Below are 72,089 nucleotides of genomic sequence, written 5' to 3' on the forward strand. Positions count from 1 at the left end.
ACGAGAAAGATGATCAGCGGTGAGATTTTCTGCTCCCTTTTTATCTCGAATTTCAATATCGAACTCTTGTAAGAGTAAGATCCAACGGATTAATCGTGGCTTGGCATCTTGTTTTGAAAATAGGTATCTAAGAGCAGAATGGTCAGTATAGACCACCGTTTTAGCTAGAACGAGATATGAACGAAATTTATCAAAAGCAAAGACAATAGCAAGGAGTTATTTTTCAGTAGTTGTATAATTCTTTTGTGCTCCTTGTAACATCTTACTAGCATAATATATAGGTTGAAATCGTTTTTCAATTCTTTGTCCTAAAACGGCTCCCATTGCAAAATCACTTGCATCGCACATTAGTTAAAACGGTAGATTCCAATTTGGAGTTATCATAATCGGCGCATTAGTGAGTTTTTCTTTAAGAATATTAAAAGATTTGATGCATTCATCTGAAAAGAGGAATGGAGCATCCTTTTCTAGGAGTTTATTCATAGGAGTGGCAATTTTAGAAAAACCTTTTATGAAACGTCGGTAAAAACCGGCATGCCCTAGAAAACTCCTAACTCCTCTAACATTGGTGGGATGTGAAAGTTTAGCAATTACATCTACTTTAGCTCTATCCACTTCAATTCCTTCCTTTGAAATTTTATGACCAAGAACGATGCCTTCTTTAACCATGAAATGGCATTTCTCCCAATTAAGTACTAGATTTGATTGTTCGCATCTAATAATCATTCGTTCAAGATTAACTAGACATGATTCAAATGTATCACCGAAGACTGAAAAGTCATCCATGAAAACTTCCATGCATTCTTCTATCATGTCGTGAAAAATTGCCATCATGCACCTTGAAAGGTTGCAGGGGCGTTGCAAAGTCCAAATGGCATGCGTTTGTAAGCAAAAGTACCATAAGGGCACGTGAACGTAGTTTTCTCTTGGTCCTCGGGTGCTATTGGAATTTGAAAATATCCGGAAAAACCATCAAGAAAATAATAGTAACTATTTTCGGCTAATCATTTCAACATTTGATCAATGAAAGGTAAGGGAAAGTGATCTTTTCTGGTGGCGTCATTTAATTTTCTATAATCAATACAAACACGCCATCCTGTTACAGTCCTAGTAGGAATAAGCTCATTTTTCTCATTTGTAATGACAGTCATTCCACCCTTGAATATTAGGATTTAGTCTGGGCTTACCCATGGACTATCAGAGATTGGATAAATTAAACCTGCATCTAGCAGTTTAATAATTTCTTTTTTAACAATATCTTGCATATTAGGATTTAGTCTTCTTTGGCGTTGCACATACGTTTTATGACCTTCTTCCATAAGGATTTTATGTGTGTAATACGAAGGACTTATTCCTTTAATATCATGAATCTTCCATGCAATAGCTGGTTTATGAGCTTTTAGCACAGAAATGAGTTGAGATTTTTCATTTTAAGTAAGAGAAGATGATATTATTATAGGTAATTCAGATTCACCATGTAAATAAGCGTATTCCAAATGGTTTGGAAGTGACTTTAACTCTAATGTCGGTGGTTCTTCTATCGATGATTTGTATCGATATCTGTCTTCCTCTTTTAGCATTTGAATTTCTTCTGTTGTTGGTTCATATCCATTAGCCATAAGTGTAGCTAACATTTCAGTTTCATCAATTGGTTCAGTTCTTTCTCCTAAAGAACATTCTCCTGTTCCTTGTAATTCTGGAAATTCTTCTAACAATTCTGCATGTGAATCTATAGTTTGAATATAATAACATGTATCATCTGCAGATTGCGGTTGTTGCATGGTCTATCAACAGAAAATGTAACACTCTCATCCTCTATACTTAGGGTCAGTTTCTTACCGAACACGTCTATTATTGCTTTAGCCGTGTTTAAAAATTGTCTTCCTAATATGAGAGGTACTCGAGAATCTTCTTCCATGTCCAGAATAACAAAATCTACTGGAAATACTAAAGTACCAACTTTAACTAGCATGTTCTCCATTATCCCTCTAGGATATTTTACTGATCGGTCGGCTAGTTGTATACTTATTCTTGTTGGTTTCAATTCTTCAAGGTCTAGTTTAGCGTATAGTGAATACGGCATTAAATTTATACTAGCACCTAAGTCTGTCAATGCTTCTATTGAACTAAGACTACCCAGAAAACATGGAATTGTGAAACTTCCTGGATCAGATAATTTTTCTGGTATCTTATTCAACAGCACTGCAGAACAATTAGCATTCATAGTAACAGCCGGGAGTTCTTTCATTTTCTTTCTATTTGTGATTAGATCTTTCAGAAATTTAGCATATCTAGGCATTCCTGAAATCACATCAATGAAAGGAAGATTTACATTTATTTGTTTAAACATATCCAAGAATTTGGATTGCTCGGCTTCAAGTCTCTCTTTTCTCATTTTACTCGGGTAAGGAAGTGGTGGTTGGTATGGTTTAACATAAGGTTTAGTCTTAACTGTGTTATCTTCATTAACCTTCTCAACTACCGGTTCTGTTTCCTTATCTTACTCAGGTTGTGGTTCTTGTGGAGTAGGAATAGCTTCATCAGAAATTACAGGCATTTCAGGTGGTTTAAGTGTAATACCACTTCTTGTGGTAATAGCTTTAGCTGTTTCATTCCGGGGGTTAGCATTTGTATCACTAGGTAGACTTCCTGGTTTTCTTTCACCTATTAACCTTGCTAGGTTACTTAATTCTTGTTCCAGATTTTGAATAGAAGCTTGTTGATTTCTAAATGCTTGAGCATTTTGTTCATTGGTTTGTTTCTGAGATGTGAAAAACTGTGTTTGAGATTCAACTAGCTTTGACATCATGTCTTCTAAATTTGGCTTTTTATCATCGGTTTGTGGTGATTTATTTTGAAAAATAGGTCTTTGCTGATTGTAAGTATTATTGGATACTAGTTTATTACTAGGACCTTGTTGATTATTGTATGGAACATTTCAGTTATAATTCTGGTTTTGATTGTAGATTGGTCTTGGCGGTTGATAATTATTCTGATAATTATTTCCAGGCCTTTGGTTCATGTATGAAACATTCTCTCTTTGTTCCATTGTTAGTTCAATACTGAGACAATCTTTTGTTAAATGTGATCCTCCACACTGGTCACAACTAATTCGTATTGAGTGAATATCTTTAGTCATCTTTTCCATTCGTCTCTCGACAGCATCTATCTTTGCGGAAATGAAATCTAAGTCATGGCTAGAATCGGCTCTAGCTGCTTTAGATGATCTAACGATATCTTTTTCTTGGTGCCACTCATGTGAGTGGGAAGCAGTGTTATCAATAATTTTATAAGCGTCAGTTGCGGTTTTCTTCATAATAGAACCACCAGCTGCTATATCGATGTCTTTCCTTATAGTGATGTGGCATCCTTGGTAGATTATTTATACTATTTGACAAGTGTCTAAACCATGTTGCGGACATCCTCTTAATAACTTTCCAAATCTGGTCCAAGCTTCATATAGAGTTTCATTTGGCTTTTGTGTGAACGTAACAATTTCTCCTTGAAGTCTCACGGCTTTAGATGCCGGAAAGAATTGTTTAAGAAATTTTTCAACTAAAACGCCTCATGTATCAATCGCCCCTTCAGGTAACGATTCTAACCAATCTTTGGCTTCTCCCTTCAAAGTCCAGGGAAATAACATGAGATATATATGTTCATCTTCAACTTCTCGAATTTTAAATAAAGTATATGTGATGACCCGGGAATTTCCGACCAAATTTAAACATAATCTTATATGATTCGACTCGATAAGCAAAGTCTATTAAACCGAGTCTCATTATGTTTGAACTATTTCATGATAACATTTGACCTTTAACTATTTCCGACGATTCACGAACCTTTAATTGTAACTAAGAATGTAAATATAAATAATTATATATAAAACTAATTATATTAGTATTAATGAACTATTAAGTAATTTTGTTATTATAAAAGATAACATTTAATAACTAAAGATTTTCATTTTGAATATATATAGTATATTGTATATAAATGATTCAAACATATTTTACCAACGTTATCAAAATATTAAATGTACAATGTTATACTTTGTAGTTAATTGTTTAATATACATAATTAATCATCTACTCAACATTTAAAACATGATTTTATATATATGGTAGTATACATATATACATAAATATAACTATATATATATGATTTTATACATAATTATTATATTATGTATATGTAGAAATTTATAATATATCTATGATGAAATAATGTACTATTTTAATAAATATATATAATACTTACATATATAAAACATTTATATTTTTCATAATTACATACATAAGTATAATATAATTAGTATGTAAATAAATATTATAATATATTTATATTAAAATGCATAAATATATAATATTCAGTATATGTTACAATACATATTACATAATTATTAAATATTACATAATAATAGATGATATTAATAAATTAAATTTAAATACAAATATAGTTGTTGTAGTAATGTTATTTGTATCGTCAAATATCAATATTTGTATTCATAATATCACTTTATATCATATAAAGATGAAATTGGATGTATAAATTAGATTATTATTACTAATATTATTATTATCGATAAAATATTAATATTATCATAATTAGTATGGTATTATTATTATTATTATTATTATTGTTATTATTATTATTATTATTATTATTATCATTTTTACAATTATTATTATCATTAATATTATATTTATCATTATTATTAATTTTATTAATATTATTAGATATTAATAGTATTGTTATTATATATTATTATTATTAATTAAAAAAAACAGTAGGGATCTATATTATACGTTTGACCTCTGTATCCTTTATCTCTATTATTATTATTTTTTTTGTTTCTTTCCTGCTCCAAACTCGTGAACCTGTGTTGACATTTTCTCCATTTTTTATCAACCGATCTCTATTATTACAAAATGATTATGTATAATTGCAAATCAAATAAAAAGGAAATCCAATGGGATTAAAGAGCACAGCGATATTTTTTTTTTCTTCTTCTCTGCACGCTCTAATTTTTTTTTCTCTTAATTCAATTTCGAATAAAGTTTCAAAATCTAAAAATGCAGAAAGGTTAGAAATCTTTCTTTGAATCTATCTGCAAAATCTCAACTCTCAAATCTTTATATCGATCTTGAATTTTGAAGTCAAAGTTTAGTTTAAAAAAAGTCAATAATTGTTCTTGAGACAAATTCGCGTTCGTGTATATGTTTCTGATCAAATTGACGATTCCAGTAGTTTTTATACATGTTTAGAAAACTATTTCGTGTTATAAACATTATCTATAATGTTATCTATTACGAAATCAATTTTTTTTGTTTTGTTCCAAGAACCGACGCTGCAGTAGGCCTTTAGTGTTTTTTTATTTATTTTAGAACCCAAATTATTTTTTTTTCTGTAATGTTTTGAAGCTTTAAAAGGAACCCTGATTTTTTTTTTTTTTTTTTTTTTTTTTAAACTCTTTTCATGTGAGGTAGTTTTCTTTTCTAATTTTATTATTGTTATTATATATTAATTATTATTAGTATTATTATTATTATTGTGATTGTTTTGATTGTTATTGTTATTGTTATTATTAGTATCATACTTGTTATCATATTTGAAAGTATTATAGACATTACTATTATTATTATGATAGGTATTAATAATATTATTATTAGTAATAAACTTATCATTTTAGTATTTTATCATCATTAGGATTATGATTATCATTATTATTATTATGAAGGAAATAAAAATATATTATTATCATCAATATTAGAATTTGTACCGGTTTATAAATAATAGTATCATCAGTACATTTACAATTAATAATATCATATTTATCAGTATCATCATTAATATTTACTAGTATTATTATGATTATCATTTATCATTTTATAAATATTAGAACCCTTATTATTAACATAAGTATGGTATTAGTATTAATATTATTTTAGAGTTATTATTATTAGTATCATTAACAGTTATCATTTTCATTTTTTTTGCTATTAGTATTATCATTATTAATAAAATTATTATTATTATTAGTAAATCATTATTATCTAAATTATTATTTTAACAAATAAATCTTTTGTACACTATATATATACTTATGGTATATACTAGGATTGTATTAATAATTCACATAACAAACTAATAAAATTTCATAAATACAATACTAACCACAAATATATGTATATAAATATATTAATGTCACTATTTATATAAACGTAAATCATTATAGATATATATACATAAAATCGATATATATATATAAAATATAACTTAAAATATAATATAAGTATACGTTTTAAAATAAAGGTTAGAATAAATTCTACAAAACTATAATATATAAATAATACATATTAATAAATGAAATTTTGTAACTTACATTATACGTATTAATATATACACAATTGATATAGGTTCGTGAATCCGAGGCCAACCCTGCATTGTTCAATGACGTCATATGTATTTTTACTACAAAATACAGTATCGTGAGTTTCATTTGCCTTTTTACCCTTTATATTTTTGGGCTGAGAATACATGCGCAACTTTTATAACTGTTTTACGAAATTGACACAAGTACGTGAAACTACATTCTATGGTTGGATTATCGAAGTCGAATATGCCCCTTTTTATTAAGTCTGGTAATCTAAGAATTAGGGAACAGACACCCTAATTGACGCGAATCCTAAAGATAGATCTATCGGGCCCAACAAGCCCCATCCAAAGTACCGGATGTTTTAGTACTTCGAAATTTATATCATGTCCGAAGGAGGATCCCGGAATGATTGGGATATTCTTATATATGCATATTGTTAATGTCGGTTACCAGGTGTTCAATCCATATGAATGATATTTTTGTCTCTATGCATGGGACGTATGTTTATGAGAAATGGAAATCTGAAATCTTGTGGTCTATTAAAATGATGGAAACGATTGTTTAAGTTAAACTAATGAACTCACCAACCTTTTGGTTGACACTTTAAAGCATGTTTATTCTCAGGTACGAAAGAAATCTTCCGCTGTGTATTTGCTCATTTTATAGATATTACTTGGAGTCATTCATGGCATATTTCAAAAGACGTTGCATTCGAGTCGTCGAGTTCATCAAGATTATTATCAAGTCAATTATAGTTGGATATATTATGAAATGGTATGCATGCCTGTCAACTTTCGATGTAATGAAAGTTTGTCTTTTCAAAAACGAATGCAATGTTTGTAAAATGTATCATATAGAGGTCAAGTATCTCGCGATGTAATCAACTGTTGTGAATCGTTTATAATCGATATGGACTTCGTCCGGATGGATTAGGACGGGTCTTCACAGTTGGTATCAGAGCGGTGGTCTTAGCGAACCAGGTCTTGCATTAGTGAGTCTAACTGATAGTCGTTAGAATGCATTAATGAGTCTGGACTTCGACCGTGTTTGCATGTCAAAAGTTTTGCTTATCATTTAGTGTCGAAAAATTATTTGCTTATCATCCTTAAAGTCTAAGACACGTCTTACTGCCTTTATTGCATAGACAGTGTATAGTTAAATTCATATCTTAGCGTATCTGTTATTGTTACCTTTGCCTGACAGCTTCCGTAGATTCCTCCGTAGCTTATGGGATTTTAGTATTATATATGCATATGTAAATTATGTATTGCAGGGTACTAATCTACATCCTATAATCTATTTCTTATCGAAAATCTTTCATCTGATCGTACGAGATGAATCTCTCAACCAGTTCGAGTCCATCTGATTTCGATAGCTATTTCGATAGTTATTCCGACAGCTATTTCGATATGGATTTCCACTCGAGCTCCGAAAGCAGAGTAACCGGAATGAATCGATCAATTAGCCATCATCTATTCTGAATGAATTGGAGATGGGTTCGTAGTCGACTTAATCAATGGAAACGCGAAGAAGGCGATCATTTCCACTAACCAAATTCACCTCTTGACAATGGACCTAAAACGTTTACCGGCGAACCTGTTAGAGACACCATTTTCTCTCTCATTTCCAAAGTATCTCATCACGATCATATACTATCTCAGATTCTAAACCTCATTCATCCGCTCGTCCGAACCGACAATCATCCCGGTGTAATAGAAGAAGTTAACAAACTTCGCGCATAAGTTGTAGTCTTGGAAAATATGGTGCAAAACGTACCAGCTTCATCCAAATCACCGGCACCAACGGTACCACCAACAACCCAAATTTCAATATCACATGCCTCAACATCTCAATCTATACCTCGAGTATAATCATCATTCTACATGACATTCTACATCAGTTATCTTCGTTCGACATGGTGATTATGTAATCTCTAATGTTTTAGAGATTATTTATTCTAGTTCCAACTGAAAACTAAATGAGTTTAATATCATGTTAACTCATTAAATTCATGATTACATCTGAAGAAAATATATATGTATATATGTTTTCATAAAGATTGTAATTAAAAATTCTTTTGTACAAACTGTTAATAATAAAAATATTTTAACGGGTAGGTAATACCCGAGGAATATTTAAATTTCACATTAATAAGTTACACTGTATATTCTTCGAATCTGATTCAACAGTTATTCACTATCCTATTTACAACCACCGGGATACTTATCCGTTCACCAAAGAATAACTATTTTCATTCAAATTCAATTTCATATTTGAATTTTGACCTATCAGAATCCAACAAGTGGCATAATGAAGAAATAATGGACACAATAAAAATTGATTAGAAACAGACTAATTAACAATATTAAATTTTATTAAGAAACCACGCTAACAAAATCCTAGCTAACTGTTCCTAGCTAACTGTTAATTCCGTATTACATTTTATTTATCGCAATTTATTTATCGCAATTTATTTTATCGCAATTTATATTCTCGCAATTTTATTTATTGTCATTTAATTTCTGTTATTTACTTTACGCACTTTATTTATCGTCATTTAATTTCTGTTATTTATTTTACGCACTTTAAATATCGGGACACGTATACAAGGTTTTGACATATCATATCGACACATCTATATATATTATTTGGAATCACCATAGACACTCTATATGCAGTAATGATCGAGTTCTCTATACAGGGTTGAGGTTGATTCTATAATAATATATATATTTGAGTTGTGATCGAGTCTGAGACATGTACACGGGTCACGATACGTATTAATTAATTCAAATATTATATATTAAACTATATATGAATGATTGCACTGTCAACTGTGGACTATCGACTGTGGACTAATAACATTGGACAATTAAAATGAATTAAAATATTGAATATAACATATGAAACTAAACAATTCTTCAAGTTTGCCACTTGATTTCGTCTTAAACCTCATTTGTATCTTCACGATTACATTCTGCGTTCAAACCTTTCATGATTCTTGAAAACACCTCAATCGATAGGATGAATCAACCGCACTTCATCTACGGAAGGAAAGATTTATGCATATAGTTATGCACCTGAGAAACTCTCGGCAATTGAGTAAAAGTTCAACACGTAGCCGCGTCAGATCCTTTGGCATTTATTAACAAAAACAACTTTGCGATCCCTTTTCAAAATTAGCCAATTTTGTCACAACTCCATCAAGTCAACTTCGACTTTTCGTACGAAACAACCTTATTATAACGTTTATATATACGCGTGCTCTTTTATTGTTACCAGGTAACCTTTCATATTCCATCATATTACCATCAGCGTTTAATCATCTAAAAACACAATTCTCCTGAAACCACCTCGGATTAATAACCGATGATTCAGATATCATAGCATTAAATGCAGAGGAAACAGAAAAATGGTAGATGGTCTAAACGGACAAAAGTTTGATGATAAAGAAAGGAGTGTTAGGAACGCTCGATAGAAAATTGGGTATTGAAAAACAGATTGAGTTACCCATGAAGGAGACCAAGGACAAATACAAGGACCAAATCCTATATTCAAAGGATTCAGGTAATTCTGGATCCGTTGAAATCTTTAGAGAATATCTTGCTCCGAAGTCATGTTAAAATCTTGCGGAAAATCTTTCTCCATCAACCGTCGAACTTAGAAATTCCAAAATATCATCATCAATATCTTTGATATTTCTGAGGATATTTTCATAAATATTCTCGTCCGAAATTATATACCTCTTCGTGCTTCCTGTGTATCAATATATTGGAAACATTCAATAGAAAATATAGTACCGAAAAGCAGATTATGCGAAACTATGAAGAAAGCCGTGGATAAATCACAAAGAATAAGTTTGACTTCAAAGAATCCAAATAATTCAATGTCTACTAAAGTCTATAGTGAATAACTTGCTCCTTACTCTAAACCCTTGCAGACAATAGTTTCTATCATCCTCTGATCTTAGATATTCTGAGATATTATCGTACCTTTCATTATAAATATCCTCCATATTTCTGGAGATATTTTTATAACTATTCTTATCTGAAATCATTAATCTTTTCGTGCTATCAGTATTACATCATATAGAAACTGTTAGTTTCTATATTCTGTAAATTTTCAAGCTTAAAATATGAATGTTATTGTAGTAATGATGGGAACTGATGCATGAGTTAGTATAATATAATGACACTTGATCAACGTGATTATATTACAGTAAGTCATGCTGAGTTTCTAAATGAAACGTGATGATTCACAGATCATAACGTCATCATGTGCCATGTTACATAACTCTTTCATCCTACTTAACTCCGTAACAAATCAAGAAAATGTATTCTTGATGGTTCTATCTTCCGTGATGTTGATAAATTTGAAAATCAAATCGTGCTATCACGTTCCTTCATGCTTAGAACATTATAATCATTCGAAACTCTATATCTATAAATTCTGGACCATTATTCGCTTGACTTGAAGTCGGGAAGAGAAAACAAAAGCATAGAGCTTTGAAATATAAGGGAGAATATAAAGTCCGATAACAACACATAAATTACAAACCGTGTATATCAATGTTTATCGCAACATAAAGACACGGGAGAATTAAAAACATTATAATCCCGAGGGCGAAGTAGAAGAAAGCAGATTCCTCTGGTGGAAGTTGGAAAAGGAGAATGATTGTTGCGATAGTAAGGATGAGGACAAGGATCAGAACTGGATTAATCATTTTCAGAATCTTTTGGATGTATGAACTAAGAAAGAAAGTATAAGAATGGTGAGAATAATGGAAAGGAAGAGCTTAATTTATACTGGAAATATCAGACGTAGTAATCGGGGCAGATCACCGTATTTAATTAAAGAGATCTTAATTTCCATAAATCCCGAAGAATCAGATTTTATAGATCTTCAAGATTTTCTTTAAATCCCTTAAATTTCGGAATTCAACCAAGGCAATGTCAAAAGTTAAGACGCGCCTTATTTTCTAAATTCAAACCTGACTACGTCAAAAGTTAAAAACAAATCTTTGTTTCTCATTTCATCCTTTTGTGAATAGCTTCATTCGCACTCTTCGAATAATTGAATTATTTTTATCCATATTACTCAATGATGATAAAACTCAAGTTATCAACTCATATTCGTCAGGAAAACATATTTATTGTTAGCTATGACGACCTCACTCAAATTTCGGGACGAAATTTCTTTAACGGGTAGGTACTGTGATGACCCGGGAATTTCCGACCAAATTTAAACATAATCTTATATGATTCGACTCGATAAGCAAAGTCTATTAAACCGAGTCTCATTATGTTTGAACTATTTCATGATAACATTTGACCTTTAACTATTTCCGACGATTCACGAACCTTTAATTGTAACTAAGAATGTAAATATAAATAATTATATATAAAACTAATTATATTAGTATTAATGAACTATTAAGTAATTTTGTTATTATAAAAGATAACATTTAATAACTAAAGATTTTCATTTTGAATATATATAGTATATTGTATATAAATGATTCAAACATATTTTACCAACGTTATCAAAATATTAAATGTACAATGTTATACTTTGTAGTTAATTGTTTAATATACATAATTAATCATCTACTCAACATTTAAAACATGATTTTATATATATGGTAGTATACATATATACATAAATATAACTATATATATATGATTTTATACATAATTATTATATTATGTATATGTAGAAATTTACAATATATCTATGATGAAATAATGTACTATTTTAATAAATATATATAATACTTACATATATAAAACATTTATATTTTTCATAATTACATACATAAGTATAATATAATTAGTATGTAAATAAATATTATAATATATTTATATTAAAATGCATAAATATATAATATTCAGTATATGTTACAATACATATTACATAATTATTAAATATTACATAATAATAGATGATATTAATAAATTAAATTTAAATACAAATATAGTTGTTGTAGTAATGTTATTTGTATCGTCAAATATCAATATTTATATTCATAATATCACTTTATATCATATAAAGATGAAATTGGATGTATAAATTAGATTATTATTACTAATATTATTATTATCGATAAAATATTAATATTATCATAATTAGTATGGTATTATTATTATTATTATTATTATTGTTATTATTATTATTATTATTATTATCATTTTTACAATTATTATTATCATTAATATTATATTTATCATTATTATTAATTTTATTAATATTATTAGATATTAATAGTATTGTTATTATATATTATTATTATTAATTAAAAAAACAGTAGGGATCTATATTATACGTTTGACCTCTGTATCCTTTATCTCTATTATTATTATTTTTTTTGTTTCTTTCCTGCTCCAAACTCGTGAACCTGTGTTGACATTTTCTCCATTTTTTATCAACCGATCTCTATTATTACAAAATGATTATGTATAATTGCAAATCAAATAAAAAGGAAATCCAATGGGATTAAAGAGCACAGCGATATTTTTTTTTTCTTCTTCTCTGCACGCTCCAATTTTTTTTTCTCTTAATTCAATTTCGAATAAAGTTTCAAAATCTAAAAATGCAGAAAGGTTAGAAATCTTTCTTTGAATCTATCTGCAAAATCTCAACTCTCAAATCTTTATATCGATCTTGAATTTTGAAGTCAAAGTTTAGTTTAAAAAAAGTCAATAATTGTTCTTGAGACAAATTCGCGTTCGTGTATATGTTTCTGATCAAATTGACGATTCCAGTAGTTTTTATACATGTTTAGAAAACTATTTCGTGTTATAAACATTATCTATAATGTTATCTATTACGAAATCAATTTTTTTTGTTTTGTTCCAAGAACCGACGCTGCAGTAGGCCTTTAGTGTTTTTTTATTTATTTTAGAACCCAAATTATTTTTTTTTCTGTAATGTTTTGAAGCTTTAAAAGGAACCCTGAATTTTTTTTTTTTTTTTTTTTTTTTTTTTTTTTTTTTTAAACTCTTTTCATGTGAGGTAGTTTTCTTTTCTAATTTTATTATTGTTATTATATATTAATTATTATTAGTATTATTATTATTATTGTGATTGTTTTGATTGTTATTGTTATTGTTATTATTAGTATCATACTTGTTATCATATTTGAAAGTATTATAGACATTACTATTATTATTATGATAGGTATTAATAATATTATTATTAGTAATAAACTTATCATTTTAGTATTTTATCATCATTAGGATTATGATTATCATTATTATTATTATGAAGGAAATAAAAATATATTATTATCATCAATATTAGAATTTGTACCGGTTTATAAATAATAGTATCATCAGTACATTTACAATTAATAATATCATATTTATCAGTATCATCATTAATATTTACTAGTATTATTATGATTATCATTTATCATTTTATAAATATTAGAACCCTTATTATTAACATAAGTATGGTATTAGTATTAATATTATTTTAGAGTTATTATTATTAGTATCATTAACAGTTATCATTTTCATTTTTTTTGCTATTAGTATTATCATTATTAATAAAATTATTATTATTATTAGTAAATCATTATTATCTAAATTATTATTTTAACAAATAAATCTTTTGTACACTATATATATACTTATGGTATATACTAGGATTGTATTAATAATTCACATAACAAACTAATAAAATTTCATAAATACAATACTAACCACAAATATATGTATATAAATATATTAATGTCACTATTTATATAAACGTAAATCATTATAGATATATATACATAAAATCGATATATATATATATAAAATATAACTTAAAATATAATATAAGTATACGTTTTAAAATAAAGGTTAGAATAAATTCTACAAAACTATAATATATAAATAATACATATTAATAAATGAAATTTTGTAACTTACATTATACGTATTAATATATACACAATTGATATAGGTTCGTGAATCCGAGGCCAACCCTGCATTGTTCAATGACGTCATATGTATTTTTACTACAAAATACAGTATCGTGAGTTTCATTTGCCTTTTTACCCTTTATATTTTTGGGCTGAGAATACATGCGCAACTTTTATAACTGTTTTATGAAATTGACACAAGTACGTGAAACTACATTCTATGGTTGGATTATCGAAGTCGAATATGCCCCTTTTTATTAAGTCTGGTAATCTAAGAATTAGGGAACAGACACCCTAATTGACGCGAATCCTAAAGATAGATCTATCGGGCCCAACAAGCCCCATCCAAAGTACCGGATGTTTTAGTACTTCGAAATTTATATCATGTCCGAAGGAGGATCCCGGAATGATTGGGATATTCTTATATATGCATATTGTTAATGTCGGTTACCAGGTGTTCAATCCATATGAATGATATTTTTGTCTCTATGCATGGGACGTATGTTTATGAGAAATGGAAATCTGAAATCTTGTGGTCTATTAAAATGATGGAAACGATTGTTTAAGTTAAACTAATGAACTCACCAACCTTTTGGTTGACACTTTAAAGCATGTTTATTCTCAGGTACGAAAGAAATCTTCCGCTGTGTATTTGCTCATTTTATAGATATTACTTGGAGTCATTCATGGCATATTTCAAAAGACGTTGCATTCGAGTCGTCGAGTTCATCAAGATTATTATCAAGTCAATTATAGTTGGATATATTATGAAATGGTATGCATGCCTGTCAACTTTCGATGTAATGAAAGTTTGTCTTTTCAAAAACGAATGCAATGTTTGTAAAATGTATCATATAGAGGTCAAGTATCTCGCGATGTAATCAACTGTTGTGAATCGTTTATAATCGATATGGACTTCGTCCGGATGGATTAGGACGGGTCTTCACAGTATAGATCCTATTATAGGTACGAAGATGCTCATTTGGATCTTCCTTCGGCGCACCACTAAATTGGCATTGATTAGTTACCATGTGTAGGATTTGTCCTTTGATTTCATAATCTGGCGCATTAATGTCTGGTTGAGTAATTGCGTGACCTTGGCCAGTGCGTTTAGCTCTCATTCGGTCTTCCATACTTAGAGGTTCCAGATTTTCCATGATTGAATTTGTTGAATCTGAATCACTAGAGTATTCTGATTTAATGGGTTGTTCCTCGACAATCTCCGTTTGAATGATTGGTGGTTCTGAAGGAAAGATTAGTGGTTTAGGATCTCTGAATTGTCCCTGAATATCCTCCGGGTTCTCAATTGTGAGGTCGGGTTCAAAAAATGGATTATCGGAAATTTGAATTGGAGTACTTGGTCGACTGGATGACGATTCTAAAGAAAAATCAACGGCGACAATATTTGCTAGATGTCTTGATCGAGTTACAGGTGGTGAACGTACAAAAGGTGGTGAACGTTTTGCTCGGTGCATTCACTGAATATCCTATTAATTATAAAAGATAAAAATTATATAAGCTATCAAATTAATAGACTTTTCTGCTTTTGCCCACGTTTCGAATAGCCAATAGATGCAGCAGGGAGCCAGAACCCTTTAAATCGGAAGCTCACAACTCAGCCACTAACAAATCCAACTATTACTACGAAGCAGAAAATTTGGATGTCTATCAATTTAACCGCTTAAAATAATTTTTCGTTGAAATTTAAAGAAATTTTAGAGAAGAAATAGAAGAAAAAAAAACTAAGTCCTAAAAACTAGAGCGGCGAAAATAAGAAAGAAAAAGAGCGCGTCGAAAAAACGTCGAAAAATAAAAGGTCAAAAAATAATAGGCGTCGAAAAATAAAAATAAGAAAGTAGCGCGTCGAAACTTAAAAAGGAACTAAAAACTAAGAATTAAAAGTTGCGTCTAAAAATATTAAAGCTTAAAAGAAATACTATATCCCAAATGGCAATAACTTAAAAAGTACTAAAATATAAAAACGGCGTCGCAAAATTCTAAAGCACCTAAATTTTAGTCTAAAGAAAAAGCACTTAAGGGATTTTACGGCAAAGCCTAAAAATCTAGAAATAAAAATAACTATGGCAAAAACTATGACTTAAAACTAAATACGAGCGAAAAATACAAATATTACGCTAAAACAAATAAAAAGATACAAAATATAAAAAATATAATTAAAGTTGTAAAAAGTACAATTTTTACAAAAATATTATTTTTATATTATTTATTTTATAAAACTATTAATTTTATAATTTATTAAAACTAATTAAACTAAATAATACAAATTATAAATAAACTAAACTAAATTAATATTAAATATAACCCTAATTAGGGTTTTAATTATAATAATAATAATTATTACGTAAGTATTGCTGAACTAGTCAACTCTGGCGTGTCAGGTACGTTCATGCGATCGCATGAATTTTTGCCTTCGAGCTCATGCAATTGCATGAGCTAGGGTTTCTGGCCAGTATATGGGCTGCTACAGTACCAGGCCGAATGTTTTTATTATATTTTTTTTTCTGTTTTATATATTTATATAAAAATATTTATATAAAACTTATATTTTTACCAACTAAAATAAATAAAAATAAAGAAACTTTATAAAACTTATATATTTAACAATCTCTTAAAAATATATAAATTTTGTTTTTCTTTTTATATTTTTGAATTTTTAATATTTAAAACGTATATTTTTTTTATAGCGTTGCGCTTTCGGCGTTTTAGTGTCCCCGGCAGCGGCGCCAAAAATACTTGATGTGTGCGAGGTGGTGTATAAAATAGTTATATTTTTACAAGGAAATACTATTAAATATGATACAATTTTACACAAGTGATTTATTTATTTATAGAGTGGATATACCTAAACCTTGCTACAACACTTATAGGCAGTGTACTTAATCGTACAGTAGTGTAGTTTTTAGTAAGTCCGGTTCGTCCACAGGGAAATCTAGCCAAGCTTAACGCTATATTTTTAACTTATAATTGTAAAAATACAAAAATATATATAAGTAGTATTATTATTATAAAAGGAGGTTTTTACCGTTTAATGACCGGTTTGTCGATTTTTAAAACTTTAGTCGCAGTTAAAACCTAATGTAAAATATTAAAAATAAATATAACTTAATTTTAAGCGTAAAGTAAATAATGATAATGAAATTGCGATAAATAAAAATACGATAAAATAAAATTGCGATAATTAAAGAGTACGACAATTAAAAATGCAATTAAATAAAATGACAATAAATAAAAGTGCGATAATTAAAAGTGCAATTAAATATGAAATAAAGGAAATTAAATATGAAATAAAGGAATTATGCTTATTTAAACTTCTGTAATCATGATGTTTGACGTGTTGACTTTAGTTTATTCACATGGGTTAATTGTCCTTTGTCCTGGGTTATTTGATATGTCCATACGAATTTGTCCATAATAGTCCATCAGTCATAATCATAAAGTGCGAAAGTCTTCGTCAAATTATTCTTATTCCCGAAGTCAAATATTCCAACTAATTGGGGATTCGAATTGTAACAAGGTCTTAATACTTTGTTTAATGAATACACCAGGTTATCGACTGCGTGTAAACCAAGGTTTTACTACTTTGTTAACAATTACACCAATTACCCTTGAATGTAATCCACCCCTGTTTCAACAAGTCTATTAACTATTAATCCAGTTCTGTGTCCGGTAAAATAAACAATTATTGGTATTTATAGATATCCCGCCCACCGTACCCAGTCAAGCGTATGTGGATATATATAAATACGTCAAATTATAAGTCTATATATTAAATCAACGAGGTATCATTGAGTTAATATAAAACTCATTAATAGCCCATAGTTTAATTTCTACAAGTGTCGTTCTTTTATCCAAACTCCAATTATGGTCCAAAGCCCAATTACCTAATTTTAGTATTTAGCCCAACATCACGATTACTTCGGCATTAAATAAGCATAATAATAACTTAGCTACGATACATTAATTTAAAAAGGTTGAACATAACTTACAATGATTAAAAATAGCGTAGCGCTACACGGACAGAATTTTGACTTACACATTCGCTAACATACCCTTATTATTGAAATTTAAAATTAAAATTAAAATTATAATATATATTTATTTATTTATACGTTTAGAGAAGAGAAGAAAAAGATGGTTATAAACTGAGCCAAAACCGCGAAATTTATAGCATGTGGCCTGTCACCTACTTCCATGCGATCGCATGGAAAATGTGCTTCCAGGCCATGCGATCGCATGGCCACTTTTTTCATCTCAGGTTACTTTGTTTTCTTTCTTGCCGACGGATTTAATAAATAAATATAATATATAAATAATTTTAAGAATTATTTAAATATTATATTATATTTATGTGCATAGTTGACTTATAATTTTTAGTCCGTTGCGTCGAGCGTTGAGAGTTGACTCTGGTCCCGGTTCCGGATTTTTGAACGTCCTTGCGTACAATTTAATATCTTGTACTTTGCGTTTCGCATCTTGTACTCTTGTAATTTTGAGACGTTTCTCATCAATAATTGGAACCTCTTTGATTGTACTTTGTACTTTTGAGCTTTTTGGTCGTTTGCGTCTTCAATTTGTCGAATCTGTCTTTTGTCTTCACCTTTTATTTTTTTAAACGAATATCACTTGTAAATAGAACAATTGCAACTAAAAGCTTGTCTTTCTTGAGGGATAATGCTATGAAATATATGTTCGTTTTTAGCATTATCAGTCGTGGTTCCTTAGAACTCATCTTCTTATTCTTTCTACACTCTAATAACTCTTCCTCATCAGCTGACATGTGATCTAAACTTGGACAATCACTTTCTGGACCACTGTCATTCTGATTATTATGCTCATTCTCCTTCTCAGACTCATTATCACTCTCATTCTCAAGTTTATTTTTTAATTCAGGTTTACCATCCTCCTTAAATTCAATACTATCCTTATCATTAGTTTCTAACTCAGATTTAGCATCCTCCTGCAATTCATTACTGTCCTTACCAACTACAGGTTTATCAGCCTCCTTGATTTCCTTAACATTTACGGGTAAATTTCCTTCTTTATTACATTAATTTCTTCAATTTTCTCTTCTTCATTTTCATCATCACTATCAACAATGTAACTTGGAAAATCTAACTTATGTGCATTCACATAAACATGAATAGACTTATCATCATGTACAATAGCATACTTAACAAAACTTTTAAAATCTGCTTCATTCACGATATACTCTAGACCATTACTTAAATGCTTACCATGTATACAATAACAAACACCAAAGGATTTATGAGAAATTGTTATCTTTCTCAAATAAGTGCAGAAAGACTTACAGTTATACGAGGTTAAATTCGTTTCCATCATGACTACGTGTCCACTATTATAACTCGACGGATTTCCTCAAAACTTTCCACCATAACGAACAGCTATTGTGCAATATTCCACAAAAGGTTCAGGTTCCATTAAGATTTAGGGTTTGGATTTGGGAGGATTAGAACAAATCGTATAATTTTGGGTTTACTTTGGTTTGGTTTAAGTTGGAAAATTTGGGAACGATTCAGAAATTAGATGCTATTTAAATGGGTATGATAGGGCTAGCACAGTAAGCTAACAACGTGGAAAAAAGAAGTGACGTGGAATGTCACATTAACATTTAATGAAGAAGGTTAACCACACCTCTCTTTCTAATAAACTTTTGAAAACATACTTCTTTTTTATGGCCAAATTAAGTAGTTATTGAAAATAGGAAAACATAAAAATAGGTTACCTTTTTATGTGATTCGCCCTTAAGAAAATCACCCATGAATCCCGAACCTTTTTGTTACAATACTTGTCGCTTAAAATAAGTGAAAAATTAACGGAATTATTATTTAAGTTTATTTTGTATAAGAAAAATATAAGTATATAATAGAATAGTTTCTAAATATACTATCAAAGTCACATAATTAAGAACACTCTCAATCATAAAGTACATATCTTAATTAACCCACTATCTATCAACGCATCTTAACATTTTCTTCCAATCACTAACCCAAGATATTTCCCCCCAATCATGACATACCCTTGACGCTATGTTCTCGAGTTTTTCTTTAAGTGAAAAAGAATGAAATGTAAAGGGAAAGAGAGATAAATGATGAAAATTAATGTAACACAAAATAAGATAAATGTATTATTGAGCTGAGAGGCTAATAAACGAAAGAAAATGACTATAAGCAAAATAAACGTTGTTACAATTATATCATTTGCAATATTTGAATTAAATTGATTTGTAAATAAATTATATGATAAACATACAACACCTAGTCAATATTTGATTAATAGTTCTATACATATTATTATTTTTAAACACGAGAAAACGAGAAAATGTAGAGAAAAAAGACTCGGTTAACATTTTTACCATTATTTTATATTGTGTGCATCAAATAATTGTTGGTTATGCAATAATAAAGGGATTAGATATAACATTAAGATAAATGCGTAGGTACAGTTTTCTTTTGAGTCCGTCCAAATATAGGCGGAAAATGTTGTTAACAAAAATTGTATGTACTATTTATTCTAATTATCTCATCTCATTTCCTTTCCACTTAAAATAGAAACTCGATAATTCGTGTTATTCATAATCCGTTTAACTTCTTTCCTTTCCACCATAAAAACACTCGAGAAAGCAGCGTTAATGACTCACCACATTTTTTTAATATTAATATTACAATTATAATAATTATTATTAATAAATGGCAAAATACATAAAAAGGTAACATATTTTACCTATTTTCGGTAATGAGTTTCATTCGGATATAAAAAAATAGTCTTTTTCAAAAGTTAATAAAAAAGAGAGGTTTAGATGATTTGTTTTTTGGCCACAAAGGTCTCTGAAATTAATCTAGTCCATAAAAAAGTCTATGTTGGTGGTTTAGATGTTTTCAGGTTGTAATGGGTTCGTTGTTTATGTTTTATGTATCGAGTTGATAGTTTGAAATGGGTTAGGTATCCCCGGCCTTTGTAATTTTATTAATATGTTTTGCCATTGAAAAAAGGAAAAAAATGTCAAATGTCAGTTTTTACTTCAATTGTAAAGTTTTTTCATTGAGGGACCATTTTACGTACTAAACTAAAATCAGAGACCTCTGTGGCGAAAAACAGATCGATATTACCTTTATTGTGAAAACGTGATTTTTATGTTACTTTTTGGGGCAATTTGCCGGTATTATTATTATTATTATTATTATTATTATTATTATTATTATTATTCTAAAGGACCAATCAAGGCCTTTTACTCCTCGTCCTCTTGTTTATCGACGGACCCACAAAGATATGAAATTGGCGAGAAGAGGCTGAGGCCATGCCGTCAGCGTTATTCTTTGTGAGCTCGAACGACGAGTTTTTTAACGGGAGTGTTTGGAGTGATCTAAGTATATATATATATATATATATATATATATATATTTTTTTTTTTTTCTGTTCATCGCGAGTTACGTTCTACCGCCATTGTCATTCAACTCGAAATAATTTTTCGAACTAAACACAATAAATTGTATTCGATACGGAGCTTCGATGCAATACCAACGGAGCATTTCTTTTTTAGCAATAAATATGGAAGTGATTTGAATTTACAGTTTGAGTCCCTAAAATATTTATGAATATACAAATATAACTATTATAATATTAATTATACATGACGACTCCTCGAATACTCTTATTTTGCTAAAATGATCAAAAACTTTTCTAAAATTATACTTTCCATATCTATTAATATATATATGTACACTTTTATTCAAAAAATAATTGTACATAATAATTGTAAAATATTTTACTACCCGTTCAACGCACGATCTATAAAACCAACACCACGGGTTCTTAAACTGAAACGAATAATTAAAAAGATATTAATGGTGAGAAATAAAAAAATTGTAGACGTTAAGTTACTAACATCGCTTTTAAAATTTTTCAGCACCACGGGTGCTTATACTCACGAGAATTTTTAAAATTTGTCAACACCAAGGGCTCTTACATAATTGTTATACTTTTTTTTTTTTTTACTTTTTTTAATATCGCTATTTACATACCAATATGAACTCCAAATTATATTTTTTGCACGATTGTTTACACACCCGTGCAACGCACGGGCTCAAAAACCGTGTATATATATATATATATATATATATATATATATATATATATATATATATATATATATATATATATATATATATATATATATATATATATATTGCTGTTTACTCTGCAGTTGGTAATGGAGTTCTCTGAGAGTTTCTAGCAAAAGGTGGATTATGCCCTTATCTAGCAAGCAGTGGCGATTCGAGGATTAAAATGCAATGGGGTCTCAAAAAAAATTTCACTACTAATTATATTTGAATACTATTTTTTGGTAGTTACTTTCAAAAAATTACAAACTCGAAATTATATGGTGTCAGAGTAGTTAAATTTAGTGGTATCCTAAACAATTTAAAAGCAAAACTATAAACTTGAAAAATATATGGGGTCCTGCGATTAAATTCAGTGGTGTCCTATACAATTTAAAGAATATTTTTTACTAAAAATTTTCAAACTAGTGGTGTCCCGTGACCTTACGGATATATACTTAGAGTCGTCACTGCTAGCAAGGTTTCCTTGGAGATTTTCCTTGAGTGTAATATCCTGAAGTTTTCTCATAACAAGTATAGAAAATGAACATGACATGTGACTTTCTGGATATGATCGGGTGGTGGCCAATAACCCTCGTTGGTAACTTTAATACCGCCGTTAAAAAAACAAGTAAAGATATATAAACCGTAAATAAGAAAACTAACAACCTAGCTACCATTTTTAATCAACAAATTTTTCAAAAAGCTACTAATTTAATTAGTAATAAAATTAAGAGAACTTATTTTTACTTGTGTAGATTTGTGGCGTGACTTGTGAGTTGTGAGTCTATGATGTGAGTATATATTTAGTTAAAGTAATTATTTTTCTTGACATTATACACATACACATATTTATTATACTCTGTATTCATTAATTTATTAATTTATTACTCGTAATATTGATTACAAGGCTACCGTGGCTTGTTTGTAAAGCGTGTTTTTTCCCCTTTGATCATATGAATTGATCAAAACATACCAACAAATAAAACATTATTATTTTTTTCTATAAAAAAAAAAAAAAATTACAAATAGTGACCCCGCAGACATACTTTTATTATAAATTTCCCTCTGGAATCTTCACCTCTCCTATTAATCCTTCCCTGCAACCATACGCAACTAGCACCTCTACACTTAAATTCATTTAATCTTCTGCCCACTTCTCTTTATTTCGCACAACACATACAATGCCGCTAAATCATGCGGTTTGTATTGCCGTTGGTGCAGTTCTTCTTGGCATTGCGGGTGCCGAAGATCCGTACAGATTCTTCAACTGGAATGTCACCTATGGCAATATCTATCCACTCGGTATCCGTCAACAGGTTAGTATTACTCTACTCATTTATTGGTAACATCCTACAACATATTCGTCGTGTGTTATGTCTCTTCATATGACAGTATGACATAAACACGCGACAAACATAAAAATGTGACTAATTACTCTAGTTAAAAAGCACATTTTTATGTCGTATTCTTAATCTTTTGTTGTATAACATCCGATGAGATTGTATTCATCATCTCGTATTTCATTTTGAAACTATTTTTTATTATTAATTTTGAGAAACATTGTAACGCGGTTAAAGTTGATAATTATTTGTTTGAAATGCAGGGGATTTTGATTAATGGACAGTTTCCTGGACCTGATATATATTCTGTTACAAATGATAATCTAATCATCAATGTCATCAACAGCTTAGATGAACCTTTCCTCATCTCCTGGTAAACATTTATGATATTACTCATTATACTGATACAGAACAGATTAATAGTACAATGTTTTTTTGAAAAAACTAATGAAATTAGTTCTAGTTTTCTATTTATAATATAGATCATAGATGATAGATGTGTTTTTATGTGTGACATACGCAGTGTATGTCAAGCTTACATTTGTCAAGCTGAATCAAAGGTTAAACGCAAATCTTCGTTTTTTAAAAAGTAACAGTATTGTAGAATATGAAAATAAAATCTTATAGTTGAAAACTGAGTACTGTGTATGTGATTAATTCAGAATTTTTAGTGTTTATATTTGACTTTTATTGCTAAAGTTGAAATTGAATTGAATAGAAATTATTTTTGAAGAAGGGAATGTATTTATAGTAAAAGTAGTACTTAATATCGATACTTTTTTTATTTTAAGTATTTCCTAAATTATAAAGTCAACGCGTGAGTTTTTCTTAGATACCATACGTAGAGTTTTGGTGTCGTTAAAAAAAATCATAAAACACGTTTTTACCAATTTGAATACAAATGAGCAAACATGTTTGATTTTTGTAATTGATGAGTTTTTCGATGGTTCAAATATTGAAAAAAGATGATGACAATAACTTAACGTAGATCTGTTTTGGGGGTTTTAAAATAAATTAAATGCAAAAAAAAAAAATTGACTTATGAAGTCAACGGGTGCTCTAACCGAGGAAGATAACACCAAGAGCTTATAGCTCAGTGGTACCCGATGCCTTTGATCCCTGGGCCCACAGTGGGGGAAGCTTTGACCTTAAGAAAGGCGCAAGTTCGATTCTCAGTCTGGGCGCCCCGCATGGAATTATTTCTCCCTCCGGGGGGAAATTTGTGAAGTGTTTCGGGGGTCTAGCTAGCTGGGGTAAAAATCGCCTTGCCGCCACTGTGGTAACTGGGAGGAGGTACTTTGCCGGCACAGGTCTCTTTCGGGGTGGGATTGGTGGGTGCTACGGCACACAGGGTTAGCGTGTCCCTGCCAACTAACACGTTTTGACCTTAAGTTTCAGTAGTCTCAATTTGCACACGACATCTAGATTTTATACGAGTACAAAAGAAAATAAACGTTGGAGTTAAGTAGGTTTGTAACATCCTTTATACGGAGTTGTATTTTTATTCGTCATTAACTTTTAAATCCAAGTTATTATTTTCATATATATATATATATATATATATATATATATATATATATATATATATATAAGTTAACAACTACGTACCTGGAAGCACTACTTGAAGGTTACTAACCAATGACAACGATAAAACGTCATTATGTGAATCATAAATAACATACAAGTGTTTTTGTCTTCATAAACTATATTTCATAAGTGTTTCATAATAATGTTTAGTCAAGATTATTGCAATATTTAACATTTTTTTTATTATCCAATGTTTTTAATCTATTCAATCTAATGGAGATATGAATGTATTACGAGGATTTATAAATGTAATGGATAAGGATTCAAATACAAATGAAAAAATATAAATGAATATTGATACATTATACATTACTCGTACCATTTATAATTGTAACTTAAAAAAGTGTTAAATCTACGAATAAGCTATATATACTTTTCAAATGTTCTGATGTTGTCTATATACCCATTGACGTCTCAGTGTCAGTTATATACTTTCCAAAAGTGTATCAATATAAGCCACTATACTTTTTTTGCCTGCAACGAAAGCAATTGATGACGTGACTTCTAAGTAGTTATGACACGTCGGTGATACATCGGAACAAAAACTACTGAAAGTAAATAACCTACATCGGAACAAAACTGAAAGTATATGACCTATTTGTAGCCATGTAAAATGAAAAAAATGTTAAATAATTAACTTTACCGGTTCAGCAGTTAACCGGTAACGAAATGTTGACATTTGTATACTTTTTGAAAGTATATAGCCGAAAATGAGATGCAAATTGGTATATGGACGATATCGAGACATTTGAGAAATCATATAGCCTATTTGTAGCTCTAACCTAAAAGAAAAACATACTCTCTGTTTGGGTGTAGTTGTTTTATCAAAAGAAAAATTAACAAATTTCTAAATAACACTGATTTTCAATTTTCTTCTACATATCACGTAACGCTAACTTATATTACATATAAATAAACTAAAAACGGGTGATACTATTATAAAAGGATATACGATTAAAATATTTCACAACCTAAAAATATCTAATTTTCTCCCATGTACCTTCAACAAGGTTTTATAATATGTTAAACATAAACTTGTCAATATTACTATTAATTCAAATGTAACGTTACGAAAATGGTGCTGTTGTCCAGGAATGGGATTCAACAAAGAAGGAATTCATTCGAAGATGGTGTGTACGGAACAACATGCCCAATCCCACCGGGTAAAAACTTCACTTACATTCTTCAAGTAAAAGATCAAATTGGGAGCTTTTACTACTTCCCTTCTCTAGCGTTCCACAAAGCGGCCGGTGGGTTTGGAGGTATTAAGATTCTAAGTCGTCCGAGAATCCCTGTTCCATTTGATGAACCTGCCGATGATTTTACTGTTCTTATCGGGGATTGGTACAAATCGAATCATACTGTAAGCATCACTTTCTTAGTTACCTGTTCTTATTTTCTCCTAACTTAATATAAAGTGATCAATTATGTAGGTCTAGCTAGTGTATCACTTAGTTTGCTAGTTCACTTATATTTGAAAATAAGGTTGTAGACACTCAAGTAAGTTTGTATATTGTTTTTGGCTAAAATCTTACTAAAAATGTAAGAATAAACGCAAATAATCTTATATTTGTAAAAAAGGATAATACATAGATAATGTTCATTAAGAAATACATAAGTATTCATGTTGTATTTACATTTTACTAATAGATTTTTAACTTACTGACACAGGTAACAACATACGAATTTTGGATGAGTTACATAAACAAAATTAAAAAATTTAGTAGCCCATGGATGTATAATCCAAATTATGAACTATCTTGATATCCATCTTAGCTTATGATGTTAGCAAATGCTTTAGGTTAGCTTAACTTAATAAATAATAATGATTATTATTATTATAGATTTAGAATGTGAAAAAACCATAATGCTTTTTATATTCTTTTATTATAAATTATAAATAAATTATAATCTTTCTAATTTTGGCGCCAATGATTTAAACTTTAAAGTGTTACACACCAAAGATTTTGCATTGATAGCGGTGGAATTGATACCTACTTTGTTTAATTTTGAAGCAAGGAATTTTGGTCTTTAACTTGATTATTACTTCTTTTATGTGGGTCACTTATACTACACTCTTATAATCGCTTTATATTGTGGAGTACTCCGTATTATTTTTGGGGAAAAATAATACTCCGTAATAATAAACACGTGTAACTATAAGTCTACATTTTTACTATTTTAGACTCGAATGTGTACCTTCGATAATCGATCATTTTATAATATGTAGAAGAAAAACACATCACATGGTATTCATATATCGTAATGCTAGAAAGCTTTATAGATCTACCACAAATAAACTCGTAAGAAACTTTTAGAACATGTATTGTAATATGGGGCTCTTTCACACGGCGTGTCTTATATCACAATTGTGGAATTATGTTAGATCATAGATAACGCAGCGTTTGTAGCACCTATGCAGACTACATGGCGTGAAAAACGCCCCACAAACGTCCGGAATGGGGTGTTTGTGGGCGTTTGTGCAGGGACGTTTGTCGGCAAAACACGCTGATGAGAGAGGGCGTGACAATCAGGTGGCAGGTTCTAGATATTTTATCTCTCCAACTTTAATTTATTTACACCTCAAATATCAATCAAATTCTACCACATCACCCACAAACACCCTTACAAAAGCCCCCCCTTACAACTCCCTCATTCCGTTGTCATGGCCATGTCAGCGGCTTGCCCCAAAAAGTACATCATATCCACTCCACCTCACAATCACCATTATCCGTGGTCTTAGTAAAACATAAAAGGTCTGACTCGACTTTCACTCATATTTTAACACATCATCCAGCACATCAGTTAACATGTCGCCCCACTACGACCCATTTTACCAACACGCTTGCCACATCACCGTCAAGCAGCCCACCCCACCTGTCATTTTTGCCCATCACCATTAAAATGGTCTTAGCAATAGAGAAACCTCTCCAGATAAAATGGTTGTGGGTTAAATCCAGTTATGAACATCTATAAATATTATCGAAAAAATTCGTATATAATGTACGAGTTTAAAGCCAAAGGGGCTTGGCCCACCGATATCAAGGAGTCTTATTAATATTGAAGTTACGAGTTGGGTTTCGTAGTGAACAAATAAGTGTGTGTTTGGCATTAAAAAAGTGCATCTCTTTAAAAAAAAGTATACTCTAGTGACCTCTAACTTGTTCACTATTTCGTCCAATAAATAACTTAAAGTTGCTCAACTCCAAAACGTTTCACATCTAATTGCTTTGTCATTTTATACCACTACTCAAGGCAGTGGAAATTCTAGGATCAAAATTCATTGTGATTCTATACAATTTAAGTAGTGCTTTTTAAATTTTTTCTCTAAAAATGACTATTTACTTCCATAAAAATCACTAATTTTAAAAATATATGAGATCATATCTATATATTTAGTGGTGTCCTATATAATTTTAGTAGTAATAAATTATAAAATGTTTGATTTTTGTGAGGTCAAAGGACCCCATGTTGATGTACATAGACTCGTCATTGACTCGAGGCTTGAAATGATTTATGTTTAATATGTCACCTTCATTTCATTTCCATACTAATTTTCTGGAATTAAAATTGCACAAAATTGTTACCTTTCCGGTACTCATGTAGCTAAATTATATAAAAAGGTGAACTTGCGCGAATTGTAGTATATATAATAGATGACAGATAATTAAAACTAGATGGAGGTCCGGAGTAGCCCACTCCGTTGGGCCAGATAATCGGGATGAAAAACCGTTTAAAAAAAAAAACCACTAAAAGACGAAATATATGATGTCGTGATGACATCACCCGAGTACTATTCATTGGTGTTGGCTAGTATACTTATTGTAAATGTAAATGTAAATGTAAATGTAAATGTAAATTGTAAATAACAATATATTAAATATATACTGTAATATCTTTATATTTGCTGTTTCAGACTTTGAAGAAAATTCTAGATAGAGGACATAAACTTCCAAACCCTGATGGAATTCTAATCAATGGACGTGGGCCCAATGCTGCCTCGTTCACTGTCCAACAAGGTATAATTCTTTTTTAGTTGTATTTGTTCCATTCACAGCTTGATATGCACCTTTTGTTATGAGCCCAGCCCGCAAAGCCCAATACCCGATAGCCTGGCCCGAAGGTTTTTAACGAAAAAATGTCCAAAATAACGTCCCGGCCGAAGCCCGATTATAGTTAATGGGATCAAGAATAAAACAAATCATATGCAAACCTTAATTTATCCTTTCGGTTTCGTGTCAAATTAACCGTTACCTTAATTTCGTTGAAAACAGGAAAAACATACAGGTTGAGAATATCAAATGTGGGACTACAAAACTCCCTAAATTTCCGCATTCAAAACCACAGGATGAAACTAGTTGAAGTTGAAGGAACACACACTGTTCAACAAATGTACTCGTCTCTCGACATTCATTGCGGTCAATCTTACTCTGTACTCATCACAGCTGATCAACCGGCCCTCGATTATTACATAGTTGTCTCCTCGCGGTTCACCACCAAAACCCTCACCACTACCGGAGTTCTCCATTACTCCAACTCTGCTACCAAAGTCTCGGGCCCGATCCCTGGTGGCCCAACTATCCAAGTGGATTGGTCCCTAAACCAGGCCCGATCCATCAGGACTAATCTTACAGCAAGTGGGCCAAGGCCCAATCCACAAGGATCATACCATTATGGTATGATTAATACCAGCCGAACCATCATTATTCAAAGTTCGGCTGGACAAATTGGTGGCAAGCAGAGATACGGTCTCAACGGTGTATCATTTAAGCCCGCTGACACTCCGTTAAAGCTTGCTGATTATTTCAATATTGGTGGCATTTTTCGTGTTGGAAGTATTTCAGATAGGCCCAATGGAAATGGGCTTCATCTTGATACTGCTGTTATGGGTGCGGATTATAGAACTTTTGTTGAGATTGTGTTCCAAAACAATGAAGTCATTGTTCAGAGTTATCACCTAGATGGCTACCAGTTTTTTGTTGTTGGGTAAGCAAGAAAAAAACTTAATTATTTTCTTTTTTTATTAATAATGTTGCATTTTAGTAATGTGTTTAAACTTTATTTAATGAGAAACAGAATGGATGGAGGTATATGGAGTGAAGCTAGCAGGAAAGCTTACAATCTAAGAGATGGCGTTGCACGAAGCACCATTCAGGTGACGATTTTGACTCATACATTTAAATTGATATATTTTGACTAAAAAAAGTTATTTAAACTCAAAGTTTTTTGAAATAGAAACTTTCAAAAGTCAAAACAACACTATTAATTTGGGACGGAGGGATTCGTTCACTTGATATACAAAAATCAGTTTTAGAAGTTGATTAAGGTTATGACGTTTTAATGTGTAGGTATACCCAAAATCATGGTCTGCAATTTACGTACCACTCGACAACGTGGGTATGTGGAATTTAAGAACAGAGTTTTGGGCACGACAATATCTTGGACAGCAGTTTTACTTACGTGTTTACACCAACTCGGGATCAGTTAGAGACGAGTTCCCAATACCAAAGAATGCCCGTCTTTGTGGAAAGGCTAGCGGCCACCACACACGACCCCTATAAATCTCTCACCAAGGTGAGTTAGAATGTTAAGTTTAGATCCGGTTTTTAAATGACATAAGTTATTTAAGAGTGAAGAAAGAATATCCTGTTTGTGTATTCAATTTTAATTCAAATGTTTTAGCACAAATGTTTATGACCTTACCTCAAGGTTACATTCTTTTACTTTTCTGTTATGTTCCTGCATAAGTAAGGATACTCATTATTTTTTTTTTTTAAATGTATGTATGTCCTTATTGGAAAAAAATTATTTATCGTTGTAATAAACCAATTACCTATAAGAGACACTGATATATAAGCATTAGTGAAATTGATTTCTTGTTTTACAATTACAATTTTTTATAACACAACTTCAGTTGACAGTTGCTCCCAATCTACCCAGGAAGCACCCAAAATCTGTGCCATGAAACTATGACAATCTACCAATTCTTTAATATGCAAAACCGTGTTTATAAATGAAAGAACTATATATAAGTTCATTGTGTTTATATCCTGAAAGACGCATATAGACTCAGATAATTAACATAGTAAATTTAGGCACATACCTTTTTCTGCATTGAGCTGCCACAACCATGCACAGATTTACTACTTACTTTCCGATGATCGAGTTGATTTGTGGGCTGTTCTTCACACTTGTATAGAGCTCATGCTGCATAGTCTAAAACACGTGTTAGAAAATTATGAAACTAATTTTTTTATGATACAATAATTGTTGATTCGGATATATATAAGTTATAAAAGCGGAAGTTATGTGCAAAATAGTGTGTTGCAGGTTAACTTATTAAATCTTGGTGTATAAATGGGTGTGGATTGGTTTGTGTACATAACGAATAAAAATTCTTCTAAGTTATAAGCCCAAATTTGTACTTTGCATATAGTATTGATAAGTAAAACATTGGCTTGTTTTAACTTGCATACAAATTACATGAAACAATAAGTAGTATGCCAAAGTAACAACGATATTGTTCGCGAGAGAGACGATTAGAAAACGATTATAGCGCAAATCAGAAGTAAAGTTGGCACGCATGCCATTACAGGAATTTCAAAACTAAAGCTAAGTGCTAAAATTAAAAAGGGTGGCTTATCGGGAACATGGAACATGCCCTACACTAATGGTTATAATTCTTCGAACCCTAGCCAGAGGCCGCAACGAATATGCGAATTACACCATGTCAACAGAAAAATAAAAGGTGGCTTATTAACGCCCTAAACTAACGGAGACAATCCTCTAAACCCTCGTGCGCAACGATCAGGCGCGGATTGCCCCATGAATGCAGAAATATAAAAGATGGCCATGTACAGAAAGGTGGGGGTGCACCCACAATGTTGAAAGAACCTCACAAAGCACGTTATCAACAGGTGCACCTCCATGCAAAAAAAAAAAGGCGTTTGGATGCCAAGGGCACCTAACAAAGCACACCATTAGCTGGCCCGCCGCCATACTCCTCCATTTAAAGCTTCAAATTAATATGATCCTACATTGAACGAACATGATCCTTACTGGCATTCACCGACGATGGGATATTAATTTTTACCAATGTTGCACTAGCCTTTGCAGCCTTCTCTCTTGCACCTTACTCAAGTTGATCTCGAATAATCGAACGTGGGGGGATGGAACATCGATATTGGCACATATTAGGGTCCAAGAATTCACCCTCTTGAAAGCATGAGATGCTTTAATGGCCTCCCCAAATAACTGACTGACTGCATGCATCTAAAATTTTGTCTGCAATGGTTGGTAGCACAGCTTTGAGGTCAAGGAATTGCTACTTAGACGACTTGTATCGGTTCAAACCCAAGCCCGTGAGATCAGAAGTGGCACTCAAGCCACGCCCCAGCAGGCCGTAGCGGGGCGGCGGTTGGGGGTTAAATTGGGGCGGCAGTGGGAATCTCACGGAACAAGCCACGAATGTTTTGTTTTTTTTTCTCTTTATTTTTTCCATTTTTATTTAAGATAAGTGTTTGTAAATACCCAATTTAATTTAAACGCGTACATACTTTCATACAATGTAGCCGTCTATTTAAACTTAAAACGATTACATAAAAACACACACACACACACACACACAAAAAAGGTACAAAAAAAACATAAAACACACAAAAAACAACATAAACTACAACGGCTAGATTCAACACAATGCTTAATCTTCTTGAGATTCGGGAACGTCGGACCAGAATTGACCGTCAGAATAGTAACCGGAACAACACGGCGGAGAGTACACTTCTTCACAAATCAAATATAAAGATATTAAATTTGAACGCCAAAAGAGAGTGTCTTTGATAGAGTCCCTCGCTTTGTTTGTGCGAAGGCTCATGGCTGACAATTCTGGAAGATGATCGTCTTCATAGTATAAGACGTCAGTGTGTTCGAAGGGTACATTCTGCTTCAAGAAAGCCAACAAAGTTTCAACGTCACGAATGTCGATCTCTGCAAACCTAACTTTCTTACTAGTTTTGTAATCGTACACCTTGAATTCACTATCGAATTGAGCTCCGTAGTAAATTACGAATGAGGCAATCATGGGAGAGGCAGTCAACATTTTTGATTTGAGTATGTGTAACATCCCGCATTTTTCCGTTAAATTTCCGTTTAACTATTTAAAGTCCGTTATACATTTATAATATCTCCCGTTGATACGTGTTTTAAATTATCTCGTTTAGGTAATTCACGCACCCGAATGAAACTAGAGGGACCACACTTGCCAAGGGACCAAACCTTTGACTATGTCAAAGTGGTCAAACCTCCCTCATCCATTCATTTATCTTTTTCTTTTCCCTTTTTCTAAATACTTTCACAAATTTCTCTCAAACACCAATCCAAAGATTTATCATCTAAATCAAATCTAGCAAGCATCAATTCAAATAAATTGCATTTTTGGAATCCTTGCAACTTCCTCTTCGATTCCATACCGATTTCATCACATTTGGGTAACTTTCTAAAATCACTAGATTTTGTGTTCTTGATGTTTTTAACTCATAAAGTTGTTAATTAGTGTCTATGGCTCAAGTATAACATGAATATATGTTTTGTTGCTCGATTTGTTGTTTGGAGTAACTAGTTTGAACATTTGAAATGGGTGTGCTTAATCTTTGATTTTGAATGATTTAATGATGTTTAAATGTTAAAGTTCATGTATTAAAAGTGTTACTAGCATCATTAGCTTCGTTTTGATGTGTAGGTTGATTTAGAAAAGCTTCATTTACAAAATGGTTGAATTCATGATTTTGATTAGGGTTTGATGAACTCTAAAACGAACTTTTGATGTTTTGAATGCCATGAAATGTTATTGGTTAGTGATTAGTTGTATTGTATGTTTCATTACCTTCAAAACGGCGTATCGTATGTGTAAATTGGATTCCCGAGTCAAGAAATGCGTTTTGTGAACTTGAAACTTTGATTTTAAACGTTTAATGATCATTTGATGAGGTTTTCATTATTGTTAATGATTGATTTGATTCATGAAATGTGTTTGGTTATATTCCTCTTTAAATTACCTTTTCAACGATATAAGATACGTGTTTTGAATGTTTACGGTTCACAAGTTGTGATTGTTTGAAGTTGGATTCGTGCTTGAGTGTGAAAACTGCCAGACTTGCTGATCAGTTAAATGGAGCGGCGCGCCATAAATGGAGCGGCGCGCCATTTTAGACTGTCTCAAATTCTTTTTGATTTTCACGTTTTCACCCCCGTTTACTCGTAACTCCGATTAACATGAAACTTGGCCAACATGTTTGTATATACTTTCTCATCATGGAAAAATTGTCGGATACCCGACCCGACCCTGTTGACTTTGACTTTGACCAAAGTTTGACTTTTTTCAAACTTAACCAAATGTTTATGCGATCGTTCTAACATGCTTCTATACTTGTATCTTGCATGAAACTTGACAATTTGATCCACATGCTATGTAATCGAGTCGTAATGAGCCATAGGACTAATTGAACATCTTTGACCAACCGTGTTTATCAATATTGATGCAACCTATTTGTTTAGGTCGAGACTAGCGTTCTTTCTTGCACACGTTACTTTGTGAAGTACTTAACTTACTCGTGCAATCAAGGTGAGATCATAGTCCCACTTTTACTCTTTTTGAACTTACATTTGGGATGAGAAAACATAAACGTTTCTTTTTACTAAGTGAACACAAGTACAGGAAAACAAAGATTCTACATACGAGTTTAGAACAAAATCCTCAATTCGATTATCATTAGTTACACTTGCCAGGTGTAAGCGAGAACTTATGTTGTATGGATCCATATGGGTTTGACAAACCCTCATTCAGACGGTTCGCTACCGTTTAGGAATGGAATATATTTTCGAGAAACAGTGTATGTTCTAACACTATTGTGATGGGGTTCTATGGAAGGAATGTTAAGCATTGATAATTGGGTGCTCGTGAATATTAACTTTTGGAATATATTACTATTATATCAATGTTACAAATCTTGTGGTTCACTTGTACTTACTTACTTAAACCTATGATTTCACCAACGTTTTCGTTGACAGATTTCTATGTTTTTCTCAGGTCCTTGAACGTTTTGTGATATATGCTTCCGCTCATTACTTTTGATACTTGCTTGGATGTCGAGTATACATGCATATGTGGAGCGTCTTTTGGCTACTTTTAAATTGTGTCGCATATGTTTCAATTGTACTTTAAACTTTGTTATGTAACTAGTTATCGAACTACTTTGTAAACCTTGAAACATCTTTACTTTTGAAATGAATGCTACATACTTTTGGTCAAACGTTGTTTTAAAGACTTATGACCACGTAACGGGACCTAAGTAGACGGCGCCGTCAATGACGATTTTGTCGGGTCGCTACAGATGGTATCAGAGCCAGGTTCCGGACCAATGTGCACAGCGGGGACGCTGTGTCCCATTAGGGGGAGGATTGTAACATCCGTCCCACATCGGTTGGAGAGGGGAACGAAGCATGCCTTATAAGGGTGTGGAGACCTTTCCTAGCATGACGCATTTTGGGACCACAAGCGCAGTAGATCTCATGAGAACTCTGCAGTTAAGCGTGCTCGGACGAGTGCACTACCAGGATGGGTGACCTCCTGGGAAAATGTTCGTCGTCTTTGGTCGCCAAGAAACATCCGTGCGCCTACGGTCAAAGCGGACAATATCATGCTACGGGGAACGTGTTACCTGGGATGTTACAGATGGTATCAGAGCGTTGGTTGTAGGGATTTAGAGTTCATTGGTGTCAACCCCGAGTCATAGGGTACATTAGTGAGTCTAGACTACAACCGGCATATAGACTTGAAGTAGGAATTACTTGACTACTTGTGCATTTATACTCGAAAGTTTCTATTCATATCTACTCTTATTTCATCTTAATCTCACGATGTTTAATTTGATTGATGCGCCACCTTGACTTAGTGAAATAATGTCGAATGCACATATGAATTAGGGTAATATAATTTTCGGGATTATATTACGGTGACTCATATGAACGTTTCGACATTATGACACAAAGAATTTAAGGCGAGTCAAGGAAATTTTTTCTCTTTATCCTTATTCCATATCATGATTAGTATTATTGAAAATACTAATCAATGGTATTCTTGTGTTTTGAAAGAACAATGCCTCCTCGCCGTGTACCACACCATGAGACTCCCGAACAAGCCCTTCAACGGATGATAGCCACCGCCGTGGATGCGGCCATGGCCGGTCACTCCTCCAACAATAACAATAACAACAACCACAACAACAACAACAACAACAACAACAACAACAATCAAGGAGCCGGTAACTCAAGCGAAGGGTGCTCCTACAAATCCTTCATGGGGTGCAAACCTCATACTTTTGATGGGACCCGGGGACCGGTTACTCTCACTCGATGGTTCGAACAAACGGAGGCTGTTTTTAGCATAAGCGGTTATCGGGACCAAGATAAGGTCAAATACTCCACTTACACTTTCGCCGGTGTCGCCCTCACATGGTGGAACACCTATGTACAATCGGTGGGTACCGATGAAGCTCACGCCCTCTCTTGGGCCGACTTAAGGGAAAAGATGATCGTCGAATATTTCCCTCATGAAGAAACCCGAAGGTTCGAACAAGAGCTAAAAACTTTGAAAGCGGTCGAAAACGATCTCAAGGCTTATAATCAACGATTTTTCGAACTAGCTTTGATGTGCCCAAACCTTGTGAACCCGGAATCTTTAAGGGTTGAACTTTACATGGATGGTCTTCCAAAGAGCATCAAACACGGGGTAATGTCATCCAAACCCACTAATCATCAAGAAGCTTTGAACATGGCCCGCAAATTGATAGAAACGGTGGACAAAATCGTAGTGCCGGCACCTAAAGTCGAGGATAAGTCGGGTAACAACAAAAGAAAATGGGAAGCCCCCCAATCAAGCAACAACAACTTTGCCAAGAAGCCTTTCACCTCCGACGGCAAGAAGGGTTATGCCGGAAACCTACCTCTTTGCAACAAATGCAACAAGCATCACTTTGGTGAATGTGGCAAGCTAATTTGCCATCGGTGCCAAGGAGTTGGTCATAAGGCCAATGAGTGTAAAAGTGTCGCCCCCGTCACTTTAAAAGGGCCCAATGTGTAACACCCTGATTTTTTTTTTAAAACACAGCGGAAGACTGAATTTACATAAATACCCTTAGATGACATTTACAAACCATAGTTATCAAATCATCTTAGTTAACGTTATTATAACATTCTAAAACGTCGGTGTTACTTAAAAACGTTACAAAATAGAAAACATCAGAGTTAAGCTTGTAGTCAAACATGTCTTCAACCCGTCCGTAACACCCGTCCTAATCAGCAGTACCTTAACCTGCAAGGGTGGAAAATGTGGGGGAATTAGCACAACAGCTAAGTGAATGAGTACTATCTAACAGACCAAGCATACATGCAAGGGTCACATCTATGCTAACGTCCTGAACTAGCATACAACAACTGACAATATGAGGATCGGCGGCTTATACGAGCACACGACTTAGTTGATCAAGCTACAGTCTACCGATAGTCCGTTTTACTGATTCCACTGCATAATCGTCCAGACGCAACACATGCGTCCTTCTATGCTATACTGAACAATCAGTAACATCATGACCCGACCAGGCTACCACAGTAGACCTCATATCAACCCTACCTTCCCGCCTCGGTGGGTTCCCAAACTTGCCGCCTCGGTTAGTGTCCAACTAACAGTGCGCACATCAGATCACAGATAAACAGTCATGCAATCATCCTAACTAGCATGGCAATATCTAACTACGCATGGTAATCATACAGAACGTAAACATAATATAAAGAGTCTGAACAAGTAGCGTGTCAACTACTTAATACTCTATCCGGAGATAGACCCACTCACCAATTACCAGCAACAGCTCAGATTCTGACTACTGAGCTTTCTCCTTATCTTTTCCACCTGAGAATGGACATAACGCAGTTAGTAATAATGTCTTCATAACTTACCAACAACAAGACAATAACATCAATAAACAAGCACTTGAACACTTATCTACCTGACCAGTCAACTGTACGAGTGACACTCACCCGCACGTTTGAGGAACCTCAACCGTGCGGTTGACTCCTCACTCATATGCTTGTTCCTTGGTTAAATATCCAATTAAACAACAGTAGATCCGTACGGTTGACTGCCTCAACCGTACGAGTGAAAGCTCACTCGTGCGAGTGAAGAATCACTCGTGCGAGTGAAGGCTCACTCATGTGAGTGACAAGGAACATCAATAGCAACATGTAATGACATATTCCAACCTATATTCATCATATATTCTTTCATTCATAAGCCTATATCAAGAATTCAACCCATAATAACCTATTAACGCATGCTCACTAGACACACACGCTAATACATCTATTTGTGGCCCAAATAAATTTTGATATAGCTTCTAAAAATTTTCCATTGAAAAGTATTTTTCATTACGATTCCAACGATACTTGATTCATCAAAAACGGAGTTACGGTTTGAAAGTTATGACCAAAACAAGTTTCCACAAACCTGACCCTATGCTCACACGTGTGGCTGAGGCCTCACTCGTACGAGTGAGTCCTCACACGCGTGGTTGACCCTCAAAAGTGTGGTCACACGTACGAGTGACCTGTCACTCGTGTGGGAGCTGAAGAACAGCTCTTGCACGCTGATTTTCGCGTTTTTGGCCCAAAAACTCGATTTTCGCAAGTTCTAACACCAAAACAACTTCAAAAACATCATATAAACTATATAGCAACTATTACTAACATCAATTAAGCATCACAAACACAAAATATGAAGATTCAAGCTTAATTTCATCAAAAACCCACTTTGCACCCCAAACCCAATTACTAAGAATTAAATCACGAATTCAAGCACACAAACCTGGATTAATGATTACAAAGATGATATGAATCAATCCTTAAAGCCTTACAATCCAATTTCTAGCTTGGATTAGATTAGGGTTTGAGAGTGAAAGAGTTTGGTACGTACTAGTTTTGAGAATTCTCTAGAAATGAGAAGAAGGAAGCAGTTTACACTATTAAGAGGGTATTAAAACCCATACCCCACAACACACGGGTATTTATCAGTTATCTAATATCTTTCGTACTGTAGTGACCCGAACTTTTCCAGGTTTATATATATTAAATGAAATTGTTATCTATATGATTAAATGTTTCCAACATGTTAAGCAATCAAACTTGTTAAGACTTGATTAAATGAAATAAGTTTCATATAGACAATTGATCACCCAAGTTGACCGGCGATTCACGAACGTTACAAAATTGTAAAAACTACATGTTGTGGTATATATATAGACATATATATATGGTTGACATAAGATTATGATGAGTAAGTATCTCACTAAGTATATTAACAATGTGTGATATACATAAGAAATGAAATTACTAAGTTAAGAAACTCGAAATGATATATATAACGATTATCGTTATGATAACGTCTACTAAATACATATGTATCATATTAAGATATTGATACACTATATTTAGCATGATAAAATGATATTTAAATATATCATTAAGTGTGTTAACAATGAACTACATATGTAAAAACAAGACTACTAACTCAAGAATTACGAAACGTGACTTATATGTAACGATTATCGTTGTAACGACATTTAAATGTATATATATCATATTAAGATATATTAATATATCATAATATCATGATAATATAATAATTTAACATCTCATTAGATATAATAAACCTTGGGTTAACCACATTTAACAAGATCATTAACTTAAAGGTTTCAAATCAACATTTACATGTAACGACTAACGATGACTTAACGACTCAGTTAAAATGTATATACATGTAGTATTTTAATATGCATTCATACACTTTTGAAAGACTTCAAGACACATATCAAAGTACTTATACTTAACAAAAATGCTTACAATTACATCCTCGTTCAGTTTCATCAAGAATTCTACTCGTATACATCCGTATTCGTACTCGTACAATACACAGCTTTTAGATGTATGTACTATTGGTATATACACTCTAATTATTAGCTCTTAGTAGCCCATGTGAGTCACCTAATACATGTGGGAATCATCATTTGGCAACTAGCATGAAATATCTCATAAAATTACAAAAATATTAGTAATCATTCATGACTTATTTACATGAAAACAAAATTACATATCCTTTATATCTAATCCATATACCAACCACCAAAAACACCTACAAACACTTTCATTCTTCAATTTTCTTCATCTAATTGATCTCTCTCAAGTTCCATCTTCAAGTTCTAAGTGTTCTTCATAAATTCCATAAGTATAGTTTCATAAAAATCAAGAATACTTCCAAGTTTGCAAGTCTACTTCCAAGCTTTCTAATCCATTCCAAGTAATCATCTAAGATCAAGGAACCTTTGTTATTTACAGTAGGTTATCTTTCTAATTCAAGGTAATATTCATATTCAAACTTTGATTCAATTTCTACAACTATAACAATCTTATTTCGAGTGAAAATCTTACTTGAACTTGTTTTCGTGTCATGATTCTGCTTCAAGAACTTTCAAGCCATCCAAGGATCCTTTGAAGCTAGATCCATTTTTCTAATTTCCAGTAGCTTTATCCAGAAAACTTGAGGTAGTAATGATGTTCATAACATCATTCGATTCATACATATAAAGCTATCTTATTCGAAGGTTTAAACTTGTAATCACTAGAACATAGTTTAGTTAATTCTAAACTTGTTCGCAAACAAAAGTTAATCCTTCTAACTTGACTTTTAAAATCAACTAAACACATGTTCTATATCTATATGATATGCTAACTTAATGATTTAAAACCGGAAAACACGAAAAACACCGTAAAACCGGATATACGCCGTTGTAGTAACACCGCGGGCTGTTTTGGGTTAGTTAATTAAAAACTATGATAAACTTTGATTTAAAATTTGTTCTTCTGGGAAAATGATTTTTCTTATGAACATGAAACTATATCCAAAAATCATGGTTAAACTCAAAGTGGAAGTATGTTTTCCAAAATGGTCATCTAGACGTCGTTCTTTCGACTGAAATGACTACCTTTACAAAAACAACTTGTAACCTGTAATTCTGACTATAAACTTATACTTTTTCTGTATATATTCATAAACTTAAGTTCAATATGAAACCATAGCAATTGGATTCACTCAAAACGGATTTAAAATGAAGAAGTTATGGGTAAAACAAGATTGGATATTTTTTGATTATTTTAGCTACGGGAAATGTTTAACAAATCTATAAAAATCATATCCTAGCTAACTTATATTGTATTATATATGTATTCTAATATATTATGTAATCTTGGGATACCATAGACACGTATGCAAATGTTTTGACATATCATATCGACCCATGTATATATATTATTTGGAACAACCATAGACATTCTATATGCAGTAATATTGGAGTTAGCTATACAGGGTTGAGGTTGATTCCAAAAATATATATACTTTGAGTTGTGATCTAGCCTGAGACGTGTATACACTGGGTCGTGGATTGATTCAAGATAATATATATCGATTTATTTCTGTACATCTAACTGTGGACAACTAGTTGTAGGTTACTAACGAGGACAGCTGACTTAATACACTCAAATCTTTAAAACATAATAAAAATGATTGTAATTATATTTTGATCATACTTTTATATGTATATGTACATATTTGTATAGGTTTGTGAATCGATCCGTGGCCAGGTCTTATTTCCGAGGAAGGAAATATCTGTGAAAGTGAGTTATAGTCCCACTTTTAAAATCTAATATTTTTGGGATGAGAATACATGCAGGTTTTATAAATGATTTACAAAATAGACACAAGTACGTGAAACTACATTCTATGGTTGAATTATCGAAATCGAATATGCCCCTTTTTATTAAGTCTGGTAATCTAAGAATTAGGAAACAGACACCCTAATTGACACGAATCCTAAAGATAGATCTATTGGGCCTAACAAACCCCATCCACAGTATCGGATGCTTTAGTACTTCAAAATTTATATCATATCCGAAGGGTGTCCCGGAATGATGGGGATATTCTTATATATGCATCTTGTTAATGTCGGTTACCAGGTGTTCACCATATGAATGTTTTTTATCTCTATGTATGGGATGTGTATTGAAATATGAAATCTTGTGGTCTATTGTTACGATTTGATATATATAGGTTAAACCTATAACTCACCAACATTTTTGTTGACATTTAAAGCATGTTTATTATCAGGTGAATACTAAGAGCTTCCGCTGTTGCATACTAAAATAAGGACAAGAATTGGAGTCCATGTTTGTATGATATTGTTTAAAAACTGCATTCAAGAAACATATGTCGATGTAATATATTTCTATTGTAAACCATTATGTAATGGTCGTGTGTAAACAGTATATTTTAGATTATCATTATTTGATAATCTACGTAATGTTTTTTTTAAAAACCTTTATTGATAAAATAAAGGTTATGGTTGTTTTAAAAATGAATGCAGTCTTTGAAAAACGTCTCATATAGAGGTCAAAACCTCGCAACGAAATCAATTAATATGGAACGTTTATAATCAATATGAACGGGATATTTCAGTTGGTATCCGAGCGTTGGTCTTAGAGAACCAGAAAATTTGCATTAGTGTGTCTTATCGAGTTTGTTAGGATGCATTAGTGAGTCTGGACTTCGACCGTGTTTTCTTTAAAAATGATTGCTTAACATTTTTGTTGGAAACTATATATTATTAACATGTAAATATTATGTAATATATTAATCTCTTAACATGTTTGATATTGTGTGATAGATGTCTACCTCTAGCACAAATCCCATTGACTCACCTAATAATAACGAAGAGTCGAATATATATTGGCAAGATTCACAAGTTCTCGAAGAACCGGAAGAAGAAACGGAACCGGAAGAAGAGGAACCGGAAGAAGAAGAGGTTCTGGAAGAAGAAGAGGTTCCGGATGGGGGAATAGTAGGAACCACAGAAAACCGGTCAAATAAAAAAAAAATCCTCAACTAATGGACCAAAGTTAATAATGGTCAATGGTGTTTCCGCTAAGGAAGCAAAATATTGGGAAAATTACCAATTTTCCGATGAATCGAATCCTGATGAGGATTCCGATGATGTTATAGAAATTACCCCGACCCAATTTAATGAGGCAAAAGAAAATAATAAGGGAAAAGGCATCAAAATAGAGAAATCTAATTCCGACCCCGATGAACTTTATATGTACCGTCAACACCCGTATTTTCAATATCGTGACAATAACCCGGGAACCTCTAAACCACCAGGTTTTTCTAAACCAATGTGGAAAACGACGAATCGTATTAGAGGAACATCATATATCCCTAAAAGATTAGGAAAAAAAACCAAGTCCGAAGAAGAAGAAACCAGTGATTCAGATTAGAGGGGTGTGAGCATGTTGTGTAATAAATGTATTGTAGTGTTCTTGTACTTTTATGTTCTATGTAAAAATTGCTTGTATTGTTTGTTATTACGAATCTAATCCTTGTCTATTTTACAGTATAAAAACAAAATGGACGTTAAGGGTAGACAACCGAATATTTTAGAAGACCTACCAGAGGATATGATTGAGGAAATCTTGTCTAGAGTCGGTCAGAATTCATCAGTACATTTAGTTATGGCGAAATTAACTTGTCAAACATTTGAAAGACTTTCCAGAAATGCCTTAGTTTATAAAAGGCTTTCCTTTGATAGGTGGGGTATATCACATTGGGGAGACTTAAAGTTAAGCCGTGTTTTCTTTAAAGCGTTAAATGCGGGGAACCCAAATGCAATTTTACGCTACGGGTTAAGAACCTATTTTGACTCAACATATCCCAACATAGGATTTCGTGAATTAGAAAGAGTTTCTAACATGCAACATAAAGAAGCATGTTATACTTACGGGTTAGTGATGTTCGCTTCTTACCAAAGTGAAAAAAAAAAATCGGATTGCAGCTTTTAAATAAAACTTTCCCACAAGTGACGGATTCAGTAGTTGGGGTGAGAAACAAGGTCTTTAGATTATTACGGGGCTGTTGGACATTACGAAACCCTCGTCCTTTTGACGACATTACAACATGCTGCCTAGCTAATGGTCATAACGGTTATTTTCCACAAGGCCAAGGATGGGAAGTCGTCTTAGTAAAACCAGAATGAATGACTTGTTTCTGGACTTATGAATTACGTGTCTTTATTTCCTTTGCTGAATAACTTGCGTATTAACTAGATTTATCTTCAAAACTGTCCTGTATCATAGTGTACTATATTTCATGTTATATGTAATATAGCGAAGTTGTAAGTTTGAAGAATATTTGTATGTGATATATTATTATAATCAGCTTTTCATATGGAATTGTAGTAGTTGAATTGTATATTAGATACTAAGTATGAACTTAACGGGTAGGTAGTACCCGAATTTAAACTTATAAAACGCTAATATGAAGAAAAAGATTTTATAAATGAGTTCATATTATGCTACGAGATACTATTGACTACTCTTAATATTCTGTATGATTAAATTGTTTCATTTGACTATTTTGAAGGAAATGGCACCGACTACTCGACACACCTTGAATATGAGCGAAGAGGAATTTCGTGCCTTTCTTGCTTCAAGCATAGCCGCAGTACAGGCCGCGCTACATACCAATAATAACTCTGAATCTAGCAATACAGCTAACGGCACAAGAAATCGTGTAGGATGCTCCTACAAAGAATTCACTGCCTGCAAACCTATGGAATTTGATGGAACCGAAGGACCAATTGGATTGAAACGGTGGATCGAGAAAGTCGAATCGGTGTTTGCCATAAGTAAGTGTACTGAAGAGGACAAAGTTAAGTACGCTACGCATACCTTCATAGGTATTGCGTTAACATGGTGGAATACCTATCTAGAGCAAGTGGGACAAGATGCTGCTTACGCGCTACCGTGGTCAGCATTCAAGCACTTGATGAACAAGAAGTACCGTCCCAGAACCGAGGTCAATAAGCTCAAGTCAGAACTTAGAGGGTTACGAACACAGGGATTCGATATTACTTCGTACGAAAGACGATTCACAGAATTATGCCTATTGTGTCCGAGAGCGTTCGAAGATGAGGAAGAGAAGATCGACGCATTTGTGAAAGGGTTACCGGAGAGAATCCAAGAAGATATAAGTTCACACGAGCCTGCCTCTATACAAAAGGCATGTAGAATGGCTCACAAACTAGTGAACCAGATTGAGGGAAGAATTAAAGAACAGGCAGCCGAAGAGGCCAACGTGAAGTTAGTCAAAAGAAAGTGGGAGGAAAACGGTGATAAGAGTCACCAAAACAACAACAACTATCCCAACAATCGCAACATCAATCGCAACTACAACAAACGGCACAACAACAGCAACAACAACAACTACAATAATCATCCCAACAATAATAACAACCGCAACAACAACAACAATCAGAAGCAGCTATGCCAAAGGTGTGAAAAGTATCACTCGGGGTTCTGCACCAAATTTTGCAACAAGTGTAAAAGAAATGGTCATAGCGCGGCGAAGTGTGAGGTCTACGGACCAGGGGTTAACAGAATGAAAGGAACAAATGGTGTCGGAACGAGTACTGGCGGAGCAAGTAGTGTCGGAGCAAGTTATGCCAATGTAGTTTGTTATAAATGTGGAAAACCGGGCCACATTATTAGAAATTGCCCGAACCAGGAGAACACGAATGGACAAGGCCGCGGAAGAGTTTACAATATTAATGCGGTAGAGGCACAGGAAGACCCGGAGCTTGTTACGGGTACGTTTCTTATTGACAATAAATCTGATTACGTTTTATTTGATTCGGGTGCGGATAGAAGCTATATGAGTAGAGATTTTTGTGCTAAATTAAGTTGTCCATTGACGCCGTTGGATAGTAAATTTTTACTCGAATTAGCAAACGGTAAATTAATTTCAGCAGATAATATATGTCGGAATCGAGAAATTAAACTGGTTAGCGAAACATTTAAGATTGACTTGATACCAGTAGAGTTAGGGAGTTTTGATGTGATAATCGGTATGGACTGCTTGAAAGAAGTGAAAGCAGAGATCCTTTGTTACAAAAATGCAATTCGCATTATACGAGAAAAAGGAAAACCCTTAATTGTGTACGGAGAAAAGGGCAACACGAAGCTACATCTTATTAGTAATTTGAAGGCACAAAAATTAATAAGAAAAGGTTGCTATGCTGTTCTAGCACACGTCGAGAAAGTACAAACTGAAGAAAAGAGCATCAATGATGTTCCCGTCACAAAAGAATTTCCCGATGTATTTTTGAAAGAATTACCGGGACTACCTCCACATCGATCTGTTGAATTTCAAATAGATCTTGTACCAGGAGCTGCACCAATAGCTCGTGCTCCTTACAGACTCACACCCAGCGAGATGAAAGAACTGCAAAGCCAACTGCAAGAACTATTAAAACGTGGTTTCATTCGACCAAGCACATCACCATGGGGAGCTCCTATTTTGTTTGTCAAGAAGAAGGATGGTACATTTAGGTTGTGTATTGACTACAGAGAGTTGAACAAACTTACCAACAAAACCCGTTATCCACTGCCAAGAATTGATGACTTATTTGATCAACTACAAGGCTCGTCGGTTTATTCGAAAATCGATTTACGTTCTGGATATCATCAAATGCGAGTAAAGGAGGATGATATTCCAAAAACTACTTTTAGGACGCGTTATGGTCATTACGAGTTTATGGTTATGCCGTTTGGATTGACTAACGCACCAGCTGTGTTCATGGACCTTATGAACCGAGTGTGTGGGCCATATCTTGACAAGTTTGTCATTGTTTTCATCGATGACATACTTATTTACTCAAAGAATGATCAAGAGCATGAAGAACATTTGAGAAAAGTGCTAGAAGTATTGAGGAAAGAAAAACTTTACGCTAAGTTTTCAAAGTGTGCATTTTGGATGGAAGAAGTTCAATTCCTCGGTCACATAGTGAACAAAGAAGGTATCCAGGTAGACCCGGCAAAGATTGAAACCGTTGAAAAGTGGGAAACTCCGAAAACTCCGAAACACATACGCCAGTTTTTAGGACTAGCTGGTTACTACAGAAGGTTCATCCAAGACTTTTCCAGAATAGCAAAACCCTTGACTGCATTAACGCATAAAGGGAAGAAATTTGAATGGAAAGATGAACAAGAGAAAGCATTTCAATTGTTAAAGAAAAAGTTAACTACGGCACCTATATTGTCATTACCTGAAGGGAATGATGATTTTGTGATATATTGTGACGCCTCAAAGCAAGGTCTCGGTTGTGTATTAATGCAACGAACAAAAGTAATTGCTTATGCGTCTAGACAATTGAAGATTCACGAACAGAATTATACGACGCATGATTTGGAATTAGGTGCGGTTGTTTTTGCATTAAAGACTTTGAGGCACTACTTATATGGGGTCAAAAGTATTATATATACCGAACACAAAAGTCTTCAACACATATTTAATCAGAAACAACTGAATATGAGGCAGCGTAGGTGGATTGAATTGTTGAATGATTACGACTTTGAGATTCGTTACCACCCGGGGAAGGCAAATGTGGTAGCCGACGCCTTGAGCAGAAAGGACAGAGAACCCATTCGAGTAAAATCTATGAATATAATGATTCACAATAACCTTACTACTCAAATAAAGGAGGCGCAACAAGGAGTTTTAAAAAAAGGAAACTTAAAGGATGAAATACCCAAAGGATCAGAGAAGCATCTTAATATTCGGGAAGATGGAACCCGGTATAGGGCTGAAAGAATTTGGGTACCAAAATTTAGAGATATGAGAGAAATGGTACTTAGAGAAGCTCATAAAACCAGATATTCAATACATCCTGGAACGGGGAAGATGTACAAGGATCTCAAGAAACATTTTTGGTGGCCAGGTATGAAAGCCGATGTTGCTAAATACGTAGGGGAATGTTTGACGTGTTCTAAGGTCAAAGTGGAGCATCAGAAACCATCAGGTCTACTTCAACAACCCGAAATCCCGAAATGGAAATGGGAAAACATTACCATGGATTTCATCACTATTTCATCACTGCAAGTGGTTTTGATACTATTTGGGTAATAGATGATCTTCTCACAAAATCAGCACACTTCCTGTCAATAAGAGAAGATGCAAGATGGAGAAGTTAGCACGACTGTATTTGAAGGAAGTCGTCTCCAGACATGGAATACCAATCTCTATTATCTCTGATAGGGATGGCAGATTTATTTCAAGATTCTAGCAGACATTACAGCAAGCATTAGGAACTCGTCTAGACATGAGTACTGCCTATCATCCACAAACTGATGGGCAGAGCGAAAGGACGATACAAACGCTTAAAGACATGCTACGAGCATGTGTTATTGATTTCGAAAACAGTTGGGATCGACATCTACCGTTAGCATAATTTTCCTACAACAACAGCTACCATTCAAGCATTGAGATGGCGCCGTTTGAATCACTTTATGGTAGAAAGTGCAGGTCTCCGATTTGTTGGAGTGAAGTGGGGGATAGACAGATTACGGGTCCGGAGATAATACAAGAAACTACCGAGAAGATCATTCAAATTCAACAACGGTTGAAAACCGCCCAAAGTCGACAAAAGAGCTACGCCGACATTAAAAGAAAAGATATAGAATTTGAAATTGGAGAGATGGTCATGCTTAAAGTTGCACCTTGGAAAGGCGTTGTTCGATTTGGCAAACGAGGGAAATTAAATCCAAGGTATATTGGACCATTCAAGATTATTGATCGTGTCAGACCAGTAGCTTACCGACTTGAGTTACCTCAACAACTCGCGGCTGTACATAACACTTTCCACGTCTCGAATTTGAAGAAATGTTTTGCTAAAGAAGATCTCACTATTCTGTTAGATGAAATCCAAATCAACGAAAAACTTCAATTCATCGAAGAACCCGTCGAAATAATGGATCGTGAGGTTAAAAGAATTAAGCAAAACAAGATACCAATTGTTAAGGTTCGATGGAATGCTCGTAGAGGACCCGAGTTCACCTGGGAATGAGAAGATCAGATGAAGAAGAAATACCCGCATCTATTTCCAGAAGATTCGTCAACACCTCCAACTGCTTAAAATTTTGGGACGAAATTTATTTAACGGGTACCAACTGCTTAAAACACGAAAAACACCGTAAAACCGGATATACGCCGTTGTAGTAACACCGAGGGCTGTTTTGGGTTAGTTAATTAAAAACTATGATAAACTTTGATTTAAAAGCTGTTCTTCTGGGAAAATGATTTTTCTTATGAACATGAAACTATATCCAAAAATCATGGTTAAACTCAAAGTGGAAATATGTTTTCCAAAATGGTCATCTAGACGTCGTTCTTTCGACTGAAATGACTACCTTTAAAAAACGACTTGTAACCTGTAACTTTGACTATAAACTTATAATTTTTCTGTATATATTCATAAACTTAAGTTCAATATGAAACCATAGCAATTGGATTCACTCAAAACGGATTTAAAATGAAGAAGTTATGGGTAAAACAAGATTGGATATTTTTTGATTATTTTAGCTACGGGAAATGTTTAACAAATCTATACAAATCATATCCTAGCTAACTTATATTGTATTATACATGTATTATAATATATTATGTAATCTTGGGATACCATAGACACGTATGCAAATGTTTTGACATATCATATCGACCCATGTATATATATTATTTGGAACAACCATAGACACTCTATATGCAGTAATGTTGGAGTTAGCTATACAGGGTTGAGGTTGATTCCAAAAATATATATACTTTGAGTTGTGATCTAGCCTGAGACGTATATACACTGGGTCGTGGATTTATTCAAGATAATATATATCGATTTATTTCTGTACATCTAACTGTGGACAACTAGTTGTAGGTTACTAACGAGGACAGCTGACTTAATACACTCAAATCTTTAAAACATAATAAAAATGGTTGTAATTATATTTTGATCATACTTTGATATATATGTACATATTTGTATAGGTTCGTGAATCGATCCGTGGCCAAGTCTTATTTCCGAGGAAGGAAATATCTGTGAAAGTGAGTTATAGTCCCACTTTTAAAATCTAATATTTTTGGGATGAGAATACATGCAGGTTTTATAAATGATTTACAAAATAGATACAAGTACGTGAAACTACATTCTATGGTTGAATTATCGAAATCGAATATGCCCCTTTTTATTTAATCTGGTAATCTAAGAATTAGGGAATAGACACCCTAATTGACGCGAATCCTAAAGATAGATCTATTGGGCCTAACAAACCCCATCCAAAGTACCGGACGCTTTAGTACTTCGAAATTTATATCATATCCGAAGGGTGTCCCGGAATGATGGGGATATTCTTATATATGCATCTTGTTAATGTCGATTACCAGGTGTTCACCATATGAATGATTTTTATCTCTATGTATGGGATGTGTATTGAAATATGAAATCTTGTGGTCTATTGTTACGATTTGATATATATAGGTTAAACCTATAACTCACCAACATTTTTGTTGACGTTTAAAGCATGTTTATTATTAGGTGAATACTAAGAGCTTCCGATGTTGCATACTAAAATAAGGACAAGAATTGGAGTCCATGTTTGTATGATATTGTTTAAAAACTGCATTCAAGAAACATATGTCGATGTAATATATTTCTATTGTAAACCATTATGTAATGGTCATGTGTAAACAATATATTTTAGATTATCATTATTTGATAATCTACGTAATGTTTTTTTTAAAAACCTTTATTGACAAAATAAAGGTTATGGTTGTTTTAAAAATGAATGTAGTCTTTGAAAAATGTCTCATATAGAGGTCAAAACCTCGCAACGAAATCAATTAATATAGAACGTTTATAATCAATATGAACGGGACATTTTACGGACCTCGTTAGGAGGCCCTAACGAAGTCCAAATTAAACAAACGAACCTGTTATGTGACCTTTTCACAAACTGGTCTTAACTACATAATCAATTAATAATAAACATATTACTAAAATAAAAGCATATTTTAAACACAAATATAAACCTAAGGGTAATTAAGTAATCTTACTTCTAACCCCGGTTTCAGTCTGTTACAAATCCACCCCCCTTAAAGAGATTCCGTCCTCGGAATCTGGTATTGGTCAAACAGATGAGGGTAACGGGTCTTCATCAACTCTTCTGTCTTCCACGTCAAGTTAGACCCTAAGCTGTGTTTCCATTCTACTAAAACCATCGGGATCTCTTTCTTTCTTAACTTAGTAACTTTTCTATCGACCACTCAAATTGGTTCCCCAACCAACTTGTTACTCAAATCAACTTTCAAATCTACCAGCGGTACAATCTGTATCTCGTCATCGACTTTACACTTACGCAAATAACACACGTTGAAGGTATTATGAATACCAGCTAACTTAGGAGGAAGATCTAACACAACTGTCAGATCATTCAGAATCTCACTAATTGGAAACGGCTCAATGTACCTTGGTGTAAGCTTAACACGTTTACCAAATCTGATAACCCCTTTCCACGGTGAAACCTTAAGATACACACGATCACCCACATTAAAAGTTATCGGACGTCTACGTGGATCTGCATACATCTTTTGTCTATCTCTGGCAGTTTTCAACTTTTCTCGCGCAATAGCAACTTTTTCGGCTGTCATTTGAACAATTTCGGGGCCCGTAAACTGTTTCTCTCCAGCTTCTAACCAACAAGTCGAAGTTCTGCAACGACGGTCGTACAACATTTCGTAAGGCCGCATTCCTATGCTCGAATGATAAGAATTGTTATATGCGAATTCAACTAACGGCAAATGTGTATCCCACGAGCCACCATATTCTAACACACATGCTCTCAATATATCCTCTAGCGTCTGTATCGTTCGTTCACTCTGACCATCTGTCTGAGGATGATAAGCTGTACTCAGATTCACACGTGTACCCAGATTCTGTTGTAGACTGTTCCAGAAGTTAGAAACAAATCTAGAATCTCTTTCTGACACAATCGATAATGGCACACCATGACGACTAATTATCTCTTTTACATATAAATCGGCAAGTTCACTTAATGACGCTGTCTCACGAGTAGAAAGAAAATGAGCACTCTTGGTCAAACGATCAACTATTACCCAAATCATATCATGTTTTCTCTTAGTTCTAAGTAATTTTATCACAAAATCCATCGTGATATGCTCCCATTTCCACTCTGGTATTTGTAACTGACGCAGCGAACTATATGGTTTCTGGTGTTCTGCCTTCACTTGCGCGCAAATATGACACTTTTCAACAAAACGAGCGATGTCTGTTTTCATAGTCGGCCACCAATACACTGATTTTAAATCATGATACATCTTATTACTGCCCGGATGTACTGTCAATCTGGATTTGTGAGCTTCAGTCAAGATCAAATCCCTCAAATCTCCAAGCATAGGCACCCAAATACGGTTATTTAAAGTCTTAAGTCCACGAGAATCATCAATTAGGTCAAATTTTCATTTAGTCATAAGTTCAGATTTAATATGTTCATCTTCCAAAGCACAGGCTTGAATAGTTCGTAATTGATCAATCAAATCTGAAGTTATACTCAAACGCAGAAATTTCACATTTTCATCAGACTTTTTACGACTTAGTGCATCTGCTACGACATTTGCTTTACCCGGATGGTACTTGATTTCACAATCGTAGTCTTTAATCAGCTCTTGCCACCGTCTCTGATGCATATTCAGTTCTTTCTGAGAGAAAATATATTGCAGAATTTTGTGATCTGTACATATTACACAATGTGTCCCATACAAATAATGTCTCCATAGCTTCAGAGCAAACACTACCGCAGCCATTTCTAAATCATGTACATGATAATTTCTTTCATGAACTTTCAACTGTCTGGAGGCGTACGCGATCACTTTATCTCTCTGTATCAATACACAACCCAACCCGGCGAAGGATGCATCACAATAAACCACAAATTCATCTGAACCCTCTGCCAATGCTAACACTGGAGCTTGACACAATAATTGTTTCAGAGTCTGAAAGGCCTGTTCCTGTTGATCACCCCATCAGAAACTTACATCTTTTCTGGTCAATCTGGTTAACGGACCCGCTATTTTAGAAAAATCTTTTATAAACCGGTGATAATAACTCGCAAGACCCAAGAAACTCTTAACTTCTGTCGGCGTCTTTGGCGAATTCCAACTCATTCTATTTTTGACGGATCCACTTTAATACCTGCTTCACAGATAACATAACCCAGAAACTGCACTTCTCGAAGCCAAAACTCACACTTCAAGAACTCAGCGTATAACTGCTCTTTCTTTAACAACTCTAACACTAACCGAAGATGTGTCGCATGATCAGCTTCTGTCTTTGAATATACTAATATATCATCAATAAACACAATAATAAACTGATCTAAATACGGTTTACAAACCCTGTTCATCAGATCCATAAAGACTGCCGGGGCATTTGTTAACCCAAATGGCATAACCAAGAACTCGTAATGCCCATATCTAGTTCCGAATGCTGTTTTCGGTATATCTGATTCTGCAACCCGAACCTGATGATACCCAGATCTTAGATCTATCTTTTAAAAGTATGACGCACCCTGAAGCTGATCGAACAGATCATCGATTCTAGGCAACAGATACTTATTCTTAACCGTTCTCTTATTCAATTCTCGATAATCTATACACATTCTTAACGAACCATCTTTCTTCTTTACAAACAACACTGGTGCACCCCACAGCGAGGAACTTGGTCTTATAAACCCCCTGTCTAACAGTTCCTGTATCTGAGACATCATCTCTCTAATTTTGGAAGGTGCTAACCTATAAGGAGCCTTAGCCACTGGAGTTATTCCAGGAACCAACTCAATCTTATACTCTACTTCTCTTACCGGCGGCAACCCCGGTAATTCATCAGGAAACACCTCAGGAAATTCCGAAACCACCGGAATATCAGTGACAGATCTCTTCTCCATCTTAGCATCAATAACATAAGCCATAAAAGACTCACACCCCTTCGAAAGGGACTTCTTTGCCTTCATTATAGAAACCAACGGAAAACTGAACCCACTTCGTTCCCCTCGGGCCACAATACGGGTTCCATCGGTCAAACGGAAAGTCACAATCTTCTTATCACACTTAATGTGGGCCTTATGTAGGCTCATACAGTTCATCCCTAACACTACATCAAAACTAGGGATAGGCAACACTAAACAGGACATAGCAAGCGGTCTACCATCAATTTCTATACTAGCTCCAGACACATACGTTGTGACTAGAACCGTCTTACCATCAGCTACCTCTACTCTAACAGGCTCAGGCAGCACAGTAGAAGGTAACCCTAACTTAGTACAAAAATCTATAGACATAAATGTCCTATTTGCACCCGAATCAAACAATACTCTAGCAGGTATTGAGTTGATCAAGAACATACCGGTTATGACGTCATCATTATTCATTGCGGCCTCAACTGTCATCTGAAAGGTCCTTGCTTCTGCAGTCGGCGGGTTCTTTCTCTTCTGTCCACTTGAGGCTGTGGAACCCCCGACAGATGCTGAACACGCCCCTGACCCTGCCCCGGAACTTACCCCCTTTGACGCTTGACAACTAGCTGAACGGTGACCCGGCTGATGACAACTCCAACTGACATTTTCCCTGAAGGAACGCTCTTGAGATTCACGACCTACCATTCCACATCTCAAACATCTTCTTGTTGCCTCTGAACACTGACCACTATGTGAAGACTTACAACCTTTACACCATTCTTTCTTTCTATAACCTGAACCTGAACCACCTTGATTACCCTTACCCTTTTGTCTAAACCCAAACGATTTCTTAGACTTTAAACCCGACTGACTGGTAGCCTGACTACCCTGCGGTGCAATGTTTACCCAGTTCATTCCTTTAGCTGCTCTTACATCACTTTCAACTATCTTTGCCATCACAAAAGCTTGAGACAACATCGGTGCTGACCTCACAAAGGTCCGATACTCTGGCAAGATTATGTTCACGAAATGTTGGATTCTTGATTGTTCATCAGGCACCCATTGTTGCACAAACCTTAACTTGTCCATGTATTTCTCAATCACCTCATCAATTGACATCTGCGGCGTCATCCGCATATCAAGGAACTCCATCTTAATTCTGTTCATGTCAAATACGTTGCAGTATTGTTAACATACCTTACCGTAAAACTGTTCCCAAGTAATCATTTTGACTTGCTCTGGGGGGACACAAGCTATCACAGAATCCCACCACACCATAGCCCTATCTTTCAACAATCTACTGGCATAAGTCACTTTCAACTCCGGCTCACACTGATAGGCATCAAATGCCTTTTCAACCTCCCGTAACCAATTGAGAGTCATGGCTGGGTCAGTACTTCCCGAGAAAGGAGAAGGTCCACAATCCCTGAACTATTTAAAGGTACATCGTTTTGGTGGCTGGTATTGTTGTTGGAATTGCTGTTGTGGGAATGGTTGTTGGTATGTAGGTGGCTGAACTTGGTTCATCATCATGGGATTTTGATATTGGTAGTAGTTTTGTGGTGGCATGATATGCTGAGGAAATTGGTTCTGTAATGGGTATTGATACTGGTTCTGGTTTATCTGTGGTACGGCATGTGACTGTGCAGTGGCAAAACCTGGCGGTATATCCTCATTACCCGACTGTCTAGCTAACTCAAGCTCAGCAATCTTTTCCTGAGCTTCCTTAAACTTACTTTCAAGCTCATGTACATAATCAACATCATAAACCTCTGCCTCATCCTCCACATCTGGAGCACTGATCGTTCCGGGGTGGATCGGGTTTGTAGCGCTCGCATCTCTGTTATCTGCCATCTGTGCTACAAAACACTCGCACAAAAGCTTAGTGGATAATTGTTAGTTTCGTAAACACTAACATGCACAACATCCTACATTCACTTAGCCCCCATCCCATGGACATGTTTGACTTAACTCAGGGTTTAGGAACAAATACGCGCACGTACTTGCTGCTAAACCACGCTCTGATACCACATTTGTAATACCCTGATTTTTTTTAAAACACAGCGGAAGACTGAATTTACATAAATACCCTTAGATGACATTTACAAACCATAGTTATCAAATCATCTTAGTTAACGTTATTATAACATTCTAAAACGTCGGTGTTACTTAAAATGTTACAAAATAGAAAACATCAGAGTTCAGCTTGTAATCAAACATGTCTTCAACCCGTCCGCAACACCCGTCCTAATCAGCAGTACCTAAACCTGCAAGGGTGGAAAATGTGGGGGAATTAGCACAACAGCTAAGTGAATGAGTACTATCTAACAGACCAAGCATAAGCAACTAAACATGCAAGGGTCACATCTATGTTAACGTCCTGAACTAGCATACAACAACTGACAATATGAGGATCGGCGGCTTGTACGAACACACGACTTAGTTGATCAAGCTACAGTCTACCGATAGTCCGTTTTACTGATTCCACTGCATAACCGTCTAGACGCAACACATGCGTCCTTCTATGCTATACTGAACAATCAGTAACATCATGATCAGACCAGGCTACCACAGTCAACCTCATATCAACCCTACCTTTCCGCCTCGGTGCGTTCCCAACCTTGTCGCCTCGGTCAGTGTCCAACTAACAGTGCACACATCAGATCACAGATAAACAGTCATGCAATCGTCCTAACTAGCATGGCAATATCTAACTACGCATGGTAATCATACAGAACATAAACATAATATAAAGAGTCTGAACAAGTAGCGTGTCAGCTACTTAATACTCTATCCGGAGATAGACCCACTCACCAATTACTAGCAACAGCTCAGATTCTGACTACTAAGCTTTCTCCTTATATTTTCCACCTGAGAATGGACATAACGCAGTCAGTAATAATGTCTTGATAACGAACCAACAACAAGACAATAACATCAATAAACAAGCACTTGAACACTTATCTACCTGACCAGTCAACCGTACGAGTGACACTCACCTGCACATTTGAAAAACCTCAACCGTGCGGTTGACTCCTTACTCATACGCTTGGTCCTTGGTTATATATCCAATTAAACAACAGTAGATCCGTACGGTTGACTGCCTCAACCGTACGAGTGAAAGCTCACTCGTGCGAGTGAAGAATCACTCGTGCGAGTGAAGGCTCACTCATGTAAGTGATAAGGAACATCAATAGTAACATGTAGTGACATATTCTAACCTATATTCATCATATATTCTTTCATTCATAAGCCTATATCAAGAATTCAACCCATAATAACCTATTAACGCATGCTCACTAGACACACACGCTAATACCTCTATTTGTGGCCCAAATAAATTTTTATATAGCTTCTAAAAAGTTTACCATTGAAAATTATTTTTCATTATGATTCCAACGATATTTGATTCATCAAAAACGTAGTTACGGTTTGAAAGTTATGACCAAAACAAGTTTCCACAAACCTGACCCTGTGCTCACACGTGTGGCTGAGGCCTCACTCGTACGAGTGAGTCCTCACACGCGTGGTTGACCCTAAAAAGTGTGGTCACATGTACGGGTGACTTGTCACTCGTGTGGGAGCTGAAGAACAGCTCCTGCACGCTGATTTTCGCGTTTTTGGCCCAAAAACTCGATTTTCGCAAGTTCTAACACCAAAACAACTTCAAAAACATCATATAAACTATATAGCAACTATTACTAACATCAATTAAGCGTCACAAACACAAAACATGAAGATTCAAGCTTAATTTCATCAAAAACCCACTTTGCACCCCAAACCCAATTACTAAGAATTAAATCACGAATTCAAGCACACAAACCTGGATTAATGATTACAAAGATGATATGAATCAATCCTTAAAGCCTTACAATCCAATTTCTAGCTTGGATTAGATTAGGGTTTGAGAGTGAAAAAGTTTGGCACGTACTAGTTTTGAGAATTCTCTAGAAATGAGAAGAAGGAAGCAGTTTACACTATTAAGAGGGTATTAAAACCCATACCCCACAACACACGGGTATTTATCAGTTATCTAATATCTTTCGTACATCGTTAGGAGGCCCTAACGAAGTCCAAATTAAACAAACGAACCTGTTATGTGACCCTTGTCACAAACTGGTCTTAACTACATAATCAATTAATAATAAACATATTATTAAAATAAAAGCATATTTTAAACACAAATATAAACCTAAGGGTAATTAAATAATCTTACTTCTAACCTCGGTTTCAGTCTATTACACAATGCACCAAAGACGAGCACTTGTTACGAATGTGGCCAAACGGGCCATTATAGAAATGAATGCCCCACGAAGAAAGCCAACCCCAATACACGCGGCCGAGCTTTCAATATTAACGCCCAGGAGGCCTGGGATGACAATGAACTAGTCACGGGTACGTTTCTTCTCAACAACTCTTATGTTACATGCTTATTCGATTCGGGTGCCGATAAATGTTTTGTATCCAAGGCTTTAGCTCCTACTCTTTGCACTCCACCACTCCCCCTAGACACTACTTATGCCATTGAGGTGGCCAACGGAAACCTATTGAGTGCCGACACATATTACCGGGGGTGTACGTTAAATATTTTGGGTAATGAGTTTGAAATTGACTTGATACCCATGGAACTAGGAAGTTTCGATGTAATAATCGATATGAATTGGATGGTCAAAACGAAATCTCACATCCTTTGCGATCTTCACGCAATCCGAATTAATATCGAGAATGGTGAACCTTTGATCGTTTATGGCGATAAGAGTTGCGCCGGACTCAACCTCGTTTCGTGCCTTAAAGTTAGAAAACTACTCCGTAAGGGTTGTTTTGCGATCCTTGCTCATATTAAGAAAGTCAAGTCCGATGAGAGGCACATCGATGATGTGCCAATTGTTAGTGACTTTTTCGATATTTTTCCCGACAAATTGCCGGGTCTCCCACCTCATCGACCGGTTGAATTCCAAATCGATCTTATTCCGAGAGCCGAACCCGTAGCACGTGCACCCTATAGACTCGCTCCATCCGAAATACAAGAATTGCAAAGTCAAATCCAAGAACTACTTGACCGTGGTTTCATCCAACCTAGCCATTCACCATGGGGCGCTCCGATTTTATTCGTTAAGAAGAAAGATGGATCCCTACGAATGAGCTTTGATTATCGTGAACTAAACAAATTGACGGTTAAGAACCGATATCCTCTTCCTCGCATCGATGACCTCTTCGATCAATTACAAGGATCACGTGTATATTCAAAAATCGATCTCCGTTCGGGTTATCATCAACTAAGGGTTAAGGAGGAAGATGTCTCCAAAATCGCTTTCCGGAATCGTTATGGTAGTTATGAATTCCTTGTCATGCCATTTGGTCTCACTAATGCACCGGCGATGTTCATGGATCTTATGAACCGCGTGTGCAAACCGTACCTCGATAAATTCGTTATCATGTTCATCGATGATATTTTGGTCTATTCTAGGAGCGAAGAAGAACACGAGGAACATCTCCGACTTGTGCTTGAACTTTTAAGACAAGAACGACTCTATGCCAAATTCTCCAAGTGAGAATTTTGGTTGAAGGAAGTTCAATTTCTTGGTCATGTTGTAAGTGATCAAGGTATTAAAGTCGATCCAACAAAAATCGAAGCCATTAATAAATGGGAGACTCCTACTACTCCTACTCACATCTGTAAATTCTTGGGTCTCACTGGATACTATCGTAGATTCATCAAAGATTTCTCTTTGGTTGCTCGTCCTCTAACCGCGTTAACTCACAAGGGAAAGAAATTCATTTGGGCAATCGAACAAGAATCCGCATTTCAAATCTTGAAGACAAAGCTAACCACCGCTCCTATCTTGTCACTTCCCGAAGGCAATGATGATTTTGTTGTATATTGCGATGCCTCGAAACATGGTTTTGGGTGCGTGTTGATGCAACGAAAGAAAGTCATTGCTTATGCCTCTCGACAACTCAAAATTCATGAACGAAACTACACGACACATGATCTCGAACTCGGAGCCGTTGTCTTCGCACTTAAAATGTGGAGACACTATCTTTATGGAACCGAAAGTACCATCTTCACCGATCACAAAAACCTTCAACACATCTTCGATCAAAAGCAACTAAACATGAGACAACAACGGTGGATTGAAACTTTAAACGATTATGATTGTGAGCTTCGTTACCATCCCGGGAAGGCAAACGTAGTAGCCGATGCCTTAAGTCGAAAGGAAAGAGCGGTGCCTCTTCGTGTCCAAGCTTTAAACATCACCATTCACACCAACCTCAATAGCCAAATTCGTGAAGCCCAAGATGAGGCTCTCAAGGATGAAAACATCTCCCTCGAACACTTGAACGTCCTCACCTCTCGATTCGAAGTTAAACAAACCGAACTCCGATATTTCGCCGGAAGAATTTGGGTACCTAGCTATGGGGACTTGCGAAGCCTTATTTTAGACGAAGCCCATAAGTCAAGATATTCGATTCACCCCGGTGCCAATAAGATGTACCACGACCTCAAAGAACAATATTGGTGGCCGAACATTAAAAAGGACGTTGCTACTTATGTTGGAAAGTGCTTAACTTGCTCCAAAGTCAAAGCTGAACATCAAAGACCGTCCGGACTACTTCAACAACCCGAAATCCCGCAATGGAAGTGGGAAAGGATAACGATGGATTTTATCACCAAACTACCAAAGACGGTTGGCGGATATGATACTATTTGGGTTATTGTTGACCATCTCACCAAATCCGCGCACTTCCTAGCCATGAAGGAAACCAACAACATGGAGAAACTCGCACAACTTTACATTAAAGAAATCGTAGCCTGATGATGTGTCGTAAAGTGGTATATGAATTGTCGTATAAAATAATATGGAAAAATACCGATTAAAGATTGCTACACACTAACGGGCAGTGTACCCGATCGTGTAGTAGTATAGTAACTGGTTTAGTTCCGTGTATCGTTCCAAGGACAGTTGTATTAGTCAAACTAGAATTATAAACTATATTATGATTAACTAAGTAAATGAAATTTAAAGGTACAAGATTTATGTTTTGTGGCTTATTTAACGATTAGCCAAATCAGAGAAGAGTAAAAGTAAAAACAATATTTTTGGTCTTTTAAGTTTATAAGTGCAAGGAAAGCAATTAAGATAGTTTTGATATCAAAGAGATGAAATATGCTCATCTAGACTTTTTACACTCGATGTGAATGTTTATTTAGGATTAAGATCGGATCGATTGGTTATGCACGAGAACTAATTGATCGGTTTACCAAGAGTAGTCTTGAATAAACACTCAAACGGGATTACACGACGCAAGTGATGTTCTTGTCATCTAAGACCTCCTATTTGTAATCAACTAATTCAACTAGTCTAAAGACTTGAAGAATGATCAAGTCAATGGTGTGTTGATCATGATCCACTCCTATGTCAACTAATGGTTTAGCTTAGTTCATTCCCTTGGTCTGGTTAAATGTTCAATTCACCCAACCCAAGTAATCAATTAAGTGTGGTAATAAGATCCCTATAAACGTCACTAGATAAGGCAAATTACTAACACCTATTAGTTATATGGAATTGAGTAGTGAAAATATGCATGACAGATTCTAGGGAATTGATCGTTCACCTAGACAACTACACATATCAATTAAGCTATCTGAGAGTATCTACAAGAGTCGTTCTTACATTCCTATATAGACTAACCGTTTGAACGCAACTTACCCCTTTTGGTAAAAGACGGGCAAACACTTGTCACTATGTGTAAATCAATATACTAAATCAGCAAGATGGTGTTTCTTAGTTGAACAAGTATACTAACTAGTTGAATCGAAAAGATTAAACTTAACAAGAATGGTTCTTGTATTCAAACATCAAACTATCGTGCATGGTAACTATCAATCAAAAGTAAACATTCAACATCTCGGTTATTTATCTAGATGAACATAAAAGGAACTAGCCAACAATCATGCTAGAAAACTTAAACATAACAGTAACAAAGATAGAATTCATTGTAAATACAAGATTGACCTTTTTAGAGTAATCTTGGATGAAGCCCTTGAATGATCCTTGAATCTTCAATGATTTTAGTGTTTTTGATGCACTTTGATAAGCTCAAGAACTGTTTTGAATGATATGTTTTCGTCTCTGAACAGAAAGAAAACTGGCACACTTGGAATGAAGCTGGAAAGAGGTTTAAAAAGGCTGAAAAGTAGCTGGAAAGCACTGTGCGCGGCGCGCACATAAGGGTGCGCGGAGCGCACTACTCACCTACCACACTTTTACTTTCCAGTTCACGATCGCACTTCAATTTGGACGTTTCAGGTACTTGTGCGTGGCGAAGTGCGCGGCGCTCTCTGTTGTGCGCGGCGCGCTCTGTTGAACTTGCGCGGGGCGCTCTCTGGTTTCCATTTTAATCAAATGTTCTGATCAAAGTCTTGAGTGCGCGGTGGTGTGCGCGGATAGTGCGCGGCACGCACTGTAGCTTTCATTTTTCTGTTTCTTCGTTTCTTGTTCTGGTTTTGATCTTTGAGTTGTTTCATTCATTATCTTCAACATTTCTTCAAGTATTCAATGATTCTATGCTTAATTACAATACAACGGAATAATAATGGAAATATTACAAATTCGTATGAAATAACCGACGATAGGACTTGATATTGTGACTAATGATATGTCTATTTTGAGTAATATCAAAATCCCCCACACTTAACTCTTGCTTGTCCTCAAGCAAGTCTTGTTCTAATCATGCGTATACAAAACACAAATATATATGAATCAAAAACATTGTTTGAAGTACATTATACACAAATCACACGAATCACGCAAAACACACACAAAGACTCACGCTATATGGTACACAATTTTCACACGATTCACACGAAGTACACAAAACACACAGATTATTTTGTAACACAACTCACGCTATATGAACACATGTTTACACAATTGGAATACACACTCGTGAGGGTACACACACAATTTATGAAACACACGCACACATTTAGATTGCTTGGGAGAGGTGAACTTCGGTGAAAGTTCTTTAAAAATTTGGATCCTTAGGAAAAATTGGATCTTTGAGAAAACGTTTTAAGATTTTGAAAATGTCATTGCTAGTTTTTTTTTTTTTTTAACTAGACACGTTTTCCGGTTTTAACCTCAAATTCCGGTTGAGGGTAACTGAAAACCGAAGTCTCAGTCGGCGATTAGCAAGCTATTCGCCCCCATGATTGTAGTATCATGGAACTCTTAACCGGGCACCCCCTGACGCGATATAAATATCGGTCTTTCATGAAAATTTTGTACAATTAAGATCAAGGGTTAAAACTGCGAAGACTAAGCTATCGCGCGGGACAGATCCTGCTCCAGCTTATACACCGTAATCGGTCTTGCACTGGATAGCGACTTGGATTTACCCTACCAAGTTTATTTTCGGGTTTGAAAGTTCAAGACTTTCCCTTCCCACTGTACCTTATATCGTGAAATGATATTAGTATGAAATGACATAGTTTAGGAAGTTTGCTATATCAAGTAAGGCGAAATTCGGAAGACTTTACTTCCTTCAAGGATGAACTAGATGCATCCTTTCGTTTAGTGACTTTTATTCCTTTTTCAAGCCAAACGTACTTTAATCGTTTTAATTTTGCAAAATTTGTGATAGTAATTCGAAAAGATTGGTAAAATCCCCCACACTTGGCTTTTTCGTTAAGGCTTTAATAATTATTTCCATTAAGAATGTGGTAAAACATGTTGATTATTCCTTTTATATGATTACTAGTTTTATGACTTTTAACCGAAATAAATTCAATCATTTGGTTGTTTCTAAATTTGTTTCGTGATAATAATTTCGGTTTATACACCTAGTTTTAAAATCTACAAATTTTAAACAAAATTTGAATTTATGAAGATAAAATTTCAAAAAAAATTTCACCATTCCATTAAGAATTCGAAAGTAAGCCAAGATGTACCCGAGAGAATTACCTCCCCCCACACTTAAGATTAAGTAAGGCCCTCATTACTTAAAATCAAAAAAAAAAATTAAAAAAAATTCACGAGGGCATTTGTGTGAAAAGAGTTCGAAAAACCTTGATAATAAGCCTGAGATCGTGAAACTTAGGTGAGCGATGGCACTGAACTTAATGCCAGCATAAGAACATCGTTCATTCCTTGATCTCTATCACAAATTCCAAAATGTTTGTACGTCACTGAACTTAATGCCAGCATCACTAAACCTTAACAATAAGAAATAAACAAGCACACAAAAATTAAATAGATAAAAATGGTGTTTTTAACACAACCACCACAAACATTAGTCTACAATACAAATATTCAAATTATTACAAACTAAAGTTTCTGAAAAATCACCAAATTGTTACCAATCATCAAATAAGGTACATTTGCCCTCTAATCATCACTAGAGAAATTACCAAAAGGCCATCCGGAGTAGGTTCCCGAACCATCATCTCGAGGTCTCCCGCACGGGTATTGGTCCTCAAAGCGCGTCTGTGCATCCTGCATAGCCGCTTGCTCATCGTATAAGGGATGACTCGGAATTCTGTTCGGTGTGTTATAATAGGTCGGGTTTTGGTAGGAAGTCGCATAATAATCCTGTGGGTTTTGCATATACAAACTAACATTATGGCGAAGCCAATCGCCCCTGTAATTCCCCCACCTTTGATCATACCTTGAAGCCCTATTATGCTCCAGTTGTTCTTCCTGAAATTCGTTAAATTGTAGCCTTTGTTCTTCATATTGGTCATCTCTGTGTTGATAACCAACCCGAAAATCATGAAAACCGGAAATCACTTCCTCCAAATCTTCTTCCCGTGTCCTTTGCGTCTGCCTACGCCTTCTCCTTTGAAACTGAGGTAATTCTTCTTCACTTTCAGGTTCCTCCATGTGAACCTCCTCCTGCACATTTTCTCGTCCGACACCGCTACCACCTGCTTCATGATCGTGGGCACGGGGTGGGTTTTGAGGTGGTTCCATCCTAGGAACAAAGGGAATGAGCCGATTGTGTTGGTCGAGCTGCAAAAATTGGGCATTGATATAGTATATACTTCCCAAAGGTTCCATCATGTCCGGATTTGCTACTAGCCGGTCAAAGTTAATTCCAAACGAGCTCGCTATTCGAGTGATATAGTGACCACCTACAATAGGGTTTATATTTCTTGTCCCTGTTTCGTTTAGATATTTTGCCACGGTGGTTGAAATATCAACTGGACTTTTATTGTAGATTTTGTCCATCAGAAAAACGTCTAGCCTCGTTACCTTGTTGTTTCCTTCCCTTCTTGCATTGAATGTGCAAGAAACCAACCTCTGAATTAACTTCGCCTCTTGATGATGTATTTTCGTGAATGTGCTTCGACTAGCAGCGAATTGGTAATTACTTATGTCGCTCCAAAAAATTCTGGGATTGTAGCTGGAATCGTAATACTCTGTCTGTCAGAGATATGCGTCCAATTGATCGTCATCTAGCTCGTTATATATGTCCAAAGCATGAGCTAAATTGATTTGGCTCATTGATCGAGCCAAACCTCCCAATCTAAACCTCATAAAATCCTGCCCTCTCGGATTTAAAATGCATTGAAAGTTCAGAGTTGCGATGAATTCCTTGCACAACTCGGGGTAAATGGTTTCATTTATCCGCATAACCCGTTCCCATGCCCGAATTGTGATTTCTTGTCCGGATGACAATTGGTGTTTCACCTCTAACATTCGTGCGACTCTATTGTACTCTCTTGCTTGAACCAATGGTTCCGGGTCAAAATACCAAGTGGCCTCACATTTTTTTCTTACCACCCATTCATATTCTTCCGCGTAGTCCTCATGATCCCGGACATAAGCTAATCAAACAGCAGGATCATTTTGATCCGGTACGGGTGCTTGTTGTCTTCCTTGGTTTGAACCTTGTCCTTGTTGGGCCGCTTGACTAGATGACCTTGTCTACACATAAGAAACAACACCAAAACAAAAAGGCATATAGAAATAATACCTTGGTAGTGTTAGGTTAAATCAAAATACATGTTCAAAGATACATATAGCAATAGTTATGTTAATCCTTCAAGCAAATAAATCATTTTAAGAGCAAAGATTATCATGACTAGTATAGCATTATAGAAACCAAATTTGAACATAATCCTTAAGCACAATTTAACTCATCATGTTATTGTTACCCAAAAATCTATTAATCATATCACAACAAGCATAATTAAGTGGAACACTAAAGCTTTTCATGCTTACATTATCAATTTTTCATTCAATTCATGTTAGCATTCCAACTTTGAGACTTTTATTCAAGATAACAAGACTCATAAAACATCCAAAATCATCTTCAATCAACCCACAATTACCAATTACAAACTATCCTTAACACATTATCAAGCTAGCAATTCTATTGGCATGTAAACCCTAGATTCATAAGAATATTATAAAAATACAATGGAATCTCAATTTTAAGGCATACAAGGTGTACATAATAATTAGAGCATGTTAATGTTCACAAAAATCATGAAATTAAAGAAAACCCACTTAAATTCTTCAACGAATTCGAAATTAAGAGATTAAAATTGATGTATTAAAAAGAATAAAAAGTAGAAGAACATGAACATACTCTCCTCATCTTGAAATTGCTTGAAAATGGAAGAGATTTGGTGAAGATTGGATGAAAATTGGTTAGGGTTTGGTAGGTTTTTGAGTTTGGAAGAGATAGATGCAGAATTTGGGGATGAAAATGGCAGAAATCGGGGTTGGGGTTTTTGTGGTTGAGAATTAAAAGTGGGCCCCACAATAATTGAACCAAAAAGTAGCTGAACGGAGGGGTGCGCGGAGCACACACTGAAGTGTGAGCGGCGCGCACAAGCTTGCACGGTGTTTTTCTTTTTGGTTTTGCGCGGAGTGTACCAGAGAATAACTCAGGAAGCTTGCTGATCAAAATTTTTCCCGATTTAATGAATTCAGTGGTGTGCGCGGGGTGCAGAAACAAGGGTGCGCGGCGCGCACCATGTGTTCTTCACTGTTTTTCACTTCAGTTTAGCTTTAGTTGGTAACGTTAAGGTAATCACAGAAGTAAAAAAAATCACACAGAATCACTCAAAATCACGCAATCCTAATTCTAACATTCGTGAAGGTTTAAAAATTGAGTCGCTTCACTCGAATCTTCCCCCAAACTTAGGTAGCTTTGGGGTCAAAGACGAGGTTGACCTCATCTTCAATGTTCATGGGTCCATCAACATATAGTTTGACCCTGTGCCCGTTTACCTTAAACGTGTCACCTTTTGCGTTCCTTAATTCCACCGTTCCATATGGAAAAACCTTATTAACCACAAATGGTCCCATCCATCGGGACTTGAGTTTTCCAGGGAAAAGTTTAAATCGTGAGTTAAATAACAAAACACGATCACCCTCTTTAAAATCTTTTGGATTCTTGAGACGGTTATCGTGCCAAACTTTGGTCTTTTCCTTGTAAATGAGTGAGTTTTCATAGGCATTTTGTCTCAACTCATCCAACTCATTAAGTTGGTTTAGACGAAGGTTTCCCGCTTCCGTAAGATCGAGATTACATGTCTTAAGAGCCCAATGTGATTTGTGCTCTATCTCCAAAGGGAGATGACATGCCTTCCCATAGACTAGGCGGTAAGGTGTGGTTCCAATAGGAGTTTTGTAGGCGGTTCTAAACGCCCACAAAGCATCGTCAAGCTTTGTTGACCACACCTTAGGATTTGATCCAACTGTTTTCTCAAGGATCCTTTTCAATGCCCGATTCGTGTTTTCAACTTGCCCACTTGTTTGCGGGTGATAAGATGTAGAAATTTTATGGGTTACCCCATATCGTTTCAACACCTTTTCCAATTGGGTGTTGCAAAAATGGGTAACACGGTCACTAATTAATGATTTCGGGGTACCAAATCGGGCAAAAAGCTCTTTAAGAAAAATTATAACAACTCGTGCATCGTTTGTGGGGAGAGCCTTTGCCTCCGCCCATTTTGACACGTAGTCAACTGCAACGAGTATGTATTGGTTGGAATTAGATTTTGGGAATGGTAACATGAAATCAATGCCCCAAATGTCGAAAACCTCACAAACTTGGATTATGTTTTGAGGCATTTCGTCTTTCTGACTAATTTTTCCTGCCCTTTGGCAAGAATCGCATGATTTACATACTTGGTGGGCATCCTTGAAGATGGTAGGCCAATAAAAACCGGCCTCATAGACTTTTCTCCCCGTGACTTGGGGTCCGAAATGTCCACCAGTGGGACCAAGATGACATTGGAGAAGAATCTGATTGCATTCTTCCCCGGAGACACATCGACGGATTATCCCATCGGGACACCGTTTGAAGAGATACGGGTTTTCCCAAAAATAGTATTTTATGTCACTGGAAAAAAAAAATTCGTTTCTGATGTGACATACCGGTTTCTAGGAATCCACCCGCAAGATAGTTGGCTATGTCTACAAACCATGGATCATTAATTTTCTCAATCTTCATGAGATTTTCGTCTGGAAAGTTATCTTGGATAACAGTCTCATGGAGAACCCCAAGATTTGGGTTCTCAAGTCGAGAAAGGTGATCGGCAGCTAGGTTTTCGGCCCCCTTTTTGTTTTTAATATCGATGTCGAATTCTTGCAAAAGCAAGACCCAACGTATTAACCGGGGTTTAGCATCTTTCTTAGCAAGCAAGTACTTCAATGCCGAGAGGTCTGTATAGACAACCGTCTTTGCTAGTACCAAATAGGATCGGAATTTATCAAACGAAAAGACGATTGCCAGGAGTTCCTTCTCGGTGGTAGTGTAATTAAGTTGGGCTCCTTGCAATGTCTTGCTAGCATAATAAATGGGCTTGAAATGTTTTTCAATTCTTTGCCCCAAGACGGCACCAATAGCAAAGTCACTAGCGTCACACATAAGTTCGAATGGTATTGACCAATTCGGCGATATGAGAATGGGTGATTGTGTGAGCTTTGCTTTAAGTAGGTTAAAGGCGGTAAGACACTCGTCCGTAAAGACAAATGGATAGTCTTTCTCAAGAAGTTTATTCATGGGGGTTGCAATTTTGGAAAAATCTTTAATGAACCGCCGGTAAAAACCGGCGTGCCCCAGAAAACTTCTTACGCCTCTTACATTTGATGGTGGTGGTAATTTTTCTATGACTTCCACTTTAGCTCTATCCACCTCCAGACCTGCACAAGAAATTTTATGACCCAATACAATGCCCTCTTTTACCATAAAATGGCATTTTTCCCAGTTTAGCACAAGATTTGATTCTTCACACCTAATCAACATACGCTCAAGATTATGAAGACATGAGTCAAAAGAATCACTGAAGACTGAAAAGTCATCCATGAATACTTCCATAAAGTCTTCAATCATATCATGAAAAATAGCTACCATACACCTTTGAAAGGTAGCAGGAGCATTGCATAAGCCAAAGGGCATACGTCGATAGGAGAAAGTACCATAAGGGCATGTAAAGGTCGTTTTCTCTTGGTCCTCGGGTGCTATAGGGATTTGGAAATATCCCGAGAAACCGTCAAGAAAACAATAAAAGTTCTTTCCTGCCAACCTTTCCAATATTTGATCAATGTAAGGAAGAGGAAAATGGTCTTTTCGGGTAGCATCATTTAATTTTCTGTAATCAATACATACCCTCCAACCCGTGATAGTCCTGGTAGAAATTAATTGGTCGTCTTCATTTGTGACAACGGTCATGCCACCCTTTTTGGGCACGCATTGGACCGGACTCACCCAAGGGCTATCCGAAATTGGATAAATGAGACCTGCATCTAGGAGTTTGACAATCTCCTTTTTAATAACTTCTTGCATATTAGGGTTGAGTCGCCTTTGTCTTTGTACACATGGCTTATAGTTATCTTCCATTAATATCTTATGCGTACAATAAGAGGGACTTATACCCTTGATGTCATGAATTTTCCATGCTAGAGCCGTTTTATGGGCTTTTAACATGGAAACAAGTTTAGACTTCTCACTTACAGAGAGTTCGGATGAAATGATAACCGGGAGAGTAGAACCTTCTTGTAGGTAAGCATATTCCAAGTGTTTTGGAAGTGGCTTGAGTTCTAAAATGGGAGGTTCTTCAATCGATGTTTTACATCGGTACTCATTTCCTAAATCCAACTTTCTGTATTCTTCATCATTTGGCTCATAACCGTTAGCCATCAAGGTGGTCAACATCTCTACTTCTTCCACCATATTCTCTTCAACACCTACCGCAAAAATGCATTCTCCCGTACCTTGCAATTCTGAAAATTCCTGCAACAACTCCGAATATGTGTCTATGGTTTGCAAATAATAACATTGATCATCAGTAGACTCGGGGTAATGTAGGGCATGGTCAACGGAAAAGGTAACCTTCATATCCTCAATACTAAGGGTCAATTTCTGCCCATGAACATCTATCATAGCTCTAGCGGTATTGAGGAAAGGTCGACCTAATATAAGAGGCACACGTGTGTCCTCCTCCATGTCCAAAATTACAAAGTCAGCCGGAAATACTAGGGTACCTACTTTTACCAACATATTATCTAAAATTCCACGAGGGAATTTACCAGAGCGGTCCGCTAGTTGAATTGCCATTCGGGTTGGTTTTAGTACCCCGGGGTTTAGCTTAACATATAATGAATAAGGCATTAAATTTATGCTAGCCCCTAAATCCGCTAATGCTTTAATGCATTCCAAATCTCCCAGGAGACATGGTATGGTAAAACTTCCAGGATCTGCTAATTTCTTTGGCATTTTGTTCATCAAAATTGCTGAACAATTAGCATTCATGGTGACGGATGAAAGTTCCTCCATTTTCTTCTGATTAGTAAGTAAGTCTTTTAAGAACTTAGCATACTTGGGCATACCTGAGATTACATCAATGAAAGGCATATTTATGTTAATTTGTTTAAACATATCTAGGAATTTTGACCTTTCGGCCTCTAGCCTTTCTTGTTGTTGTTTTCTTGGGTATGGGAGCGGTGGTTGATATGGTTTCACTACGGGTTTTTCCCGTTCTTCCTTTTCAACCACTTTTTCCGGCTCCTTAACCGGTTCATCATTTCGGTTCAACGGAACACTAAAATCAGAATTTTCGGGCATTTTTGGAGCATCGTATGCTAAACCACTCCGTGTGGTGATAACATTGGCGTGCTCATTTCGAGGGTTCTTATTTGTATCGCCCGGTAAACTACCTGGTTTTCTCTCACTAAGTAAATTAGCTAAACCACTCATTTGTTTCTCCAAATTCTGAATTGAGGCTTGTTGATTTCGAAACTGGTGTTCGTTTTTCTCGTTGGTTTGGTTTATATTTGTGACAAGCTGAGTTTGTGATGCAATCAACTTTTCCAACATACTCTCCAAATTTGACTTTTTTTCTTCCTATTGGGGTTTTTGATAAAAACCCGGAGTTTGTTATTGGAACCCACTACTTGACCCTTGTTGGTAATTGGAATTTTGACCTTGAGGGTTGTAGGGGTTGTTAAAGTTCCGGTTAAATTGGGCTCTTCCTTGAAATTGATTGTTATTTCTTTGGCTTATGAAAGCCACTTCTTCTTTTTGAGCCATTGTTAAACCGGCATCACAATCTTTTCCTAAATGAAGACCACCACAGTATTCACAACCTACTTTCATACTATGAATTTTCTTGGTGATTTTATCCATGGTTCGAGCAACACCGTCTATTTTAACACTTAGGGAACTAAGGTCATCATAGGCGCCGGCACTTTGGACTTGAGCATTACGAGTAATTG

The 72,089-nt window shown here is 34.8% G+C and overlaps 1 protein-coding gene across 1 annotated transcript; it reads left to right on the forward strand.

Annotated features, from left to right (window-relative positions):
* Positions 1 to 23,597: 23,597 nt before the first annotated feature.
* LOC139893787 (L-ascorbate oxidase homolog) lies at positions 23,598 to 31,165 on the forward strand. The gene is made up of 7 exons (XM_071876975.1): positions 23,598 to 23,739; positions 24,027 to 24,136; positions 26,443 to 26,713; positions 29,267 to 29,369; positions 29,625 to 30,336; positions 30,427 to 30,505; positions 30,699 to 31,165. Exons 1-7 carry the CDS (start codon positions 23,605 to 23,607, stop codon positions 30,909 to 30,911), a joined length of 1,623 nt encoding a protein of 540 aa, XP_071733076.1. The 5' UTR covers positions 23,598 to 23,604; the 3' UTR covers positions 30,912 to 31,165.
* The last annotated feature ends 40,924 nt before the right edge of the window (positions 31,166 to 72,089 follow it).

The sequence above is a fragment of the Rutidosis leptorrhynchoides genome, chromosome 2 (assembly GCF_046630445.1).
Source record: "Rutidosis leptorrhynchoides isolate AG116_Rl617_1_P2 chromosome 2, CSIRO_AGI_Rlap_v1, whole genome shotgun sequence".
NCBI classification, from domain to species: Eukaryota; Viridiplantae; Streptophyta; class Magnoliopsida; order Asterales; family Asteraceae; genus Rutidosis; species Rutidosis leptorrhynchoides.

What these genes read in the sequence shown, in the direction of transcription:
- LOC139893787 (XM_071876975.1), top strand. Translation starts at nt 23,605, where the DNA reads ATGCCGCTAAATCATGCGGTTTGTATTGCCGTTGGTGCAGTTCTTCTT. An exon ending in GAACCTTTCCTCATCTCCTG is followed by an intron (nt 24,137 to 26,442) that starts GTAAACATTTAT and finishes GCTGTTGTCCAG; the next exon opens with GAATGGGATTCAACAAAGAA. An exon ending in TTGCACGAAGCACCATTCAG is followed by an intron (nt 30,506 to 30,698) that starts GTGACGATTTTG and finishes TTTAATGTGTAG; the next exon opens with GTATACCCAAAATCATGGTC.